The sequence below is a fragment of the Leopardus geoffroyi genome, chromosome D1, assembly GCF_018350155.1.
Source record: "Leopardus geoffroyi isolate Oge1 chromosome D1, O.geoffroyi_Oge1_pat1.0, whole genome shotgun sequence".
Classification (NCBI taxonomy): Eukaryota; Metazoa; Chordata; class Mammalia; order Carnivora; family Felidae; genus Leopardus; species Leopardus geoffroyi.
This window is the reverse complement of record NC_059329.1, coordinates 105174981-105239906: the sequence shown is the minus strand read 5'-3', so window position 1 is coordinate 105239906 and position 64926 is coordinate 105174981. Positions and strand designations below refer to the sequence as shown.

General features: G+C 56.1%; 4 protein-coding genes across 7 annotated transcripts; 2 read left to right on the top strand and 2 right to left on the bottom strand.

The window, feature by feature from the left end:
* The first annotated feature begins 7226 nt into the window (after nucleotides 1–7226).
* Nucleotides 7227–21299, top strand: SLC15A3 (solute carrier family 15 member 3). Of its 2 annotated transcripts, none has more exons than XM_045485418.1 (8): nucleotides 7227–8483; nucleotides 11679–11971; nucleotides 13836–13983; nucleotides 15646–15756; nucleotides 16458–16626; nucleotides 18963–19121; nucleotides 20376–20531; nucleotides 20988–21299. In XM_045485418.1, the coding sequence occupies exons 1-8, from the start codon at nucleotides 7944–7946 to the stop codon at nucleotides 21140–21142; spliced, it is 1731 nt and encodes a 576-aa protein (XP_045341374.1). In that variant the 5' UTR covers nucleotides 7227–7943; the 3' UTR covers nucleotides 21143–21299. The 2 variants fall into 2 exon arrangements, with proteins under 2 accessions (XP_045341374.1, XP_045341375.1); XM_045485419.1 differs by having other exon boundaries at nucleotides 7229–8483; nucleotides 11682–11971.
* Nucleotides 21217–33271, bottom strand: TMEM132A (transmembrane protein 132A). Of its 2 annotated transcripts, none has more exons than XM_045485415.1 (11): nucleotides 33019–33271; nucleotides 30415–30629; nucleotides 29973–30191; nucleotides 28866–29197; nucleotides 27413–27562; nucleotides 25945–26143; nucleotides 25716–25859; nucleotides 24436–24638; nucleotides 23460–23739; nucleotides 22907–23098; nucleotides 21217–22495 (listed from the first exon to the last, which is right to left on the bottom strand). In XM_045485415.1, the coding sequence occupies exons 1-11, from the start codon at nucleotides 33116–33118 to the stop codon at nucleotides 21467–21469; spliced, it is 3063 nt and encodes a 1020-aa protein (XP_045341371.1). In that variant the 5' UTR covers nucleotides 33119–33271; the 3' UTR covers nucleotides 21217–21466. The 2 variants fall into 2 exon arrangements, with proteins under 2 accessions (XP_045341371.1, XP_045341372.1); XM_045485416.1 differs by having other exon boundaries at nucleotides 25945–26140.
* A 1109-nt stretch (nucleotides 33272–34380) lies between these two features.
* Nucleotides 34381–43125, bottom strand: TMEM109 (transmembrane protein 109). 2 transcript variants are annotated; one of them, XM_045485420.1, is made up of 4 exons: nucleotides 42714–43125; nucleotides 37710–37942; nucleotides 36502–36604; nucleotides 34381–36051 (listed from the first exon to the last, which is right to left on the bottom strand). In XM_045485420.1, the coding sequence occupies exons 2-4, from the start codon at nucleotides 37932–37934 to the stop codon at nucleotides 35660–35662; spliced, it is 720 nt and encodes a 239-aa protein (XP_045341376.1). In that variant the 5' UTR covers nucleotides 37935–37942; nucleotides 42714–43125; the 3' UTR covers nucleotides 34381–35659. The 2 variants fall into 2 exon arrangements, with proteins under 2 accessions (XP_045341376.1, XP_045341377.1); XM_045485421.1 differs by having other exon boundaries at nucleotides 42648–42842.
* A 4097-nt stretch (nucleotides 43126–47222) lies between these two features.
* On the top strand, nucleotides 47223–57815 carry PRPF19 (pre-mRNA processing factor 19). Its single transcript, XM_045485414.1, has 16 exons — nucleotides 47223–47502; nucleotides 49193–49342; nucleotides 49529–49605; nucleotides 50339–50480; nucleotides 50564–50637; nucleotides 50757–50819; nucleotides 51685–51726; nucleotides 51851–51925; nucleotides 52260–52335; nucleotides 52496–52605; nucleotides 53921–54076; nucleotides 54201–54270; nucleotides 54501–54586; nucleotides 54940–55110; nucleotides 55254–55359; nucleotides 57294–57815. The coding sequence occupies exons 1-16, from the start codon at nucleotides 47484–47486 to the stop codon at nucleotides 57389–57391; spliced, it is 1515 nt and encodes a 504-aa protein (XP_045341370.1). The 5' UTR covers nucleotides 47223–47483; the 3' UTR covers nucleotides 57392–57815.
* Nucleotides 57816–64926: the final 7111 nt, after the last annotated feature.

Sequence of the window (64926 nt, the reverse complement as noted above, 5' to 3'; positions counted from 1 at the left end):
TCTGATCTCGGCATTCGTGGGTTCAAGCCCTGCATCGGACTCTGTGCTGACAGCGTAGGGCTTGGAGCCTACTTCGGATCCTGTGTCTCCCTCTCTCTGCCCCTCCTCGCTTGCATTCTGTCTCTGTCTCTCTCTCAAAAGTAAATACAAACATTAAAAAAACACAAAAAACAAAGTCTGTCCCTTGCCCCCTCCCTGTCTCACGGTGGCAGGAGTTCCTTGGCTTTCCTGGATTTGTGGCCACATCATTCTACTCTCAGTCTCTGTCTTCCCAATGCCTTCTCTTCTGCGTGGCCCTGTCTCACCTCCCTCCGCCCTGCTCTTACGAGGACACTCGTCGATGGCATTTAGGGCCACCGGGATAACCCAGGATAAGCACCCCCTCTCAAGATCCTTAATTTGATGACATCTTTTGTCATATCAGATAATATTCATAGATTCCAGGGATTAGGATGTGGACACATTTGGGGGGGGCCACCCATCAGCCCGCCATACCCTTTAACCGCAGACATTTGCATATTGGCAGTTCTCAACCAGGGGACGTTTGGTCATGTCCGGAGACAGTTTGATTGTTACAACTGAGGGGGAGGAGGACAGCTAGCATCTTGTTGACAGAGGCCAGGGATACCGCTAACTACCCCCCAATGCACAGGACAGGCCCCGCAACAAAGAAGCATCTGGTCCAAAGCGTCAATAGTGGCAAGGTTGAGAAAAGACTTTATAATAAATTATTATTATTTTCTACCCCGTCTAAGAAGCCTCCACTGTCATCCCTGTGTCTTGCTGCAACTTTATGATCCACTGCAGCCTTTGTTACATGTGACATTAAATGCACCCCATTCTATCTGACTCCCGTCTCTTCGCTTGCTCCCTGTCTGTCTCCCCCAGCACTGGAGCATCCCCACTGTCTCCATTTGGTTCCCTGTTGTATCCTCAGCCCCGTGAACAGCACTCAGCACATAGTAAACGATCTCTACACATTTGTTTTTATTTATCTATTAGTTTATTAAGGTGCAGACATTTCCTGAGCTCTTACGATATGCCAGCCGCCGGGCTGGGTTATCTCATTTGGATACTCGAAGAAAAACCTGTACGGTTAAGTATTTTCATTCTCCATTTTGCAGATAAAGAAACCGAAGAGGTTAAGGGACTCGATGAAGATCACTTAGCTCTCGAGAGGTCAAGACAAGGCCTTTTCTCGGGCGTCCAGCCCCAGGGTGGATCCCCTTGGGGAGGGTAGACCTACTCTACGCCCAGCACGGTGGCAGGCCCTGGGACACAGAGATGAAGACACAACCCCTGTCCTCAGACGGTACTGGTCCAGTGGGAGAAATAGCCAAGTAAGCAAGGCCTTTGTGACATGAGTCCCTGCAGGGGACTCTGGGGGCTAACCTGAACATGGGAAACCGGGGGAGATTTCTCTGAAGAGGTGACAGCTCAGTCAAGTCCTGGGGGAGCAGGATTCGTTAGTCGTGGGAGGCAATAGGCTGGGGGAGCAGCCTGTGACAAGTTCCAGATGACAGACAGGACTGGAAGCTGACAGCGGCCGCGCAGCATCATGGGAGCGGGAGGTACAGAGAGGGAGATGCCAGGGATGAGGCTCAGGGACTGGCAGGGGAGGGGACTGAGGAGTTTGGACAACGGGGGACCCCCCCCCCCCCACCGCAGGGTTTCAAGCACTCTGTCCTCAGTGGTCCGTGCACTGAAAGGTGCTGCTGCGGTGGTCCAGGCAGGGCAGGATGGCTTCCTGGATGGGACAGAAGTGGGTGGACACGAGAGACAGTTGCCAGGCAAGACCAATGACTTGGGAGCAGGACCCTCGGGGATTCTGGAAAAGCGGCAGGCATGCCGGCCAGCCATTTTTCTAAAAGGTTGGTGGGCGTGGGCATTTAGTAAAAGGAAATAATATGTAACAACGATCGCTGGTGGCACATTACCACCCCACGGCCATCCCCAATCTGCGGATGTTCTCACTCCTGGCTGCTAAGGGGGCAGGGAAGGCAATGTGGGAACACGTCCCCTACTGCCATCTCCCCCTACGGCCCGTCCACAGTCATGTCCCACATTCTCCTGGGGGCCCTGGGAGTGCCCTGCTCATTCATTCTGGCCTCATGGGCTTGGAAAGGTGTCTGCTCTGTTCCTCGCCTTTAAAGGCACCCGGCTTCCCTGGAATGAAATAGAACAGCCGTGTCCTGCAACAACACGGCCGAGGAAGGGCACTGCGTGTGCGGCTGCCCGCCTCCTCAAGCACGGGGGTCCAGCACGGACATTTCAGCCACCCGGATGTGCAGTTCCCGGCCACCCGCACACACCAGCATGTGCCCGGACTGGCCGCCCTTGGCACAGAAGACTGCCGCGGATGGCCACCTGCACAGCGGTGCGGGGTTGCCCCAGGCTGTCCGTGTCCCTCCCTCTGCTAGGTCCCTTTCCACTCCATGGCTGTCATAGCTTTCGTCCAAGCAGCTCTATGTCGTGGTTGCCCCCTATCTCCAAGCCCAGGAGCCCCTACAAGTACAGGGAGTAGGTTGTCCACATATAAGAGAAACCCACGTTGTCCCGCATGTTCGAGGCAGGACTTGGGTAGACCTGGGAGATCGGCCGGTGCCACTTCAGGGGCCACGCCCTGGCCATCCTTAACGAACTTGCAGGGAGAGGCTGTACCTGTACACTGTTGACAGAGACCCTGCGGTCTGTGGGCCATGTGACAGGACGGCCCTGGGGCGTTACTGAGAAACGGTACCTGGAAACTAGGAGCGAGATCTAGGTGTCACTGCCCGGTGACAAGTAATTTAGAGGGTGAGGCTGGGGGCTTGAGGGGTTAGGTAGGGACTTCCCACAGCCTGGCACCTCTTGCCGGCCCTGCAGGGTGCTGTCCGGAGGATCGAGGAGAAGCCACTGCCAGCAGACGTCCCTAGCTCGCTCCCAGGACAGCCCTTGCGTTTCTCGAACTCAGCGGTAGCAAATGTGTAGGTGAAAAGACTCATTTCACCAGCTCTGAAGGAGGCGTCTACAGGGCCACTTCAGCACGTGTCCTACTAGACGGGGCAGCTGCCGCTTGGCTCCATGTAAGGGTGCCAGCCCAGAGTTCCCAGACCCCCTGCCACCCGCCCCCCCTCCCCACCGATTTCAAAAGTAGCTGGAAATCTAGATTTTCACATGAACATTTCTTTTTTTTTTTAATGTTTATTTTTGAGAGAGAGAGAGCAGGGAAGGGGCAGTGAACAGTGGTGGGGTACAGAGGATCTGAAGCAGGCTCTGAGCTGACAGCAAAGAGCCTATGTGGGGCTCGAACTCATGAACCATGAGATCATGACTTGAGCTGAAGTTGGACCCTCAACTGACTGAGCCACCCAGGATCCCCCACATGAACATTTCTTAATGTTTAAAGGAGATAATTAAAATTATTTTATTTTTTCAAAAAACTTTTTGAGCATTTATTTATTTTTGAGAGACAGAGAGAGACAGAGCATGAGCGGGGAAGGGGCACAAAAAGAGGGAGACACAGAATCCGAAGCAGGCTCCAGGCTCCGAGCTGTCTGCACAGAGCCTGGTGCAGGGCTCGAACCCACAGACTGTGAGATCATGACCTGAGCCGGAGTCCGATGCTTAACCGACTGAACCACCCAGGCGCCCCAGGAGATAAATAATTTTTAAAAACGTTTTGAATGAAGAAACAATAATGGAAACAAAGACAAAAACTTCACGCCATGTGGTCAAATTCTCTCTGGACCCAGCTGCCTCTGTTTGTGGGTCATGGTCATGGGCCGCCAGCTCTGGGTCTCCTCAATACTGAAAGTCTACTCTCCAGCTCCCTTAAACACGGGTGATCGCTGTTTAACCCGTGTTCAGGTGACAGTCACGTCTCTGTTCAGAATGCCGCTTCCTCTGCCTGCAAGAAGCAATTTGTCCCCACGGTCTCCCTAAGTAAGCAGGTCCCGGGACCTTCTCTAGTCACCCCACCCCCACACCCCAGTTCCTGGCCCCCAGGAACCTCGGGAGCAGGGACTGGATAGAAAGGAAGAAACTTCACCTGTCTCTTCTTTGATGCTTCCTTCTCTTGGCTCTTCTCCGCTGGCCACATTGCTTGTGGGAGACTTGCCCTACATCCTCCAGTGCCTGAAGGTCACTGACAGCAGATCAGTACTCTCGTCTGCAAAGCTCAGCCCCCTGGGGCTGGTGCTTGTCAGATCCGCCACCCTAGTGACCTTGCCAAGAAAGGTCACAGCTGAGTCTGATGTGACGTGTGATTTCTCATCACACCCTGACGATCCCAAGCTTCCTCCACGAAGAGGCAGAGGCAGCTTCACTGGAGCCTCGGGAAGAAGCTAGGAGACCCCGGGGTCTGGCCGCCCCATCCAAAGCACCTGTCCCCGACCGAAGGGGCTGAAAGAGAATCCCGGGTGGAGAGCGCTGTCTTTTCTCTGCCGCCCTGCATCACACCCTACCCTGCGTGGACTTGTCCATCTATCCCAGTGTGGCTTGTCGCCTGATAGGAAGCTTAAGAACCCAGTCTTCGGTGGCCATCTACAGCTGTTTACTTTGGCTTTCAGCCTTTCTGATGCTATTCTTACAAATCTTGGCTTGGGAGCCTCTTTCCATTCCTCCATTCAACCAGTGTTTACTGAGCACCTACTGGGGGCCAAACACTAGACACTCACGGGGAATAAAACAGTGAAAGACTAGGCAAGCTCAGGAGGTTAAGTGGCCGACTGTTGATTTCAGCTCGTGTCATGATCTCACGATTTGTGAGTTCGAGTCCCGCGTCGGGCTCTGTGCCGATAGTGGGGAGTCTACGTGGAATTCTCTCTCTCCCTCTCTCGGTCTCTCTCGAGATAAATAATAAATAAACATTTAAAAAATGAATCCAGACACAGACTTTACGTACTTCACAAAAGTTAACTCAAAATGGATCATAGGCTTAAATGTAAAACACAAGACTATGACATTCCCAGAAGATAACAGGAGAAATCCTACATGACCTCGAGTATGGTGATGACTTTTTAGATGCAACGCCAAAGATGCGATCCACAGAATAAGTCATTCATAAGCTGGATTTCATCAAACCAACAGCTTCCGCTCTGTGCAAGACCACGTCAAGAGAATTAGACGACAATCACAGTGTGGGGGGAAATATTTGCAAAAGACACATCTGATGCAGGACTGTTGTCCAAAATATACCAAGAACTCTTAAAACTCAACAATGAGAAAACAAGCAACCTGATTAAAAAAAAAAAAATCCAAGGACCTTAACAGACATTTCGCCAAAGAGAAACAGATCAGAAATAAGCATATGAGAGGCGCCTGTGGGGGAGGGTTCAGTTGGTTCAGTGTCCAACTCTTGGTTTCAGCTCAGGTCACGATCTCATGGTTTCGAGAGTTTGAGCCCCATGTCAGTCTCTGCGCTTGACAGTGCGAAGCCTGCTTGGGATTCTCTCTCTTTCTCTCTCCCTCTCTCCCCCTCTCTCTGCCCCTCCCAACTCACGCTGTCTCTGTCTCTCTCAAAATAAACGAATAGTCTTTTAAAAAAAATAAAAAGCAAGCAAGCCAGCAAGCACAGGAAAAGGCGCTTCAGATCCTGTCATCAGGGAAGTGCAAATCAAAGCAACAATGAGATGCCACTACACGCCCATTAAAATGGCCAAAATCCAGAACACTGGCAATACCAAATGTCAGCAAGAACTGGGAGCAACAGGAGCTCCCCTTCATCTCCGGGGAGAATGCAAAACGGCACAGCCGCTTTCGAAGACAGTTTGGCAAGTTTCTCGCACAACTCTGCATACTCTTACCATATGATCCAGCAATCGTGCTCTTTGGGATTTACCCAAAGGAGTTGAAAAATGACATCCACGTGAAAACCTGCTCAAAGATGCTCAAAGCAGCTTTATTCATAATGGCCCAAACTTGGAAGCATCCAGGGCGCCTGGGTGGCTCAGTCTAAGTGTTGGACTTCGGCTCAGGTCGTGATCTTGTGGTGTGTGGGTTCGAGGCCCGCGTCGGGCTTGGTGCTGACAGCTCAGAGCCTGGAGCCTGCTTCAAGTTCTGTGTCTTCCTCTCTCTTTCTCTCTGCCCCTCACCCACTCATGCTCTCTGTCTCTCTCAAAAATGAATGAACATTTTAAAAAATTTTTTTAAATTAATTCTTTTTTTTTTTTTTAATTTTTTTTTTTCAACGTTTATTTATTTTTGGGACAGAGAGAGACAGAGCATGAACGGGGGAGGGGCAGAGAGAGAGGGAGACACAGAATCGGAAACAGGCTCCAGGCTCTGAGCCATCAGCCCAGAGCCTGACGCGGGACTCGAACTCACGGACCGCGAGATCGTGACCTGGCTGAAGTCGGACGCTTAACCGACTGCGCCACCCAGGCGCCCCTAAATTAATTCTTAAAAAAAAAAAAGACAATGTCCTTGACCGAATGGAACTTCTACTCTATTGGGGAAGACAATAAACCAGTAATGGAAAAGTATTCTGTGCTCTGAAGACAGGAAAACAAGACAGTGTGACAGATGGAGGGTGCTGGGGATCCAGCAGGCAACTAACTACTTAGGACCTTCAGGAAGGTCTCTATGAAGAGGAGACATTTCAGCTGAAATCCGAATAAAGAGAAGAGGCCAGCCATGCAGAGCTCTGGAGGGAGAGCAGTTCTGGCAGAAAGCAGAGCTCAGCAGTTGGGGGGAGTGGAAAGAAGGTCACCGGGGCTGTTGTGAGATTGGAGGAGGGCGGGAGCGAGAACTCTCTGGGCTTTTAGGCTGCACCTGAGGGCCAGCTCTTAATCCCAGCGCATCGCAGGGCTCTTGAGCAGGCCGTCCTGAGGCCCGGTTTGGATTTGGTCTGAGGTCCAGACCACTCTAAATCTCGACTCACTCGTGGGCCCTCTGTGGCACCACATGCTTCCTGAAGGTGTCCCCGCTTCCTTCCTCCCGATGGCAGTTACACAATCTGAATTGCATTCGGAGAGCTTCCCCTGTCACTCACGAGCCCCTACAGTGGTTCACCCTTGGTTCAGTTAGCACGAGCCAGCCGGTAATCCCCACCCTCCCTGCCTACAGGTCCTCCCTCTGGGCCTCGGCCTCTGCATCTGTAAAGTGGGCGGGGGCGGGGGTGGGGACCACATGATGCAAATGGCCTTGGTAGTTCCCTCACTGTAGCTTTGGATAATGATTGAAAGAGGATGCAGCCAAAGTGGGTTCCAGGGAAGAACCGAAAGTGAAAGATGGAAAAGAGTCCTCCGGGCTCCCGGGCCCCCGAGGTGGGGGTGGGAAGAGTAGTCCGGGGAAGGAGGGAGGTTTTTAGAAAGCCAGGCCGGCAGAGACCCTGTGACCCAGGCTTTCATTTCGCCCAAGCACCCCACAGCACCATGTGACCCAGCCTGGCCAAAGAAAGGGGAAGCGAGGAGAGCCCAGAATTTCACAAGAAGCACAAAGCTGGTCGGAGGAGGCTGGCGGCCGAGCAGGGAGCCAGAGCCAGAGGGGGCCAAGGAGGAGGGGAGGCAGGAGGGGGGGAGGGGGCAAGGAGGAGGTGGAGGAGACAGCAAGGCTGGTGGGGGCAGGGTGAGCCCTGTGGGAGGGCCCCCTCCCCCAGAGGACACGCCAGGTGTCACAGGGGAAAGGAACGACAATTCAGACGGGGCGACGGACTGGGAGACCCACAGGAAAGGAGGGGGAGGGGCGGAGAAGTGGGGCGAAAAGGGGTCGGCAGGGGGGCCTGAGGGGTCGAGAGGAGGGGGAAAAAGAGCCGCGGGAGGAAAGGAGGGAGAGTCAGGGGTGGGTGGAGGGGACAGGGGGAGAGTTGAGGGTCAGGGACGGGGAGGTAGAGACCGGGTAGCCGCAGAGGCGGCAAGGGGAAAACCAGGCAGGCAGAGGGGTCAGGGAGACAGAGGGGGAGAGGGGGTGAGCCACAGCGGGTGAGAAGGGAGGGCCGCCCGTTGGGGGGCCGCAGGTGGAGGATGCCCGCGCCGCGCGCCCGGGAGGAGCGCCGGCCGCTGCTGGCGCGCAGGCCGCGGGGGCCCCGACGGTGGCGGCGGACGGCGGCGGCCGCGGTGCTGCTGGTGGAGGCGCTGGAGCGCGCCGCCTTCTTCGGCGTCTCGGCCAACCTCGTGCTCTACCTCAACAGCGCCCGCTTCCACTGGGACGGGCAGCAGGCGTCCCGCGCGGCGCTCGTCTTCCTGGGCGCGTCCTACCTGCTGGCGCCCGTGGGCGGCTGGCTGGCCGACGCCTACCTGGGCCGCCACCGCGCCATCGCGCTCAGCCTGCTGCTCTACCTGTCCGCCTCCAGCCTGCTGCCCGCCACCGCCTTCCTCGACGGCCGTCGCTCCTTCTGCGGGGAGGTGCCCGAGTCGCCGCTGGGGCCCGCCTGCCCGTCGCCGGACTGCCCGCGCGCCTCGCCCACCCCGTACTGCGCGCCCACGCTCTACTCGGGGCTGCTGCTGCTCGCCCTGGCCGCCAGCTCCATCCGGAGCAACCTCACCTCCTTCGGGGCCGACCAGGTGAGTGGCGGCGGGCGGAGGCCCAGGCGACGCGCGGGGCCCGCGGGGTTCGTGGGGGCTGAGACCGGGAGCCAGGGGCGACCTCGGGCAAACCACTTCCCCACTCTGCGCCCGGTTTCCTTATTCGAAAGAAGAGGGGCGGGGAGAGCCAACTCTAACAGTCACGATGGCCACGATGGCTATAACCGTAGCGCGTAGTTGCTTTTCTCGACGAGCCACCTTCACTGTTGTAACTCCTTTAATTCTCTTAACTATCCCGGAGGTAGGTGGTATTATTGTGTCCATTTTACAGGTGAGGACACTGAGGTTTGGGGATATTGATCAACCTGTCCAAGGTCACACAGAGAGCAGATCAAAGAGTGGGAAGCTGGACTCCAGGCCCCACCATGAGCCCCATATTTTTTTTAAGTTTATTTATTTATTTTGAGGGGCGGGGGGAAGGGCAGAGAGAGAGGGAGAGAGAGAATCCCAAGCAGGCTCTGTGCTGTCAGCGCAGCCTCCATTATGGGGCTCGAACCTACGAAGCTGTGAGATCATGACCTGAGCAGAAACCAAGCGTGGGAGGCTTAACAGACTGAGCCACCCAGGGGCCCCCATGAGCCCCATCTTTATGTGTTATAGGGGTGGGGGGGGGGTGGTTAGGGAAGGAGAAAGCCTCTACCTCACCAGCAGTGCAAAGGTTGGTTCAAGCCAGTTTGTCCAGATCCCAGCTCTGCTACTCACTACCCAGGAGCATTGGGGCAAATATTTTAACTGATGAGTGTTTCTCTGTATGCTTTTGGACAGAGCATGGCACATAGGAGAAATTCAGTAAATATTTACTAAACAAATGAGTAAATGCCTAACCACGTGGCTATGTTTTCATAGCTTTCCTCAGTAGGATGTTAGACAATAATTTTAAGTAATATGTAATATGATTAAAACAACCAGCTATGGTGTTAGTGAGCCAAATCGACGCAGAACTGCATGCAGAATGTGATTATAGCCCGGAGGGCAGCCTTCCAGCCCTTCCATAGGAAAAAAGACCAGGAATCAGCGAAAACGGGAAACAGGAAAAAAAAACTGTAGCAGTGATCAGGCCACTGGGCTAATTGTACTTTTCCCTCATTGTGTCTGTTTTTCAAATGTTCTTTCGTTGTATGTATTCACCACCATAAAGGGTGACATTTTAAAAAGAATCATTGCATCCAGCTGGCATCCACAATTCCAGTGTCCTTGCCAAGGACTTCCTCATCCGGCCTGTTTGGATTCTTTGGTGACGGGGAACTCAGTGCCCCCTGGGCAGCCTGTCCATTCCTTGGATGCTGTCGACCTGCCTTCAGACTAGGAGATCCCCAACATCGACCAATAGGAATCCCTCTTCTTCCCTTCGTTGTACTCTTTCAGTGACATCCGGTATACCGCCAGGGGCCCTTAATCTGTGCCCTTGACCTCACTGACCTCCAGAGAGCCTCAGCCATCCAGTGCCCCCTGTCTCTCCCTCCACCTGGTGGCAGAACTCCAGTGACATCAACAGTGATAACTGCTCTCTCACATTCTCCTGTTTTCTGAGCTTGGCCTTTGGGTGGGGCAAAGCCAGACTGGAAGGCTGCCCCCTGGGGTCCGAACCTGACGTAGGACAGGCTGGAAACACTGAAATGGTTTCAGGCAGGGGTGGACCTCACTGGATTTGAGTTCTTTAAAAATGTCTCTGGCTGCGGTGGAGAGTGGAGGGGGGTAACAGGAGTGGGTACATCAGAGCGGTAAGGGGCCGCTGCAGAATTTAGGGGGGCGGTCAGATGAAGGATGTGTGGGCGGGAGAAGTTGGCACCGTCTGGCAGACAGCCATACCCAGGAGCTGCGGTTTGAACACCCTTGCTGATTTCAGAAGGGGCCATCCATCATTCTTGACAAAGTGCTCATTTTGGGAGAGCTCATTTATGTCCTGAACGGGCTGCTGGTCTTCCCCTTAGAGTTGCAATTGTCGTATTCATTTACTTCCAATGAGTAAATGGAAGTGGCTGCACGTAATAGGACTTATTTAATTTTCTGCTTGAAAGTCGACAGCAAAAATTCTCGTTGAGTGGACAGGCCCCTCCTTCTCCATTGCCGAGAGGACCCCTCAGAACCCTGAGGGGATGCATCCGTATGGACTCTAATTTTCTATTTGGAAAAGGAACAAAATACCTACTTTTTCCCCCCCACGCAGTTACAGAAAGTAAAGCTTGACAAAAAGGAGAGCTTTTTTTTGGGTTTTGAGATGTGGCGGTTTGTTGAAAGGGCGACGGGTGTAATGTGCACAGAATCACCTAGAGAACTGACCTCTAGTCCTCACTGCCTTTTAGAAATGCAGACGCCTGGTCCCTGCCCCAGATCTACAGAGTCAGAACTGGGACCGGGGTCTGGGAGAGGTGGGATCAGTCAGTGCAGCTGACCCGAGCCAGCAGACCGGAAGGGGGCCTGGGGCCTGACTGTTGCAGATTGATCCAAATCCTGGGTAAAGATTTTCAGTCCTTCTGCCCTTGCTGGGGGGCCTGGGTTTTTTTGTTTTGTTTTGTTTTGTTTTGTTTTGTTTTGTTTTGTTTTGTTTTTCTCACCAGGCCAGAACCCTCTCTTGGGGCTGTGTCCAAGCCCACCTCTGTTTTCACTGATATGCCAACCTTGTTTGACTGCCCGTATATCAGAGGGAGCAAGTCGAGGGGAAGGAATGGGCCAGAATAGAAAACTCTGCATCTCCAAGTTGCAGAGGAGATTCTCAATTAGACTTTTAACTGTTCTTTCAGTAAGACGCGTACATCATATTTAATAATGCGGAACAGACCTGATCTTTATTGGCCTTCTTCCGATTACAAAGGTGATGCGTATAAAGGTTGTTCAGTCAAAGACAAAGGGAGAAATCAACCGGAAACGAGCAAAGTGGCATCAGACATCTGTTGTGTGCACTACTTGGTGAACATAAAGAGGCGCCGTGAGTCGTGAGCATGAAAAAACAGCTGTGCCAAATGTCCTGGTCATTAACAAGTGACTCCCAAGGGAAAGGTTTATTCATTCAATGCATAAATATTTATTGAGTGTCTATTTAGTGATCCGGCGGTAGGAAAGTGCTGGAATGTTCACCCACTGACCCAGGAAGTGCCTCTGTGGGAAAGGGGGTGCAGGCACATCGTGGCGGGGTGCCCCTGGACCTCCTGGGCCCTTACCCTCACGCCTGCCCAGCAGGTGATGGATCTTGGCCGCCATGCCAGTCGCCGCTTCTTCAACTGGCTTTATTGGAGTATCAACGTGGGTGCCGTGCTGTCGCTGCTGGTGGTAGCCTTTATCCAACAGAACGTCAACTTCCTGCTGGGCTACGGCATCACCGTGGGCTGCGTGGGCCTGGCCTTCTTCATCTTCCTCTTTGCCACCCCCATCTTCGTCACCAAGCCCCCCACAGGCAGCCAAGTGTCCTCCATGCTTAAACTTGCTCTCCAAAACTGCTGTCCCTGGCTGTGGCACCGACACTCCACCAGGTGAGGAGAGGGCTCGTGGCGAAGGGGGCCACGGAGCCTGGGGAAGGGCGGTGCTCCTCCTGGGGAGGCGCAGTCCAGTTGGAAGAACGTTCCGCTCCACCTCCCGCGGTGGCCCTTTATGACAACCTGCTCTCCGGGGACCAGAGCTGCCCACTGTGACGGAGGTCAAGGTGGTGGATGGTGATACTGCCGTGGGTGAACTGTAGAAAGTGAGAGGATGATAATGGTCCTGACGGCGACGGTGCCTGTGAAGGTAGAGATGGCAGTGTTAGTGAATCAATGGCGACCGACCGTGGCAGTGGAGGCGGTGATGACGGAGATGGTACCAGCAAAGGCTGTTGGGATACAACACCACCCTGACATTAGGTATAAGAACGTCTAAGAAATCAGCCAAACTTGCTCCTACTCCACTAGCCGGCATCCCAGGGAGGATGGTTCTTGATCTTGCAAATGCACAATGCCTTCCTTTTGCTCTTCTCCTTCCGAAGTTAATTGGCTGCTTACGCCAAGCCAACTTGGAGGCCTTGGAGCCAGTTACAGATCCTGTCGGTAGGATCGAGGCGGGAAAGGTGCAGAACATGTTTTTCCAAGCTGGTGCATTGCTGTGGGGTTTTGTTTTAAAATTAAGAAAAAAATTTAACGTTTATTTTATTTATTTTAGAAAGGAGGGGTGGGGCAGAGAGAGAGGGAGGCACAGAATCCGAAGCAGGCTCCGGGCTCTGAGGTGTCAGCACAGACATGGGGCCTCACGCCTGTGGCTGGAGCTTGCCACAACAAGGTGTCTGGGTTGCCAGAGGAGGGAGCTTTCCAAGAGAGAATGTTCCAAAGGGAAGGAAGCAGAAGCTGTTGGTCCTTCAGGAGGCTTGAAATCCCAGAGCATCACTTCTGCTCATTCCTTTGGTCAGCACAGCCACACGGCTGGCCCAGATTCAAGGGCAGGGGAACTAATCACCCATTAGTGGAAGAGTGTCATCACATACTGGGAGGGGAGAAGGTGATGGTGGCCCTTCTTTGGAAATGACCACACTGGTGTTATCCCTTTTGGCATCTCAAAGGCTCAGATCTTGTGGTTCGTGGGTTCGAGTCCCGTGTCAGGCTCTGTGCTGACAGCTCAGAGCCTGACCTGGCTTCGGGTTCTCTGTCTCCCTCTCTCTTTGCCCCTCCCCCCCCCCCAAATAAATAAGCATTAAGGAAAAGTTTTAATTTTCAAAGGATGCGACAAAGGGTAAAGGTCATAGCAGTGGTTGATCTATCCTGTTTCCCCGATCACTTCCCTTGCACCCCTACCTCTCTGCTCCCTCCCTCCTCATCCAGTAGGGAGAGGGCTGTAATGTTGTCTGTGGAGGAGTCTGGACTTGGAGACAGCAAGTAGGGGGGGGTTTCGGGGAGTGTATCAAACCTGGGCCAGCCTCTCTGAGTCAGGCTTGGGCAGGGACTTCCCTGCTTCCCACTGAAAACTGATGCTGCGAGCCCAAAATCCCCCAAGACTCCGCTCGCCACAGTCACTGGTCTACTTTCTCCGGGACCACGGGCCATGGCTCGGGTGGGATGGGTCTTGATCAGCCACCTGCGCGAGAGAGGAGGTAATAGGGAGGACGGTGACTGGGAGTGTAGTGAACACTGCGGGAGGCTGGCTCTGGGGGGCGATCGCCTCCCTAACGACGATAATGGTGAGGATGTTGGCAGTGGTGAGGATGGTGAGGATGGAGAAGGTGGTGCTCCTGGAGGAGGGAGGAGATGGCTCATTTTGGAGGCGATGGCTATGGTCGCTGGTGAGAGGGGAGCAAGATTAAATTAGGGGCTAGTGGTGGCCGTGGTGGTGGTGATGACGGCTGCTATTTTATTTGCTGCCGTGGCCCCACAGAGACTCTCAAGGCACCCAGACGCTGCCTGCGCAGAGGTCTCCCCAGCCTGGCCCCACCCCGCAAGAGGACATGGCCAACTTCCAGGTTCTGGTGAAGATCTTGCCCGTCATGGTGACCCTGGTGCCCTACTGGATGGTGTACTTCCAGGTGAGCGTCCTGACCTTTCGTCCTGGCGACACTGGCTCTCCTGTCCCCCGAGTGGGCTCGGCTCTCACTGAGCGTGTGGAAAGGGGGTCAGGGGTTCACAGAGTGAACTGGGGCTACGTGGGGCCTGGCACAAAGCCATCTTGATAATTTTTAAATGTTTATTTTTGAGAGAGAGAGAGAGAGAGAGAGGCAGAGAGAGAGGTGGGGACAGAGGATCCGAAGTGGGCTCTGTCCTGACAGCAGAGAACCTGATGTGGGGCTCGAACTCACAAACCACGAGATCATGACCTGGGCCGAAGTCAGATGCTCAACCGACTGAACCGCCCAGGTGCCCCCCACCTCGACCCGGGCCCACCATCCTGATAATTAATAGCATGAGGAACTCTGGAGACAGGTCTGAGGCCCCATGACGTGAATGTCACCCCGTCTGTCTGGGCCTCATGTGTAAAACAGGTGACTTCGAGGCTGTAACAGCTCTACGGCATTCAGATTCTCGGCCGTGGCCTCTGAGGCCCAGAGAAGGTGTGCCCGTTGCTCAGTGCCTCCCGGCCAGCTAGGGGCGAAGGTTGAATACATGGCAACAGTGATCCCCCACCCCAGTGGTCTCACGACCACCTGCAGAGCTTTAAAAAAACGGATTCCATGTCCTACCCCAGACCCCTGAAAGAGAATCGCTGGGGGAAGTTTCTAGAATAAGAAACTGATGCTGGTACTCAGCCAGGTTAGAGAGCTGCTACTCCCCACCATTTCCTGAGGGGAAGGTTAGCAGAGTGTGTGTGTGTGTGTGTGTGTGTGTGTGTGTGTGCGCGTGTGTGCACACAGAGTGGACAGCAGCCTACCCCAGCCTCTACCCTCCAGACCACAAGGTCATCGCCTTCCATATCCCCTTCGTAAGAAGCTTGTTTCGAGTTACAGAAGATGGGGGCTGTGCAGGGCCAGCCTGCTACTTGGGGGTGGCACAGACAAGGTGTCCATGATGGGACAGGACATGGGGTGCAGGTGCCCGTGGCTGACTGTCAGTCATACTGGTTGCCAGAATATTGACATCCTACATACCACCAGGTAAATAGCCGCGGTCCTGAGCGACCCAAGTGCCCTCCCCTGCCCTTCCTGTGGGATTGTCCCGGACTCCCCTGTGTTATACGGCAACCAAAGGGGTGATACCTGTGGGTGTCGGTGGGCAGTGGGGCCCCCCGGGAGCCTGCTCCTGCACCCGTGTCCAGTGCCATTCTGGTGGGTTCGTGCCTATGCGGCGTCTGTGCTGTGTCAGCCTGTGGGACTCAGCCTGGCCTCGGTGTCAAATGCGAGCTCCCCGTGGGGACAGCCATGTCATTATCTTCCCTATGTCAACAACCACTTATCCACGCCCGCTCTGTGCCAGGCCCTGGAGACACAAATGTGAGTCGGACCAGCTGTGCCCAGGCTCTGGGACAAGGCTGCACACACAACGCACAGGCCTGGGAGCAGAGCGCAGGAAGGCAGGAAGCTCCCCTACGGGGCCTGGCTCCCCGAGGAGGAAGGAGGGGAGGGAGGTCAGCTCCCTGCTCCCCTCCCCCCAACCCAGGCTGGGGGAGGGGACCGCGGGGAGCTCGGCTGCAGAATGGCCCTCTGGGAGCTGGGAGTCTCTCGGCCTGAAGGTGAGGCCTCCACCTCTCTTGGCAGATGCAGTCCACGTATGTCCTGCAAGGTCTTCACCTCCACATCCCGAACATTTTCCCTGAGTACCCGTCCAACAGTTCCGTGGCTCTGAGAGCCGAGGGCAGCAGCTACAAGGTAAGAGACCGCGTGGGCGTCCAGCCCCCCACTTCAGGCCCCGCTGGGTGCCTCCTCCTCCGAGAAGAGAAGGAAACGAAGCAGCTTCCACACCCAGGGGGCAGGGGGTCCTCCGGGAATGGGAAAAGCGCCTGGGGGACGGGTAAAGCTGTGCCCCAGCCCAGGCATCCTGCCAAGATGCTCAACTGCTCGGAAGAATTCAGGCCGGCTTTGCTCCCACCCGTCTCCGCCAGGCCCTCAGATAGACGCGCCGGGGACCCTCAGTTCTATCCCGAGTCCCCTCACTCTCGGGGACCCCCGGATGCCCAGATGTCTGCCTTCTACCGGGACTTTCCAAACCAGTTCCTTGGCATCTCAAAGACTCATCAAAGGTCCTAGGAGCTGGCAGCTAAATGACATGGGCCGCTATACCTTTGTTCCCGGCCCAGGGAAGACATCACTGATGAACCTTGACATGTTTTCATGCTGGGCCCAAGAATGTACCCGGCAGCCACTCCCCATTGGTAGACTTAGAGGAACCCATCTGCCCTCCCTGATCTAACCCCATCAGCGACTTCCACAGCTGAGGAATGTGCATTTCAGAGAGGGGAGAGGGCCGACCCTGGCCCACCCAGGGACAGTCTGGAGGCCAGTTCTCCCAACTCTGGCCCAGAGCCCTTTCTGCTCCGCTAGCCTGCCTTGCTTGGCTCCCTCTTGCCCAGATCCCGGAAGCCTGGCTCCTCCTGGCCAACGTCGTGGTGGTGCTGATCCTGGTGCCCGTGAAGGATCATTTGCTCGACCCTTTACTGCTGCGTTGCAAGCTGTTGCCCTCGGCCCTGCAGAAGATGGCACTGGGGATGTTCTTTGGTTTTGCCTCCGTGGTTGTGGCAGGTGAGTGGAGGGACTCCGGGAGGGAAGCTGGCCTTTGTCTGGGGTGCGGGGAGGCTGGCTCCATTTCGGGCTAATGCTGGAGCCGTGGGCCCGGGGCCAAGAACACCTTCCTGCCACGGATGCCATCTTGGCTTCCCAGAGGGTGTGAGCTGAAGGGGACCCTCCTCCTCCAGTCCAACCTCCCCTCGTCCTGACGAGTGAAGAAACTCAGGCCAAGAGAGGGAACAAGGTGTTCAGTGGGATGTAAGCTCCCTAAAGCCGGGGTTCTTTCTTTCTTTTTCATTTGGCGCCCATGGGCACCCAGTCCATGGGCTCGATGAATGTTTCAGACACTCGGCCCCTTAAAAAAAAAAAAAAAAAAAAGAGTTTATCACTTATTCTCTTCTTTCCTCCGGTTCTAAAGGATTTGCAGCCATTTATAAAATGGTCAAGAAGCCTTTTGTGCTACTGCACAAACCTGAGTCCTCTTCAATTAGAAACTGAATGGTTCTGAAGTTACTTAGCGTCTGTGAGTGCCATCTTTTCAATGGGGATACAATGGGGATTCAGCTCTGGTGCAGGACCGGGGCTCCGCCCTCACGGAATGTAGTCTAGCAGGAGTGTTCTGGGGATTCAAAAAAGCCTGTAAAACCCCCAGTACTGTGCCTGGATCACAGGTAGGAGGCAGGGGGGAATTCAAGCTGGATAAACAGTATCGTGTTAACAAGGATGAAAACCAAACCACGTTTCTTTTCGGTTCCGTGCTTTAATGCACCCTGTCCCGTTTCATCCTCAAAGCAACCCCGGGAATTTTGTTCTCACTCCTTGCACGTGAGCACTGGGTCTCAGAGAGCTTACGTGGTTTGCCCAAGGTCACACAGCTAGCCAGCGTGGCAGGGCCAGGATTGGAACCTGAGTCGCCCAACACCACATCCAGCGTTCGTTCCACTACAGCACAGCTGCCTCCTAAGCAGAGAAGGGGAAGGAGAGAAAATGAAGCTTTGCAAGCCAGGTTAGAAAACCATTCTGTAACACTTGATCCTGCAAGTGGACACAAGTCGTGTGGTCGCACGGAAACGGGGCCAGCAGCGAAATCAGACACACCGGGGCTCTCAAATCCAGCCCCAACTACTCATTAGGCTGTGTAACTGTGGGCTGGGTGCTTAACCTCATTTAAAAAAAATTTTTGTTTAATTAATTTTATTTTATCTCATATACAAGACTGCATATTATTTTTTTAATATGAAATTTATTGTCAAATTGGTTTCCATACAACACCCAGGGCTCATCCCAACAGGTGCCCTCCTCAATGCCCATCCCCCCCCCTCCCTCCCACCCCCCATCAACCCTCAGTTTATTCTCAGTATTTAAGCGTCTCTTATGCTTTGCCTCCTTCCCTCTCTGTAACTTTTTTCCCCCCGTTCTCCTCACCCCTGGGTCTTCTGTTGAGTTTCTCAGGATCCACATATGAGTGAAAACATATGGTATCTGTCTTTCTCTGCCTGACTTATTTCACTTAGCATAATACTCTCCAGTTCCATCCGTGTTGCTACAAAAGGCCAGATTTCACTCTTTCTCATTGCCAAGTAGTATACGATTGTATATATAAACCCCAACTTCTTTATCCATTTGTCAGTTGATGGACATTTAGGCTCTTTCCATGAATTGGCTATTGTTGAGAATGCTGCTATAAACGTTGGGGTACAAGTGCCCCTATGCATCAGCACTCCTGTATCCCTCGGGTAAATTCCTAGCAGTGCTATTGCTGGGTCATAGGGTGGATCTATTTTTAATTTTTTGAGGAACCTCCACACTGTTTTCCAGAGCGGCTGCACCAGTTTGCATTCCCACCAACAGTGCAAGAGGGTTCCCGTTTCTCCACATCCTCGCCAGCATCTATAGTCTCCTGATTTGTTCATTCTAGCCACTCTGATCAGGGTGAGGTGATTAGCTCAGTGTGGTTTTGATTTGTATTTCCCCGATGAGGAGTGATGTTGAGCATCGTTTCATGTGCCTGTTGGCTATCTGGATGTCTTCTTTAGGAAAGTGTCTATTCGTGACCTCTGCCCATTTCTTCACTGGATTATGCCTAGCACATAACAGGCTCTCAATTAATGCAAGTTGTCCCTGTGAATGACTACAAAACCTCATCTGAGCTTCCTAGCAGCCAAGGCAAAAATCAAAGGGTTGAAACTCAGATCTGGGACCTCCACCCTGCCCCCGGGCCAGTATCCTCTTCCTTACCTGCTGCTCAGTCTTCGGCTACCTAGTGAATACCTACTACATGCCAAGCTCTGCCATGGGTTAAGCTGCCCACAGTGGGCCTGACTCCAGGCCCCCCCTTCCCCCCACTCCAGGAGGCCTAGAGATGGAACGTTTACAGTACATCCATCGGAACGAGACGGTGCCCCAGCAGATCGGGAAGAATGTGTACTACGCAGCACCTCTGTCCATCTGGTGGCAGGTCCCTCAGTACCTGCTCATCGGGATCAGTGAGATTTTTGCCAGTATCCCAGGTACGCTGGACCCCTCCCCCTGCTCTCGCACCAGTGAGGGGCTCTGCCTGGTGCCGCCTCGAGCCAAGTCAGCGGCCTCACGGCCGCAGCTTCTCGGGTTCATGCGGGTGGAGGAAGGCCAGGTTCCCTAAGTGGGGCTGCCTTCACCCAGTGGGGACTTCCCAGCATCTGGTTTGTGCCGGGCACCGTGATGGGCACTGCAGATTTGGAGGGGATTAAGACGCTCCCGTAAGGACTTCCCGCACAGTCCCTGGTGCCGTGTTCCTCATTCCCCGGGTCTGCGCATTTGCTGTTCCCTCTGCCTCAGGTTCACAGTGAACAACCATTTCCCCTTCCCTTCTGAGCCTAAATGCCAGTTTCTCCGTATGGCCTTTTCCGAGGCCCCCGGGCAGAGGGAGTCGTTCTCTCCTCCTGTTGCCAATGTCTGTCCCGGCACACGGGGTGCTGCGTTGTCAGAAAGGCAGCACGTGTTTGTCTCCCCGGCCGGGCTGTGAGCCAGAGCCGTAGGGTGGGCGTGGGCTCTTCACTCAGCCAGGGAGCGGCTTACTCAGCTGCCGGCCAGGGCTAGGCTCGGGGGGGACTCAGAATTGGGAGGCATCACCCAGACGGTAAACCCAGTGGAGGACTGTGGAAGGGACTCTAGGGTGTTGGGAAAGCCCGGGGATGAGGTGGGGAGGAGGCAGGTGGGCAGCGGGGGCAGGACTCAGCAGGTGGCAGGAAGGAGGTCACAGGCAGGGGAACAGCATTGGCAAAGAGCTGAGCTTTGTGGGGAGTGTCTGGAAGGCTGGCAGGTGCAGGGCCAAACCTGGATGTTGAAGTTTCTCCTGGGGGCCATAGTCTCACACACAACACCCCCCCCCCCCCCCCCCCCCCCAGTGTAGGAGACTTTGGCAGGGAAAGGATCCCATTAGACGTATTTTAGACCCATCTGAGTGTGTGAGGAGGAAGGCAGGAGGCAGGGGAGTTTAAGAGGCGTTTGCAGAGGCTGGGCAGGAAATAACCGCGTCCGCAGTTTGGTCCAGGGCAGAGGGAAGAGGAGGAGGGGAGACAGAGCAATGTGGGGGCATCCAGGTGGAGGGGAACAGAAGGGCAGGGCGGAGGCAAGGGGTCGGTGGTGCATGGGTGTCGTCCTAGCCATGTAGTGGGCGGTGCTGCCAGGGAGGCCAGGGTGGGGGCTTGTTGAGTGTGGGCCAGGGGCCTCGGACCCCGTCTCTGCCTCTCCACCGGCCTGATCCCCCCCCCCTCCCTCTGCAGGCCTGGAGTTTGCCTACTCGGAGGCTCCTCGTTCCATGCAGGGTGCCATCATGGGCATCTTCTTCTGCCTGTCAGGAGTGGGCTCACTCTTGGGCTCCAGCCTCGTGGCACTCCTGTCACTGCCAGGGGGCTGGCTGTACTGCCCCAAGGACTTCGGTGAGTGTGGGGCCCTCCCTGGGGGTGGGAGGCTCAGAAGGGTTGTGGCAGCTGCTAAGTGACTTGACCCCGGGGCAGAATGAAAATTCTCAGGCTGGACTCGGGAGCACCGGGTTCCAGCCCAGACTTGGCCAGTCGCCCACAATGTGGCTTCCCCACATTGGGCCTCAGTTTCCCTAACTGTCAAAAAGGAACCCGTGTACTCAGCAGGCCTCCGAGGCTCCTTCCTGCATCTGGGAAGTCTGTCATTCTGGCTGAAGGGCCACCTTTCCCTGTTGTGTTGGTGTTTGAAGCCCTGTAAAGAATAGCTAGCGACCAGGGAGTTACAGAAGCCACAGGAAACAGGCCAGATGCTAGAGGGCTGTCTGCCGGCCCACTGCCCGCACCTTCTCAGCGGCCAGCCCCCGGGGAGCCCTGCCCGACCCAACCCAAATGCCGACCCCTCCTTTTCCCCAGGGAACGTCAACAATTGCCGAATGGACCTCTACTTTTTCCTCCTGGCCAGCATTCAGGCCGCCACGGCCCTCCTGTTTATCTGGATCGCTAGTCGCTACGAGAGGGCAGCTCAGGGCCCTGTCTCTCAAAGCTGTCCCAGCAGGGATAGGGGCTGAGCACGCCGCCCGCCTCCCCGCCCCCCCCGACCCCTCGCTTCTCTCCCCAGGACACAGACAGCAGCAGTCCCAGGTGGGGGTTCCTTGAGTTTATTCTGTACCCGACATTAGGATGAAATGGTTCCCATAAATAAGGGGCATAAGCCCTTCCTCACGAGCATGGTCCATGATGGGGGGGGGCAGGGCAGAGGGGGCCTGGGTGGGAGTCCATTCGAGTGACCAGGCGGGGGACTTGGATCAGCGAGCACCAGAGGGTGGGCAGGAGGCTGCCGGGGCTGGCGGCCAATGGTGCTGGGCCGGGCAGGCCGGGCAGGCGGGGAGGGGTCAGGAGCTGCCCCGGATCCTCTCCATGTAGCTGCGCAGCTCCTCGGGGTCCTTCAGTCCCATGTCCTCACACACCCAGCGGATGTCCTCCTCGCCGGCCACCAGGATGGACTGCACGGCAGGGGCCCCCACGGGCTCCTCAGGCGGCTGGGCTGGGGGGGCTGGCGCAAACGTCACAAACTCCACACGCTTCCGCCGCCCCCCGGCTTCCTTCCGGGCCAGGGTGCTCGAGGAGCCGGCGGTGGCCCCGGCGGGGGCCTGGGCCAGGGTCAGGGCCTCCCCTCCTCCCCCACTCTCGCAGGGGCAGCCCCCCTCCCCCTTGGGCAGGCCGGGGGACTGCCGGTCCAGCTGGCGGCTCAGTTCCTCCTGGTCAGTGCCCAGCCAGACCCAGTTGTGGGGCTGGGGGGAAGCGGGGTCGGTGGCGCCGTCGGGGGGCTCCTTGCGCTGGTAGCGCAGCACGAAGACCACACCGTTGACCAGGAAGATGAGGATGGCCAGACAGAAGATGCCCAGCAGAGCGTACATGCCCAGCTCTAGGTCGGTGACCCGCTGAGGGGCGGGGACCATCTCCTCGGCTTCCTCCTCCTCCTCCTCCTCCCCTCCGGCCTCCTCCTCTGCCGGCTCAAACTTGCCCCTCACGCCCCCCCTGTCCCCAACACCGCCCGCCTCCCATCGTTTACGGCCCGTGCTGGCCTCCGTGGCTGGAGAGCTCCGGGCAGGGCTGGATGGGAGGGCGGGGGCCGGGGTGGGAGCAGGGGGCAGCCCCAGCCAGGCGGTGCCGGAGGCCAGCGGCACACGGTGGCGGCCCCGGCGGCAGGGCTCCGGCGGGTGCAGAGCCACGTGCAGGGGCAGCCCCTCGGCACCCGCCCCACTCACCACCACCCCGAGCAGGGCGCCCCGCTCCTCGGCTGGCAGGATGGCACCGGGCTCCTCAGCTGAGACAGACAGTCCCAGGTCATGGTGGTCGTAGAGCTCAGCGGGGGCCAGGGTGCGGTCAGAGAAGGACAGCCAAAGGGAGAGGGCCACCTCCTGTGGGGCACACAGACACAGGCAGAGACATGCGAGGGCACGCACGCATGCACACAGAGACCACTCCCACAGAGACAGGCCACACGGAGGAGAGATCAGAGAGAAAACAGACACAGGCAAATGGACAAAACACAGGGAGAGAGGGGACGTGCGTCAATCACCTGTCTGCCACTCAGCCCTGGGGTCTGAGTCATCGGGAGGGTCCTCAGAGCCATCTAATCAACCTCCCACTGCCACACTCCAGCCAGCCACTGCTTGGTCACCTCCAGCTGCAGAGAGCTCACTACCTTATAGGGCAGTCAGACCTCATTCTGAAAATGCTAAGGTGAGGGGTCCAGGTACCTCCCACCCCCCTGTCATTAGCCCCCATCTGGAGATGTTGACCTCATCCCCCTGACCCCCAGCTGTCACCTGCTTTGGGGCGGGAAAGGCTGACTGTGCCCAGCACGTGGCTGTGACCTCCCCGGGGTGGGCAGTGCCTCGGCTCAGGGCCAGTGAGATGCCCATCACCGGCTGCACCCGCAGCTCCAGCACCGAGACCTTGTCATCCGTCACGGCCAGTGCCTGCTCCCCCAGGATGGAGTCAGACAGTGGGGAACGCACCTGAGGGTGAGAGGGAGCTACAAGTTGTGGGGGGTGGTAGGTATACAGACAGGTCTGAGTCAATGGGAGGGTCCTCCCTGGGCCCTCCGCCCTGGGCCCAGCATCTGCACGGGCTGCTTTTCCCCACCCTTTGCACCCCATATGCCCTATACATACCTGGACCCCAATCCCATGCCCAGGGACAGTTTCCTCCTCCCTCAAGACCCGGCCCCCACATACCCACCCCTATCCCTTCATTCTTGGAGGATATCCCCCATTACAGGGCCACCCTATTCTCCCCCAGCCCCCAATCCCACTGGGCTCATACCTGCCCGTGAACACTCCTGGGGCCACCTCCACCCTCGCCAGGGGGTCTGCTCACCTCGATGGAGGTGACACCGGGCTCCCGGCCCACCAGGACACGTCCGCCCTCCAGCGAGGCTACACGCGGGTCCTGCACGCGCGCGTGCGGCGCCACGAGGTGGGACACGTCCAGCAGCCAATCGGGGCCGAGCAGGTGGGTGAGGCGGCGGCCGCCGTCCAGCGGATGGGCCGCAAAGGGGACAAGGAAGCGCACGCCTGCGCGCTGGTACTGCAGGCGGCAGCCTCGGGCGCGCCGCTCCGCCTCCTCTGCAACCGCGGGAGCATCGGGCTCCGGCACCCTGTGGGGAGGGGAGGGCCCGGGGGCGGGGCGTCAGCTCGGGCTCCGCCCCCAGCCTCTGAGGGCCCCGCCCACTGGAGAGCGAGAGCAAGACACACACACACACACACACACACACACTGGTGGCACCATTCTTCGAGCACAGCCACACTTCTACCCGCTGGCGAGGCGCCACAACCCCGTTCCTAACTGGTGCCTGTGCCTGTCCATCAAGCCACTCTGGCCCTCTTGCTCCTAACTGGAACTCTTGGCTCCTGGGGAGGCGAGGAGCCTCACCTTCGGCTCTGGCGGGACTCTCAGTATTCACCGAGCTAGGGCCATCTCAGGCTATGAGGACACAACAGTGAACGGGCTAGACAAAAACCTTTGCCTTCAAGTCTTAACAATCGCGGGGAGGAGTGTGAAGGGGGTGGACAGACCGCAAACAGATGAACGAGGTTCTACAGTCATTAGAAAGTGATAAATACTTCAGAGAAGTGAGGCGTGGAAGGGGGAGAGGGAGGCAGGGAGGGTGGAGGTCTGCAACTACAAATGAAGTGGTCAGAGGCTGGGTGGTGAAAGGCGGGTGGGTAGGAGGAACCGGAAGCAACCGGGTAGTTTTTTAGACCCCCCCCCCCGCCCAGGTGCGTGGGACCAAGGCCACATTCCCTGCAACCTCTCTCGGTCCCAGAGTGACTTCGCCAAGGCCTCCACTCACCCTTCGGCTGGGCCGGGGACCCTCCAGCCTCGGACCTGCTCCAGGGTGGTGTCGGTGAGCTCGATGCGCAGGGGCAGCAGCGGGGCCCATACTGTCAGCCGCAGCGAGGCCCGCAGCCGGCGCCACCAGAAGTCCACCCGCACCCCGCGAGCGCCTTGGCTCTCTTTGCCAGTCACAAACACAGCGTCGCAGGTCTCGGACACCTACGGGAGGGCAGGAGCTGGGCTAAGCTGTGGAAGACAGGTGTGGACCAGAGAGGGCTGCCCTGACCCCTCGCCGTGAGAAGGAGCAGGGCTGAAATTCGTGGTGCATGTCACTGGCATGTTTTAAGATTACGAAGATTTCGCCATGCAGTCAAGATCCGCTCTGGAGGAACCAGCCATCCCCCAAGTTCACCCCGGGGGTTCAGCTGGGGAAACTGACTATCCGCATATAACAAAGTCTTTCTCCTGGCTGAGGAGCATTGGAGCCCACAGATTTGGCTCCTCATTAGTGCCTCTGGCTTTCCTGCTGGAGCCACCTGGCAACCCACCACAGGAAGGAAGGCAGAGAGCCAGGCCAGACCTACCCACCCCAGAGCCCTCAGGAAGGAACCGCGCACAGGGGCAAAGCGGCGTCATAAATGGCAAGACGCCTTTTCCAGGCAGGCAGCAAGGAGTTAGGAAACACGGGCTCTGGGCTTCTCCTCTTTGAACTTCAAAGTGTGGAAAGTCGCTCTCCCCTCATGGATCGTTACCAGGCTCTAATAATCATCACTGATGCTTTTAATTCTTGCAACGGAATAACATATTCCCGTTTTAAAGCTTAGAAAACCGAGGCTCAGAGAGGTTAAGAGACTTGTCCACGATCACACAGCTAACTGATCACACAGCTAACTGATAACAAACATGGCTTTCAAACTAAAATCTGTCGATCTCAAGGTATACACTCTTTTAAGTGGGCTTTACGTCGAACGCGGCTAAAATTCACAAACCTGGGATCGAGAGTCGCGTGTTCTACTGACTGAGCCAGCCAGGCGCCCCCAAAGTGCTCTGAGCTCTCCCAGCTCAGTTCATCTGTCAGTGCAGTAATGAACGTGAAGGTGCCTAAGCTGGGGCTGCTGGGGTTACATAGCTCCCACCTGACTGTGCACAGAGGCGGTGGGAACAAAAGCAATTGAATCTGGGGTTCCCCCGCTGAGGTTTCTGGTGTCAGTAAGAAAATTCTCTCGGGGACCTGAGAGGGGAAGGCGTAGGGCCATCACTGGGCACACTCACACGGGGTCGGCGTGTGCCACTCACCTGCAGGACCTGTGTGTTGGCCGACTCGCAGCCGATGTGCTCGGTCACCTCCACCAGGGCACCCCCACCGTCCACAGTGACGAGGCGCACAGGCACACGCTGCGGCTCTCCGGTCAACGGAGCCGTGTTCACCAGCTCCTCAGCCTGGGGGTGCGGGAGGAGCTTAGCCCCAGCCTCTTTGCCTCACTTGGCCCCGGGCCTGGCCAAGCACAGGTGGGGGACTCCTTACCTTGGCCAGGGGAACAAGGGCTCTTATGTCCCGCTCAGACACCAGGATCTCCCACACCATTTTGTCCTTCTCTGCTTCGGGGGCCTGGCCTGGGTACTCCAGCTGCCATGTGACAGGGCGAGTGACCGCCACACCCCCACTAGTGCCATTCTCCACCAGAAAGTCCACCGACAGGAACTCGGATAGTTCAAGGGGGCTGCTGGCCAGAAGAGAGAGAGAGAGAGAGAGAGAGAGAGAGAGAGAGAGACTGAGTGCTTGCTAGCGGCCACACACTATTGTAAGCACTTGCTATATTCACGAGGTGGGTCCTAAGACAATCCCCGATTTACAGATGAGAAAACTTAAGTACAGAAGTTCTAGAACTTGCCCAAAGTCACAGAGTGAAAGGCGGCAGGGCTGGGATTAAACTCAAGCATCCTGGCTCCAGGGCCCAAGCTCTTACATGCTCTTGGCTTCTGGAAGGTCCGTGTAATCACTTCACCACCCCCCTGGAAAGCTTGCTTGCTCTCCTGCCTTCCTGGGCCCTCTCCACTCAGACTTCTGCTTTCCATGGCCATTCAGGTGGCAACAGCACCTGTGTCAATTTCTACCAAGCAGGAAGAGTCACTTCGAAGCCCCAGGACCGGCACTCGACCCCCTGAATAATAACCCTCACAGCTTCCTTTGATCAAACACTTGCTGGGGCGCCTGGGTGGCTCGGTTGGTTGAGCGCCTGACTTCGGCTCAGGTCATGATCTCACGGTTCGTGAGCTTGAGCCCTGCGTGGGGCTCTCTGCTGTCCGCGCAGTGCCCACTTCAGATCCTCTGTTCCCCTCTCTCTCTGCCCCTCCCAGCTTGTGCTCTCTCAAAAATAAAGAAGACATTAGAAAAACAAACAAAAAAACCCACTCGCTGGATGCTTGCCATAGAGGATCTTATTTCATGTTCACAAACCCTGAGGGATGCATTATTAGCCCCATTTTGCAGGTGAGGAACCTGAGGCTGGGGGGGGGGGGCGGTAAAGGGGGAAGTGAACTGGCTTGCTCGTGATTATTCACCCAAAAGTGTCAGAACCAGGACTCAAACAGGTGTTACCATGCTGACGGCCTCGGCCCAGGCTCAGAGAATAAATCAGAGATCATGTTAACCACAGCTGAGCTTTTTTGGAACTATCAATGGCCCAGAAAAAGGGCCCCACTTGGTGGTTGCGGGAGGCAGGGTAGGGGCTGTGAGGGCTGGAACTGAGTGGCCGGGAGAGGCTGGCATCACGTGACTAAGACTCACGGACACTCACTGCAGGTAGGAGCAGCTAGACACGGATACGTAGGAGCTCGACGAATGACTATCTGCTTTGTGCTGCTTCCTTGAAGGAGTCTGTTCTGTGCTTGCTCCCGTGGGGGTTACGGAGGCAGCGTGGCAGCCCCCTTCCCTTGGGCCCCAGAAACCCGCTCACTCCTTCCCCTGCTCCTCCAGGGAGGGAGTTGCCCACCTGGAGTCTGGCCCCGTGGGCCCGGCACGGTGGCAGGTGATGAGAGTCGTGTGGTGCTTGGAGGCCTTGAAGCGGTCCAGCTTGGTAGTCCACAGGCTGGGCTGGGCGGGGCGGGCAGCCGTCACGTGCAACCCCTTCTTGACCTTGATCCTGGGGAGAGGATGCAGGCCCAGTGTGTCGAGGCGGGTGCCAGACTATGGACCGAACGAGGAGCAACTCAAGGGGCTCCAGGCACCGGCCTCCTGTCTGGCCTCCCTGACTCCCGTCGGAACCTCCTGCTCACCATCCTCCCATCCACAAGGACCCCATCTCGATGCGCGTCATGCCACACAGCTCTCCCCAGCACCCAAAGACCCGCTGCCCCCAGCGTCAAGTCTAATCCCGGCATCGAGGCCCTCCAGGATCTGCTCTGGTTTCACCTTGGCCTGTAACATCTCTGTCACCCTGCCCCAGCTACACCGAAAGTTCTTCCCCCATGCACAGCCCATTTATGCCCGAGTCTGCTCAGGCGGTGCGTTCAGCCTTCTACCTCTGCTCGTTCTTCAAGCCTCCAGCAACTTGAATAGTTTCCTTTAGGAAGCTCTTCCGGGGGCAGGATGGATTTCTCCCTTGCTCCGCCCCTAATGCAGGCCCCCACCGCGCCTTGTGCCTCCACCAGAGCATATCCCCCAGCGCACGCCGTACAGCTCCCTTCCCTACCCGTTGGTCCCCTTAGTGCCAGGTGGGGACCAGGCCTTGCTACTCTGTAGCTCCAGAGTGGAGACACAGGGCTTGCATATTTTTTAAGTGTCTACGAAAGATCTAACGAGTGTGCAAGTGAGCACAGGACAGTGTGACAGACGGGGACGGGACAGGCACTTGGGAGACGCACAGGGACAGGACACACACAAACCCAAATATGAGAGAGAGGCACGTCATATTCTGCAAATCCTCGTCAGTGGAATTGGGGTGGGGGGGCTACTTTGGGGAACTTCCTGTAGAAGGGGACACAAAAAGGAGAGCCTTTCTGTGGGGGAGGAGCAGGCTCTGTCCAAAGGTGAGGGCAGGCAGGAGAACATGCAGATGAATGTGACAGGGGCAAACATCCCATTAGAGCATTAACCATCCCCAGGCACCGCACTTTCCAGTTTCCAAGTCGTCTCCTGTTTTCCCTCCCTAAAGCCCTCACAGCTGCCCTGTGAAGAAGGCAACGTCAGCCCCACTGGACAAGGAGTCTCAAGGAGGTGACAGGGGAAGGGCAGCTTCCTATTCTGACTCCAAGTTCAGGGCTGTGCCCGCTGCTGGGTCCTGCCTGCTGCCAGGACAATCACGGCTCTTGGCCTGGAGGGGTTTTGGTGGGCTCGTGTTTGCAGAGATCAAGGGTTCCAGTAAGGACCCCAGAAGGAGAAGGCACCTGCCCTGTCTTCCTGCAGAGGCCCCTGCCTCCAGCCCACCCCGGGAGCCCCGTTCTCACCGCAGGGTCAGGACACTGGCTGTGAAGTTGTGCCGGAGCAGGAGGGTGGCACTGAAGAGCTGGCCGGGCCGCACGGGCACGTCGGGCACCCGCAGAGTCACCGCCTCATCCAAGGGCACCTCCTGGTACCGCGGGGGGTCCGCGGGGCGCAGCTCCACGCTGCCCACTGGAAGAGCCTGCTCCCTGGCATCCTCCTCCCCGCCGGGGCCACAGCCCCCAGAGCCCTCAGCTGCAGGCTCCAGCGTGTAGGCCAGCTCGGCCCGCGTGCTGGAGCCCTGGGAGAACCAGTGGGAGGGAAACTCCAGCTCCACTACGCAGGCGCCTAGGGATGGCTGCAAACACACAACAGCCAACGGTTGGCATGGCGGGGGCGGCGGGGGGGGGGAGGGGGGCGAGTCCCAGCATCCACGATAGGAGATGCAGAGCTGGAGGGGTCCTCCTGCTGCAGGACCAGCAGCGGCCACAGTGACACAGCCAACCAGTCACGTGACTGGGGCCAGGTCTCGGAACTCATCCAAGAGCCACGCTTCTGCCTGTGGGAACAGCCTCATTCCAAAGTGAGCCAATCCCAATGCCTCCCCCCTAATTACGCCCTGGGACCACCCTGACTACACCCCAGCCTTCTAAGAATCCCAAAGCCCTCAAAATACCTCTTTCCAGTGGATCCCTGTGCTAGACCCCCAAAACAGTGGAAGTTGCCATTATAAAAGTGATATTGACAACAGTGTGAACGCTTGCTGGGTGATCACGCTGTGCCAGGCGCTGGCGCTGGGCTAAAAGCTATTCTTGCGTTCATTTCATTCATTCTTTATTCCAGCTCCACACGAGGTAGGCATCGTTATTACTCCATTTTATAGATGGGGAAGCTGAGTCCCAAGAAAGTTAAGTTACTTGCCCAAAGGCACCACCAACGGACTGACTTCCTTAAGGGTCCCTAAACCACCCTCTCAAAGGGTCCCCATGAAAGCTAGCGGAGCAGGAAGGGAGTCAGGTGGTCTGTGACTCCCACACCAGCCGGGGGTGGTAAGCCCTCTCTTCCCTACCCCAGGGCCGTCCTCTGGTCGGCACAGCAGGCCGGGCCAGCTTGGGCAGGGCCCGCCCACTCACCTGGAAGTGGCAGGCTCGGTGAGCAGTGCCTGCAGGGTGAATGGCGTGGAGCCGGGCACAGGGCAGGCTGCCAGGCCCCGGCGGCCAATCCTGCCCTTTGAGGTGGAAGAGGACGCGGGCGTGGGGCTCTGCTGGAGTCACAGCCGCTTCCACTGACACAGCCCGCACATCCCACGGCACTGGCCGTTGGTGGGGCTCAGTGACCCGTGGAGGGACCACCTGGAGGGAGAATAAGGGTGTTCGACAAAGCAGGGGGTTGAGGGAAGCAAGATCTGGAAAGATGGGATGCCAGGCCTCCAGCCCCAGCTTGGCAGGAGAGGGCATCTGCAGGCCTCTGGATGATGGGGAGCACAGCTGGGGCTGGGGGGACTCCGGAGCCACATACAGCAGCCCTCTGCTCCGAATCCTTTTAGCCGGGGAGTCCCTGGTGCCGTCTCCTTACCTGCTGCGTCGCAAAGGGCGGGTAGGAGGCCCGGAGAAGTGGCTGGGCCCTGGGCCACGGCTGCAGGAGCAGGAAGGTCTCAGATCTGGAGCCCAGAGAGGAGTTGGCAGGTGGATAGCGGTCTACCTGCTGCACCCGGAAGTGCTCAGGGGCATCAAGGAGCTCTAGGGCCGCAGGCAGGTAGACAGGATCCAAGGGGGCCTGTTCACAGTCCACTGAGGAAGAAGGGATAGGGATGGTGACAGCTCCAGAGCTGGCAGGGCTGAACTGAGCTCCGTTCTGGGGCACAGTTGTCCCATTTCACAGATGAGGAAACCGGGGGCTCAAAGAACCTCACACAGGTAGCACGTGACAGGGCCAGGATTTGAAGGTATATCCCAGACAGGATGCCAGCCTCCAAACCATTCCTCCTTCTACCTTCCATAGACTCAGACCTTCCTCCCTTGAGCAGAACCTTCTCAGCATTTCGTCCTCATTCCTGCCCCCTTACCTACTTGCCTCTGATATCGAGGCATCTGTAGGGTACAGTGCTCCCTAGACACGGCCTGCGCAGTAAAAGGTGGCGACAAGGTGGGCTTTGTAGAAGCAGAGATGCTGTCTGTCCCTGAGTCCTTGGCCAGACTTGTCTGGGCATCCACCCAGCCTTCCCCTCCATCATCACCATGGCAACCCTGCACGGGTTGCCTCTGTACCCAATACTGGGTACTGGAGTGCAAAAGTGGGAAGGGGGTGGGGAGGGGGCCCATGAGCCTGGGGAGAGAGTCAAAATATTCAATGACTAGAGGGGCAAAGGACCCCGGAGACCACATTGGGTTTGTACCGACTATTAGTCAGCCCCAATAAGAATAAATATTTTTGAACACTAACTACATGCAGACTACTATTTAAAACGTTTTACGTATATTAACTCTTCAGTTTGTGTACTAACTCTGAGACCCAAGCCCTGTCACTATTATTTCCACGTTACGGGTGTGGAAGATGAGGCTGAGGTCGAGGGACTTGCCTGGGGTCACCCGGCTGGAGACAGGTGTTGCCGGGAGTCAGAGCGCAGGCATTACACCCAGAGGGATGCCTCACCTCCGCTCCCTGTGCTGCTTGCAAGGGTGACCACTGCCGGCTACGCTCCCTGGACTGTGGGTCTCTCCCTCCTCCCTTAGAGTCCGGGGTGAATGTTGCCTCCTCCTTTAAGGAAGCCCTTCTTGATTGCGGGACCTCTCACCAGTACCCTCAGTCTTTCCCCGGCTAGTCGCCTCATCTGAATTAGTTGTCTTCCTGTCTATTCACAGGGGGACTTGTTCTACTCATTCCAGAATCCCCCAAGCTGGGCAGCTCTCCCTGGAGATGATGCTCTGGGAGCCTGGAGGACTGCGTGTACATCTTAATTCTGACTCCGTGAAGCTTGGGTCCATCATTTAACATCTCAGAGCCTGAGTTTCCTCACCTGTAGAATGAGCATTTAGTGACACCGTGAAGAGGGGAGGGCTTTGTAAAGTGCGGAGTGCTGACTGGGGGGAGAGGGGTTATTGCTACTGAATAATGGATGTGACAAGGCCTTCCTCATCTCTTAGAAGGGGTTATTAGGGCTCCTGCTGGGTCCCCTGGGGAGGGGAGCAGGTGGCTGAAAGCAGCCCTGGAGCCAGCTTCCTCAGTGCCCCATCCTGGGCTTGAAAGATGGTTTCAACCTCTCTCAAGACCCTCCCCACCAAGGAGCGTGTGTCTGAGAGGCACCAGCCGTCCTGCCCCCAAGTGTAACAGGTAAGTGACTAGGGCTTCCCGGGGGGCAGCCCCTGACCTCCGGTCCTCCTCCTATTTCGCTGCCAGGATAATTATAAGATGCTATGTGGCCTGACTCCCACGGACTTCCAGAACCCAGAGCTCAGCTCTCACGGGGAGGGTGAGGGGGGTAGTGAATGCCTCACTATCCCTCCCCCACCCCCACTCTTCTGTGGTGTCATCCACCTAGCAGCCACAGCCCTGCCAAGGGCAGTCTGACCCCCACCCCCACCCCCCACCCCGGGGCACAGGAGAGTCGCTGCTCCTTCCTCCAGTGATAGGGATCGCCGCAGGATTCAGGAAGGCACGGATGGGGCAATCCCTGGAGACTCCAAGGTCAGCTTGCTCTTTGGGGCAAGGGGAAGGCGGCTGCGCACCTCGCAGGTCCCAGGCATAGGGGCTGCTCCCCGTTCCCGTGGGGGCTGGGTTGGTGGTGGGGGGAGGAGGGTAGGAGCCACTGGGGTGCAGCCGTGGGCGCCGCAGATTAGGGAGCCGGCGCGCCTGGGTCAGGGGCAGCCGGGTTAAAAGCCCGGGCGGCAGGGGAGCTCGCGGAAGGTGCGGGGACCCGGCGGGGGTGGGAGGGCTGGCGGTGAGCGCCCGGGGCCCGGCCGATCCCGGGTCAGGAAGAGTTGTCGGGTTCCGCGAGTGCGGGAAGCCACAGAGGAGCGCGGCTGGGGGGCAAGATCCTGGGGGTGAGACCTCCAGCCCTCAGGGCACGTTGTGGGGCGACCCCGCTCGGGGCTCAGTCCGGGAACCCGCAGCTCCGGGCTCGCCGCATCCCTCCAGTCCGGCCCCGGCCGCCCCTCGCCCCGCCCCTCCCCTCCCGCTGACCTCTCACGACGTCCAGGGCCAGGGCCACCAGGAGGCAGAGCCAGGGGCCGCCGGGCCCCCGGGGAGCAGCTGCCGCGCGCCCCGCCATCCCGGCGCACATCCGTCCCGTGGAGGGCGGGGACTAGGCGGGCGGCTCAGGTGGCCCCCGCCCGCCCGGCATCTCCCGCGCCCGCTCCGCGCCGCCCCGACCCGGCCGGCTGGGTCCCCGCCGCCGCCCGCCCGGCCGCCCGCCCGCGGCCGCAGCTCCCAGACAATGGAGCGGGAGCTGGAGCAGCAGGGTGGGAGGGAGCGAGCGCGGCACATGGGCTGCCCCTCCGCCCCGCCGGGTCCTAGTGCCCTACGGATCCCCAAACCCCGAGCGCCCCCGTGCACCAGGTCGGGGAGAAGGCCGCTTCCCCGGGGGACGGAGCCACAGGGGCTGACCCGCCGCTACCGAGAGGGACTCGAGGCGTTCGGGTCGCTCCCTCTCAGAAGCTCCTGCCCGTGGGGGAAACGGCCACTTCCTCTGCTTCACGCCCGCCCCACAAGCAACTCACCTGTAGAGGCATCCACACCTGAATCAGGAATTCAGGGATGTGCGGAACTGAGCTGCAAGGGTGGAAAGGGGGAGAGAGGGGCCAACAAGGCCCAGGTGACCATCACCTGGGCCTTCGCTGCTACAGCCCTGGACCACTCCTGTGGAAGAAGTTCTCAGGGGCGGACAGCTGGAGTTTCTTGCCTAGCCCCAGCTCTGGGAGGGGTCTGTGGGCCTCAGGAAGGGCGAGGGCCCCTCTGCTCCTGAGGGAAGTCCTTCCTCCCAGGTCTTGGCCTCCTGGCCCAGCCTTGCCTGCCAGGCAGTTAGGAGAGGTCCAGACCAGAGCACCTGGCTGCACATTAGCATCTCCCGGGCAGCTTAAGAAACTGGGGGGGGGGGGGGGGGGGGGGGGGCAGAAACGACATGCCTGTAACCCTCTACAAAACAACTGATCTAACATAGGCCAGGTTGAGAACCATAGTGCAGGAAAATCCCATCTGATGAGGGGAGGAGGGAGGACAGGCAAATCTCCTGGCTGCCAGCCCACCAGCCTTTCCTGTTCTTATACTCAATGGGGGAAGGGGTATCTTCATGGCCCTCCCCCACATCCACGCTATTCCACCCGAGCGGTTGGTCAGTTCCCGGAAGTTTTGTAAAGGGCGCATGCCTTCCTCAGGAAGGAATGGTCCACGAGGGAAGGGTACCCAGTACTAACAATTCTGTTTTGCCCCCCTCCCCTCCCTCCTTCTCTACCAGCTTCACACTGCCCCTGCAGGGACAAGTCAAGAACACTGAGCGGCTCTACAGGAATGGATTTAGCCCGAGGGAGAAATGAAAGCAATCCAGACTTTGAGTAAATACATTTTATATGGAACAAGATAATAAAATAGCGTGCATTTTATTTAAAACCAACCAAGCGCTGATAAAAATATATCTCACTGCAGCGGTGATTCCACATCAAACCTTAACAGTTAAGAACTGGGAGTTTAATTCATTCTTCACATCACGTGCTGGGCCTGGCGGAGGACACCCACCTCCCCCGGAACCTCAGAGAGGAAGAATGAGAGCCCTGGAGGAGAGGGCTCGGGTGGCAGGCTCACGCTGTCCCTCTCAGAGCTTGTGAAGGGAAGAGGCCCCGATGTGCGGCTCTAGTGTGTCTGCTCCGCACGCCTCCGGGGCCACCAGGGTGGACCCTGATTGGCAAGTCCTTAGTGGCAGGAGTGGAGGGAGAGGGAGGGGTGGAGAACCGTCTGGAGCTGTGCAGACAGGTGAGTCCTCCTTTCTCCTCCAGTGTCTCTGAAATCCCCACGGGGGATCTGATGGCCACCGCAGGGTCCCACTTGCAGGCACAAGCCTATGAAGCAGTCACCTTTTGCTTTGGCTGAAGGGGAATCAAGAATCTGAGAGGGAAAACTCTCTTCTTGACACAAAGCAGCCACAGTGCACTTTCCTACGTACAGTACAGTGGCGGGCAGGCAAAGGGCCCCGCTGGCTCGGATTAAGGCACTTAGAACAGACTCCATGTACATCCTTGCTCCCAGCCCCGGGTGGGAACTTCCCCCTTGCCTTCCCCTCAGGTCCCACATGCCCTGCTTCTTCCCCAGAGCTAGGCAATGAAGAGCATGCCTGGAGGGATTGTGGTTTGGGTGGAGCGCAGGGCCGGAAGGAGACACACGGGGAAGGAAGCCTGGGGACTTGGCAAAGGAGGAGCTAGGAGAGCATCAGGAGGAAGGCAAGGCAGCAGCAGAGGGGAGCCAGCTGAGTCACAGGAGACCAGGGGCAGTGATGTTCACTGAGAGCAGACGCACAAGCCACGGGGAGGCCGTTCCAACCTGCCCCGACTGAGGCAGGCTGGGAGCAGCGAAAGGGTTAAGAGACAGACAGAGAACCCAATCCCAGACAGAGAACCTCAGAAGGCAGGGCCCCCGGGGACCCGCATGGGGAATGGTCTTCCTCTTTCTCAGCCTGGGGTGGGGGGTGGGGTCCAGTGAAGACAGGAAGGTTCTGACAGTTCAGAGACGGGGCAGGAAAGGGGCAGGGTACTGGAAGGAGGGCTGTGCGATCCAGAAGCAGTGCGGCTCTTTGGTACGACGAGGACGACGCAGAAGGCCTTGTCCCGGCGCCCCCTCACTCCTCCTCCACACCCCGGGGCCCCTTGGCCGCCCGCCTCTGTCGCCAGCGCAGCTCTTCCACCTGGCGCTCCAGGCCTCGAACCTTGGCCTCCAGTTGGGCCCCTGAGGCCCGGGTGCCAGTGAGCCGGCTCAGCAAGGCGTAGAGGGTCAGCAAGGCCAGGAGGAGCAAGGCCCGGGTGGAAGGGTCGGGCACTGACCTCACCAGGGCCACAAAGCCGGCCAGGAAGAGGACGAGCTTCAGGCCCCACAGGATCCGCCCCAGCAAGGCCAACACCAAGCCAAGGAGCAGGGACAGAAGCCAATAGACAACTAGGGCCCCTGCTCCCCACAGCAGGAAGGTCTGGACCTGGCTGGGGCTGAGCTTCAGGCCCTGGGTGAGATGATCTCCTGGAAGAGGGAGAACCACAGAATCAGCCAATCTGGAGTGGTGAGGGCACGGGGTGGGGGGAGAACCAAAGAAGGAGCTAAAACTCCCTGCAAAGGAAAAATCCTTCCCCACAGGGTCACAAAGGTAGGAGCTTGAATGTCAGTCAGCTCCTGTTCCTGCTGGCTGGGGGCAGATTACTTCCCTCGCCTGAAACCCGGTTCATCTGCAAAATGGGAGTGATGTTCTGGGCCGCGGGTAACAATTAAATGAGATACTATGGCTTAGCCAGACAGGAAGCAAACACCTGGTAAGTAGGGGCAACCGTTAGCCTGCTCTTATGTTTGCCTCTGGGGACACCTGGCAGGGGTTAAGCACCTGGGAAAAAGTCTGCGCCCTGAAAAGATAAGCTCCCACAAATAGGAGGTGACAGGCTAAGCTCCAGGGGACCGAACCAGTACTCTTCCACTCACCATCTAGCCCCAAGGCATTCAGCAGCTGCGCAGCAATCCCAGACAGCGCAAAGAAGGCCACCGAGATGGCTGATGAGATGGCCCACATCACCTGAGACAAGGTCTGTGGAAAGAGCAGGGCAAGGAGATAAGCTTATAATCAATCATGCCCTTCTCCTTTAAGCCTCCAACCACTGCGCAGGCAAGGCCAGGAGGGAACGTCTCTCACCTCCTTCTCAGCCAGAGGTTTGCGAACCAAGCCTGGACAGCAGGCCGTGTCTCCTTCCAAAACTGGAACCCAGGACATCTGGGCCCTAATTCAACCGATTTGCTAGAATATTTTGGTGATGGTAGTAGGTGAATGTGTGTGTGTATGGGGGGGAGGGGTGGTCATCAAATCTCTATATTTTTGGGACAGAGAGAGACAGAGTATGAACAGGGGAGGGGCAGAGAGAGAGGGAGACACAGAATCGGAAACAGGCTCCAGGCTCTGAGCCATCAGCCCAGAGCCTGACGCGGGGCTCGAACTCACGGACCGCGAGATCGTGACCTGGCTGAAGTCGGACGCTTAACCGACTGCGCCACCCAGGCGCCCCTAGTCATCAAATCTCTATAGTTGTCACCCTGTAGAACTGGGGTCCTCCCACGGAATCATGAAGTCGTGGAAGCAACATCTGTGAAGGGCTAAGATGTTTCAACGAAGGAGGAGTCCCTCAGGTCTACTAGATTATGGATTTTATAAATGATCATCTCAAGTGTTTAGAATGACCTATCAAAAGCATGTGATGCCACACCTAGGATGTCATTAGCTGGCAAAGACAGCTCTGTCTTAAGCCCCTGAGTCAGGCCTACCTCTACCTCTAGAGGGGAAGGAATTTTCAGGTCTTGACATTTTGCCAATGACTTTAGGTCAGATTTAGACCAAAGTCAGACTCTGTCGTCATCCAGTGACATGGGTTTATAAAGACTGGCCCGTTTCCTAGTCTTTCTGACAAGAGAGGGCAGGAATAAGGGAAATTTCAGGAGAGCTACAGGCCCTAGGGTAGGAATTGAACAATGGGATTGCGAAAAAGCGGGAACTCTCTGGCTGCATCTTGTACAATGTGGGGCTCTCTGCAGCAGGGATTATGACACAGAGAGGATGTGGACCCAAGACGGGGTGGCCATGAACGTCTCCTCCTTTCTCTTTCTTCGGTGTGTGTAGTCACAGCAGGAAGCACCTTCCTTACCTCTGAAACCAGGTGAATGGTCTCTGGCCCGAGCCAGGCCTCCAGCGTTCCCCGCACAGATCGACCTATCTGGCTCAAGAGATCAACCGGGGCCTCCCTCTTCTGCTGGCCTGGTGGCACGAAGTCTGCGTGGGCCTGGGATGATGCCGAGTGGTGGAGGATGAGGGCCACCAGGACCATCAGGATGACTTTGAACACACGCTTGCCTCGCGGTGGGCCTGCCATGGCTGGGTCTGTTGGGAGAGCAGCTCAGGGTGAGCAGAGCGCCAGAACAGGCACGGACACCACCCCCCGAATGCCCTCCTCTACCCCCACCCTGTTAGCCAAGAAAGGCAGAAGTGGGCCTTTTAACTTCAGCTGAGCACGACCTTTTGATTCACCGGTTCCTCTTTCACATTCTTTACCACTTGCACGTTCGTTAACGGGCAAGTATTCTCCAATGCCTTAGGGGAGACTAGATCTAGGATTGTTCCAGTTCTAAAAATCTGAAGGCCCGTCTCTGGGTCTTAGGTGTTACGGGCATAAAACAAATATAAGGCTTTGTCCCCAGGGAGGTTATAATCTACTTAAGATCAAGCAGACATAAAAAACAACTTAGGAAATAGCACACAAATAAGATTCCTGCCGTGTAAAGATGTAAAGAGAAGTGCTCAGGTATGTGCTCAAGCAAGAGAAAACTGCATATATGCCTCCTGCCCTGCAGGACCATCACAGGAGGTGGTATTAACCTCCTACTGGTAACAGATGAGAAGAAACAGACTCAGGGGTTAGGCACTGCCCCAGGTCACTGGGCTAAGTAGAAAGGTCAGGGTTTGAAGCCAGGCTTCTGCTTCCAAATCGCACACTTATTTGGGAGAGAAGGTTAACACTGTGGATCTCAACTGTGGCTGCTCTTTGGAGCCACCGGGGAGCTTCACAAACTATTGATGCCTCTGTCCCAGGTTCAGACTTTCTGGTGTCACTGTCTGGGAGTGGCTTGGGCTTGAACCTGCAAAAGCTCCCTGGGTAATTTCGCTGTGCTGAGCTGAGACCCACTGACACAGAATGACCTCAATCAACTCCCCAGCCCCCAATGTAGGCAAAGGGTTAGAGCACAGCCTTTAGGGAAAGATATTATTAATAAAAAGCTAACCATGTGCCCCCTATCTCATACAATCGCCACCATCAGGTAGGCATTGTTACTGTTCTCGTAGGCATTGTTACTGTTCTCCATTTTACTGAAGAAGAAACCAAGGTAGGATAAGCAATAAGGCGGGGGGGGGGGGGGGGGGAAGCCAGGATTTGAACCCAGGTGCATCTGATATCAGACCCCTCACACATACTGCCCTGCCGTATCATCTCCGAAGTCAGTTTCAAAAGTGATTTAGGGGGCGCCTGGATGGCTCAGTCAGTTAAGCGTCTGACTCTTGATTTCGGCTCAGGTCATGATCTCACAGTCGTGAGATAGATCCCGAGTTGGGCTCTGTGCTGGGCATGGAGCCTGCTTAAGATTCTCTCTCTCCCTCTCCCTCTGCCTCTCCCCTGCTCACTCAAGAGTACTCGCTCGCTCACTCAAAAAAAAAAAAAAAAAAGGGGGGGGGGGATTTAGAGAGTCACACAATAGATTATTCATGGGCTAAAATAAACTTGGCATCTAGCAATCATCTCCGTGAATGACTCCTGGTGACAATTCACTTACCCACTTTGTGTTTTGTACTCTGAGCTCATCTGTAATATGATGCCACAGGCAAGTTAAGACCCAGCACGCACAGATTCATTGAAGCAGGTGTGGACCAGCCAAAAAAAATGTTTGCAAGTTCGCTATTTACCACTGTGCTTAAGAAATGTCAAACAGCACCAGCAAATCCCCTGTTCTCTCCCAGGGTCAGAAATGAACCTGTAGCTCCAGGGAGTTTCCATGATTCAGACCCAATGATCAGAGGCTAAGCCATGCCCCTGATGTAGGAGCAGCCAGGCGTTTGAAGTTTTTGCAGGTTACCAGATCACTCTGGGAGTTACCCAGAAATCAGAGCCATCAGGGTGGAGAGGGATTCTTACTTTGTAGAAAGGAGAAGAGTCCAAGAAAGAGTTATAAAAATATCCTATCCGGGGCACTTTCTGGCCCAGAAACACCTGCCCTGAGTTCCTCTTGAGGTCTGTGGAATCAAGCAGGGCTGCAAAAACATGCATTCATGTGGAGCGGCCTCAGGCTGGGAAGGCTTTTACTCTTCTCCCCTCTTTGGCAGAAATCAAGAACCAGATGGTTCCTGCCTGCCAGTGGTCAGACAGGAGGGAAGCACAGGTCAGTTCCTGAGCTATCTGGGTCATAACCACACTGGGGACTTAAAGAGCAGGGTTGCTATCTTAGGTTGGATCCTATATCCAAGGACCTCCACCAGGAGGGATCAGATGTCGTCTCCTCGGTTCTAGAAGGTCAGGGTGATGTGAGCTGCTCCCCCCATGGCGGCCTCCTGCATTCTGTGCCAGCCTCGACTTTCAAGCAGACATCTGCCTCAGTCAACAGGAGCTGGGGGACCTTGGAATAAACCCTCCACAGTGAGGCCATCACTGGCTCCCCAGCTGACCTTCTGAAGTGCACCAGAAACCAAATCTAACAGGATTCTAGAGGGTGCCCTTTGCAGATGAGACTGGAGATCGTTGGCTGGTCCGTTTCTTCAAATTGTTTTATTTAACAGGATCCCTTCTCATTTCTTCCAGGTTCTTTCTGCACAGCGAGAACCAGACTCGCTGTCATCACACCTCCTCACTGCAGCCCAACCAAATACTTTTCATAAAGAGAAACCATGGCAGTCAAGAGCCGGAGCAGCCTTGAGCTCTGAGAGGAAGTAGGTCTTAAACATATTCACCTCCTGCAGTGTCTGGCCTCAAATGGTGGCACTCAACAAATTGTGTGTGTGTGTGTGTGTGTGTGTGTGTTCATATTCACACATACAAGCAGCCATCTGCCCCAGTTCAGTGTGTATGTGAATGATGTTAAGCACAGACGTTTATTTCTTGTACGTGTGTGGTGCTTTATAATTTACAAAATGCCTGTTACTTCACTATCTCACTGAACTCTTCCAACAATCTTACAAGGTACTACTATTCTACATTTTACTCAGAAAACTATGGCTTAGAGAGGTCAGGGGAGTTGTTCAAGCTCGCACGGCTGAACTGGGTGAGACTTGCCTCCGGAACCCAGGATCTAAATCTCGCCCTTCTGCTTGTTCCAACCCCTGTGTTGCCTCAGAAACACATGGCCCTCAAGGCACTTAAGAGTTCCACCAAGTATGAATGAGCTCAAAGTGAGAGGATATGCAGAGTCCCGCCAGGAGCTGACCCACCTGTGGCACATGGTTTTGTACCAAGAGGTATGAGGACAGCAAAAGATTGGGGCCAGCCCTGCCACTTCTGTCCAGGTACCTGGAAGATGGCTCGGGCAGGGCCAAGAGAACCCGGCTCAGCTGGGGAAACTGCTCCACTTAACTATGGTAGTGAGAAGGCACTATATGTTTAGCTGTGGTTTGCCAAGAGGGCAGGGTGGGGCAGTCCATACACCCCCTGCCAAGGCTCCTTCCTCGGGATAGCTTCCTTTCCCACCATGAATCACTATGTGGCAGGAGGGGCAGCTGACTTAGTGCCCTCTGCTGGCCCTGATTTCCCCCATCATTGCTCAGAGCTGCCCCAGTGGAGCAGTGGTTCTCGGCTCTGGTCGCCCAGCAGAAAAGTCTGTGGAGCCTGTTCAAGCAAGGATGTCTGTCCCAATCGGGGCCATCTTAGACGCTCCCAAATAGGGGCTCAGGATTTTGTTTGTAGAGCCCCTTGAGGATTTCTGATGCATAACCAGACAGCTGCCAGAAATGATCAGCAGCAAAGGAAAAAGTCTATTCTAGGCAGTCTCTGAAGTGTGGCAGTGCACGTAGGAACCTAGACTTCCCTCCCAGGCTCCATTCTGCCACAAACTAGAAGCCACCGCCTTATGCCTATGACTTAACCTGAGTTTCAGTCTCCTCAGTGTCAAATGGGGTTAAGCAGGCTTAAGAATTATTACGTGTTTCTGCAAGAACTTTCTAAACCTTAAGCGTCAGTAGGAATGTTGCCGTTCACAAACTGCCAATACACCACTCATTACATTGTAGCATAATTCAGCAGGTTTACATGCCGGCCTCCCCCATTAGACTTCCCGCGCCTCCGGTTGAACTTCACTTTTTTTGGAATCCCCAGTGCCTAGCACAGAACGATGACTAATGGATGCTTGTTAAATGAATATTAGAAACTCGCCAAGGTAGCAAGGGAGAAGCGGGGAGAAAAGGCTTATTTTAAAGTCGATCCAAATACGCAGCGGCCGCCGGAGCAGCACAGCTGCGTCGAAAGGAAGCTCCTTGACGGAGCGAAGCTGCCACTGAGGAAAATGAAGTCAGCGTCCCGGCAGGTGGGGGCAGCCCCCGCTAAACCCCTGGCAGCTGCTGCCCAGCAACTGTTTGGGGGCAGGGCGACGGGCAAAGGGGCAGCTTCCTCCCCAGGGCCCAGCCTCCCCCCAGACAGGGTGTCAGTCGCATGTGCTATTTCGAACAGCAAGTCCCCTGCCAAGCCCTGCTGGGTGGCGTCGCTGGCAAGGGACGCGGCGCGGCCCAGGGGTTCGAGGTACCCCAAGGGGCTCGGGATACTCCAAGGGGCTCAAAGCGAGGCCGCGGGAAGCTGGGCCGTGGGGCGGGTGCGACCGGCTCAGCGCTAGCCTCCTACCCCAGCCTGACAGCCGCCCCGCCCCTGCCGGACCTCTGAGCAGAGCTCAGAACCCTCTTCACCCCGGAAACGCGTGCCTCCCCTGTTACCTAGTAACGACGCCCCCTGTTGCATAGCAACGAGGATTCGGATCCCTCGTTTGTTTCCCCCGCTGGGGGCCGTCGGACCCCTCCCCACCCGTGTCCGCCAGGCCTCGCGACTCCGCCCTGCTCCCACCTGCAGCGGCTGCCGCCTCCCCGTCCCGCGTTCTGTCCCCGAGCCCCGGTCTCGACTGGCACTCACCGGGCTCCGGCCGCTACTGCCCTTCACGTGCGACTTCGCTAAAACGCGCCACCAAACCCGCGCCTCAACTCCGGGGCGTTGGTTTATCGTCTGCGCACGCGCAAGGCGGGAGGAGCCCGGGGACCTGCCGGTCCCCCTCCCCGCCCAAACACCGTGCCATGGGCGCATGCGCCCTATCCTCTTGATCACGTTTCTCCCCCCACTGTCCACCCCCACCGAGCATTCCCACCAAAAAAGAGTGGGATCAGAAGTTCGAGCTGGGAACGGAAGTTTCTGGCAGGAAAGGGGGAAGAAGCGGCTATATCTGAGCTGTGCAGTAAGTAAACTGAATCTTTGAAATTCGGAGTCGAAGCCGGGCCGGCTCTTCAAGCCCTCAGCATTTCGGTCCACGTAGTTTCAAGCTACCCAGTACCTCCCGGGCATTGTGGGAAATGTAGTTCTAACCATGAGGCACCTGGTCTTTTTGAGGAACTTTCGCGCTAAAAAGGCACAAAGGAAAAAGGTATTAGGGGAGCAGTAAGAGGTACCAGATCTGGAAGGATGCGTCCGCCCCCTCTAAGAGCAATTATGCACCCGAAACCTGCTGATGGCTCTCGAATGTTCATTCAGTTATAGAGAAGGAAAGGAGCCAACTTCCAGACCCCATTTCCACACACACAAAAGCAAGATTGTGAGTGATCCCTTGGCTGGTTTGTGATTCTAGGCACTTTTTTCTTCATCCCTCTTGACCTCAGCTGTTTCAACTTTACTATCCAGTCCTAGAAGTTCCTAAAATACCATTTCACTTCACAGTGGGGTGTGGAGATAACCATGAAGTACCAAGAGCCAACATTGAAAAAAACCCCAAAAAACACCCACCCAAGTTGCCTCTCTGACACTGGCTGCCATAGGTAACCTCCCCTTCGGTGTTAAAACACTTCCTGAAACTCAACACTCTAAAACAGAACTCTTTTCATGTCCTCCCTGAATCAGTCTTCCAATTCTGTCTTCCCACACTACACAACTCAGCAGCAACCAGCCTGTCCTCTCCTCCAGTTGTTTCTTTCCTTTGGATGTTTCTCAGCTGCAGCCATCTTCCTCTGGACCCTCGTTACTCCCTGCATCAGCTAAGGGTCTCTTCCAGAACAGGTTCTAGCAGCACCCTGGGCCTCACCTTGTAGCTTTTCTAACATTTGCAATTTTACATTTGCTTGTGAGGTGTTTCTGACCTGTAAGGACTGCCAATCTCCCAGACTCCTGTGCAAGAAATGTAACATTTTGGGGCACCTGGGTGGCTCAGTTGGTTAAGTGTCCAACTTCGGCTCAGGTCACGATCTTGCAGTTCAGGGATTTGAGCCCCATGTCAGCTCTGTGCTGACACCTCAGAGTGTGGAGCCTGCTTTAGATTCTCTCCCTCTCTCTCTGCTCCTACCCGGCTCGCTCTCTCTCTCTCTCAAAAATAAACATTTAAAAAATGTAACTTTCCCCCCCGCCCCCCATGACAAGTCACTTTCTTTTCAAACCTTTTCTATCTGAGCAGTAGAAATAATCTCAGACAGGTGCCTGGGTGGCTCAGTCAGTCAAGCGTCCTACTTCAGGTTGGTGAATTCAAGCCCCACATTGGGCTCTGTGCTGACAGCTCAGAGCCTGGAGCCTGCTTTGGGTTCAGTGTCTCTTTGTCTCTGTGTTCCTCCCCAACACGCACTCTGTCTCCCTCTCTCTCTCAAAAATAATAAACACAAAAAAAGAAGAAGAAATAATCTCAGTTCTTCCCACCCTTAGTCTTCAGAGTGTACACACTGGAAAATTCACATGGGGCCAAAGTGTGGGGGCGGAGGGTAGGGGCAGTCATCTAATCCTCACTGTCAGTTAACTGCATTGTCTTACCTGCTCTTCTGTTACTTTTCCACACAGGCTGCCACTACATCTACCTGGGAAATGGAGCTTTTCTGGGTTGTTGGCCAATATGTCCCTTTAATTCCCAAGTAGCAACAGCCATGGCCTAGGGTGTATAGAGTTCCTTTCTCCAGGATCCACCTACAGCTATGTATATATACCCCCCCTTCTTTTCTTTCTTTCTTTCTTTCTTTTTTTTTTTTAACTATGTCTTCCTTCCTTCCCTGCCTAGGGGATCTTTACCTCCTTTGTGGGAGGTGGAGATTGGGAGGAGTGGGGAGGAATCTGGGATCAAGTTCTTATCTGTAATATTTACTCCAAAATCAATTTCCCTATATCCTTTCTAGCCTTTGAAATTCACAAAGCTTGAAAGGATTCCCTGTTTTCTCCATTCTTCAGCTACAGCCGTAAGTTCTCCAATACAGGGATAGCTCTGCCTCTGCTCACAGTGATATCTCTAAGACCTAGTAGTGTGCCTTCCTGGCACACGGTAGGCACTCAGTAAGGATCATTACTGGCTCTCTCTTTCTCCAGTCTGTCCTCCTCCAACCCGTCCAGTAAGTGTCTTCCAGAGGAAGCTTTTGGAAGTGTAGTTATCACTCTGCAGCTCAGCTGCTGGTCAGCTGCCAGCCCCAAGTCTAACTGCCTCTGGTTCAAGGCCCTGCCTGAAAGGATCCATTTTATTTCCTACCACATCCAAAGATGCAGGATGCTTGGCTTGACGGGCAGCCTGTCATTCAACCAAGGACAGTTATGAAGTTCCTGCTGTGTGTCAGGGGCTGTGTTAGACTCTGAGAAACAACGGTGACCAGAACAATGACGGTTCCTGATATCACAGCATTTGCCGTCTAGTGGAGAACACAGATATCAAACAGATACTTGTAAACGATGATATAAGTAAGTGATTATAGCTACCAGAATAGCTTGGAGAATTACAGGGTACTGTGGGGGACTGAACTTGAGTCAAGGGTCAAGAAAAAGGCTCCAGAGGAAGTGCCATTTCAAATGAGATTGAAGTTTCCTTTAGAGGCAATAGGAGGGGAGGAGAGAGGAGGGAGGTGTGTCAGGCACAAGTAGTGAAACCAGCCAGAGGGAGTAAGTTTGAGGACTTGAAAGGGAAGCTGGAGAGAAGATCAGGTGGTGGAGGTCAGTAGGGGCTAGATGGTACAGGACTTGGGGGCCAGTTTTCTCTGCCAGGAATACTCTCCCTCATTCAGGTCTCGGCAAAAATGTCACCTCCTCAGACATGACCTCCCTGAATACCCCTCGTAATGCAGCCCATCTCTCCCATCCACACCACTTCCCATCCGTCTTTCTCTGATTTGTGGTATTCTTGGCCCTTACCACTCTCTGGAATTTTCTTCTTAGAGTTGATTGTCTATGCCACCCCCCTCCCCCAAAGAACGTAAGCTCCAAGACAGCAGAAACCTTGTTCGCCATCACCATTTGTATCTCCAGTTACCAGAGCAGAGTCTGGCACAGAGGCACCCAATCAATATTTGTTGAATGAATGAAAAGCCTGAGGAATAGCAGAAATAGATTTTTCATGGAAAGGGGATCACTGGCTGTTCTATAAAAAGTGGATTAGAAGGAGGCTAGGCTGGAAACAAGACCAATTAGGATGCTATTTTACTGCTGCAAGGGAGAGATAATAGTGGTTTGGACAATCTTGCTTGGCTTCAGGGATAATGATAACAAACATGAACGCGTGTATCGTACTTATTATGTGTCAAAGTACAAAGCACTTTTTAATATTAACTCCTCACAACAACCCTGTGAGCTAGTTCAACCTTTATTATTTTACAGATGAGGAAATTAAGGAGAGAATGTCATACAGTTTGCTAGCTGGGTGAGCTGGGATTAGAGCACCCACAGGCTGGCTTCAGAGTCCATGCTCTTGACCACTATGCCTTACTGCCCCATATACCTGCAGCCGTGCTTCTCTCCAAGCCTGTGTGCATGCTCTTGGGATGCCCTCTGCTCTCTCCTATCTGAATATTGCCCACCTGTCAAAATCCAGCTCATTCACACCTCTTCAGCCAAGAGGACTTCACTGATCACACCCGTCTGTCCTGCTTTGTCTGGATCCCTTAGAGTCCACACCACGTGTTCTGTACATGATTCCTTAATCTTATCTTACAGGTATCCACTTAGAACCGACAGATCTGAGCTCTTCCAGCCTAGCTAAGTCGTGCAGGAAAGGGGCCGAAAAGGTGATGACTTGCCCAAGATCACAGCGCGAATTGGTAGTAGGGGCAGGACCAGAACCATTTCTTAGCCAGTGCTAGTTTCTCTATCCCTCTGTTATCCGCGCTTTCTTCCCCGGTCACCTAGCAGTGATTTTCAAAGGGCAGTCCTAGATACACCTGCCTCAGAATCACGTGGAGTACGCCCTGAAAATACATACTGTCTAAGGCAGACCCCGGGAATATGCATTTTAACAAGTTCGTCAGGAAATTCTCATACGCTAAGAAGTTTGCAAGACGACGGTCCCACGGACCAGCGCAGCGCCGGTCTCGACAAAACCTCGTTCCTCGCATTGGCTTTAAATTCCCACTGCATTGTGGGAAATGTAGTTCCGACTTCGTGTCCGCCCCCGGGAGCGCTTTACGGAAGGAGCCGAGCCTGTCCGGAAATGGCCGAGTATTCCCTGGCGGGCCCTTTCCTGCCCGGCTGCATTGTGGGAAAGGGCAGTTTCCGTTAGGTGCTGGAGGCTGAGGCGCGCGACCGGCCGCAGCCCCACGTGAAGCTCTACGCGAGCATCGCTCGGCGGGGCCGCTCCCCGCCAGCCGCGGAGCGTCCCGGAAACAGCGGGGGACCGGAAGCGGCCCGCGGCGGCGCAGAAGCGAATCCCGGAGCCCGGTGCCAGGCGCCTCGGAGCGCAGCGACGGCGCCATGTCCCTGATCTGCTCGAGTGAGTGTCGGCTGCGGCCGATCGCGGGTCGCAGGGGGCCGGAGCGCGGAGCGGGAGGAGCTGCGGGCCGCTGCGGTGCCGGGGTCGGGGCGGAGGCGACAGCAGGGCTCCCGGGGGGCAGGGCGGCGGCTTGTCAGCGCGGGGGTCCTCCTCCTCCTCAGCGTGGGGTGCATTTGCGCAGCGCTTCACAGTTTACATAACGCCTCAAGTTTATTGTCGCAGACGTCACTGAGGCCAGCCACCTCGTTTACGCAGTGAACTGAGGCCTGGATGGAGGGAGCTTGGTGCAGGGAGACAGCTGTGGTGTAGGAATCGGGCTTGTGCAGGACCTCCCTTCCCGATTGGCTTTGTGATCTGGCGCAGGCTCTGGGCCTCAGTTTCCTCATCTGCAGAAAGAGGGCATTCATTTGCACGGGCTGACGCCGGAGGTCCCGCGCGGGTAGTCAGAGATTCTGCAGTTTGCGAAGGTCACACAGTGAGTTGGAGGCAGTGACAGGGCTGGAATCCAGGCCCCTGGCTCCCAGCCTCAGGCTGCACGGCCACCAAACACAGCGCACATTTATAAAGCCTTTTGGTCTACGCCCCGCTTCCAAGTCTGTGATCTCATTTTATTCTCACAAGAATTCTCCAGAACAGACGTGACGATCCGGGTTTTACAGATGAGGATGCAAGGCTCAAGGAGAGTGTCGCATGGGCGGTGGGGCTAGTTTCTCTGCCCCCTGAATCCGTGCCTTTTTCATGCCTTGCGCAGTCTTTCCTTTTGGTATTTTAATGCGGCGCGCATCGGTTTTGCATTCTCATTGTTCCGTCAGGTTAGGAGATCATCCCTTCTCTGTTTGCTTCCAGCTCTCCAGCCGCCCCCCCTCCTCCCCGCCCTGCTCTTCTCGGAACCCCTCCATAAATCCAAAAACAGGGAGGAAGGGAAATGAGGGCTAGAAAAAGGAATCTTTCATATTGAAGAAATCGCAGCTTGCAGAGTGTTTTCTCGCTGGTTGTCCCCTCTCAGTCTTGCGTCTTGCGGAAGGTTCCCCCCCCCCCCCCCCGCCCCATTCCCAGCACCATCCTTCCTTTAGATGTTTACACGAGATGTTTACTGGGTGCCTGCTGGGCATCTGCATTGTACTGGAAGTCAGAGACCAGCCATAATCCCTATCCTCAAGGGGTGCATCGTCTACTGGGGCTGGCATGTAAATGATACCTCTGTTGGGGGTTGTGAGGATGAGTTAATCAATGGAAAGTGTTTAGAGTCATGCGTGGCACCTGATAAACACCACGTAAATGTTTCTTCTTGTTATAACGCTTGTCACGTTGCTGTGTGATTTCTTTGTCTATCAATCCACCGAGGCTCTAGGTAGAGATTTGAGTGGCCGTCTGTATCTGTGTCATAGAGCATAATGGGTGCCGAAGCATCTTTGTTCCAAACGGAGATGGGTGGGGATTATCGACTGCTCTGTAGGTGCGTGACACATCGTAGTCGCGCAGAATCATTTGTTGACTGCCTGTCAGGAGAGCGATGGAGAAGCTAGTCGTGTAGCCGTACAGATAGGGGGGGCTACGAAACTGGTTGTCACGTCCTGCTTTCTGTTGAGTGTGGGGACATGTTTTGTTGGGGCCAGTAGCCTGTGAGGCATCCCCTTGTCCCGAGGTCCCTTTCACCACCCCAAGCTCACTGCCTGCCTTTTCTCCACAGTCTCCAATGAAGTGCCCGAGCACCCATGCGTGTCCCCTGTCTCTAATCATGTTTATGAGCGGCGGCTCATTGAGAAGTATATTGCGGAGAATGGCACAGACCCCATCAACAACCAGCCCCTGTCCGAGGAGCAGCTCATCGACATCAAAGGTGCCTGGCGGCTGGCCTCCGTCCAGGGCTGTTGTAACTCCAAGCTTGACAGGGTGGGAGGTGGTGCCGGCCCCCAGAGAGGGAGATAGTGCTCTGTTCACGCAGGCTGAAGGGGAAGGGGGGGGATGGGGAGAGGAAGAGTCCCCGCCTTACGGTTCTTCGCATCCGCTCTCCCTCTCTTGGCAGTTGCTCACCCCATCCGGCCCAAGCCTCCCTCCGCCACCAGCATCCCAGCCATCCTGAAAGCCTTGCAGGATGAGTGGGTGAGTCCCTGGAAGGGAACCGACGGCTCCCTCCTTGAGGAGGGTGGACCACGGCACTAGGACTCGGGTGGGAAGGACGGAGCCTCGTGTTTTGTTTGGAGGGGCAAGACGATCGTGGAGGAGGCGGCAGCCGGTTGTCGAAGTCGCACAGGTCCGGGGTCCCGGTTTAGCTCCCTTGCTCACTTGCCACGTGTCCTTGGGCACCTCGCTCAGATGTGAGTGCTGGGTTTCCTGACCGTGACAAGAACTTGGGCCGATCTCTCCGGGTTTGGGGAGAATTAGAATAAGGTTAGAGTGTCACCCTCATGACATCACGGACTTGCCTCATTTGTGGGTGCATCCGCAGCGCCAGGAGCAGCACCTGGTACTTAGTAGGTGCTCTGCAAGATGAAGGAATGAGTACGTCTTGAGCGACTGTCTTGCACTGCACCCGACACAATGAGGGCAGTCCTAAATGTCGGCAGTGGCATTATTACTCCGACACGGGGTGGGGGGCGGCCGCGTGGCACTGAGATTTGCCAGTAAATCAGTGGAGACGGGGGTGGGAGAGAGCCGGCTGCCACTCCTCTCGGCGCCCCGTGTTGGCATGGGGCAGGAGCTCCGGAGCGGCTGCCGGCGTACGCACGGTCCTGGCCGTGGAAGGAGGAGGCCGTGTCCTCCTAACCTGGCCTCTCCTGCTGGGTGCTCCCTGACCCTCCCCACCCCTCATGGTGGCGTGTCCCTCCCCCCCCAGGATGCAGTCATGCTGCACAGCTTCACTCTGCGCCAGCAGCTGCAGACGACCCGCCAGGAGCTGTCCCACGCGCTCTACCAGCACGACGCCGCCTGCCGTGTCATTGCCCGTCTCACCAAGGAAGTTACTGCTGCCCGAGAAGGTGCAGCCTCCGCCCCGCCACTCCCCCCTCTGGGCCGGTCCTGCTTTGTAATCCCCCGTTTCTAACGTGTTCTTCTCTCCTAGCTCTGGCTACCCTGAAACCCCAGGCCGGTCTCATCGTGCCCCAGGCCGTGCCGAGCTCGCAGCCGAGTGTCGCGGTGAGTGTCCACCCCTCCCTGCCTGTCAGCAGCCCCTGGTGTGTGGGGTCTCACGCGGCTCTCCTGCAGGAGTCTTTGGCGTTCTGTGCCCTCCTCACCTCTACCTCTCTTGTCTTCAGGGTGCAGGCGAGCCGATGGATTTGGGCGAGCTGGTGGGAATGACCCCCGAGATTATCCAGAAGGTGAGTTGTTGGAGGTCACTTGGTGGGGATGGGTCAGCCCTCGGTCCCCCCTGCCGTCCGCCTTGAGTGCGGTGTGACTAGAAACACCGCTCCGTGTGTGGCTCGGCAGAGTGGTGCTGAGCGCGGGCTCGGCCCGCACTGCCTGCGTTCGTGCTCTCAGGTCACTGCTGACAAGCCCAGGACCTTGGGCCGACTCAACCGACTCCATGTCCTGTTTCCCTTCCAGACCGAGAGTAAACGGTGTCTATTTTCTAGGCTCGTGGAATTTACAAGATTGTAGTTACCGGTAGTGCAGCTTGGAGCTCTTACTGTTATCAGGGTCCTTTGCAGGTCGTAGAACGCTTTTGTTACGCGTTTTTGAGGGAGACAGGACAGATGGAGAACCTGAGGCTCGGATTCAAAGGCAGGCTCCCAAGAGGCCGAGCGGGCCCGATTCCAGGGCCAGCGCCTCTGTCGTACTCACGGCCTCTCCTTTTGTTGGAGCTGCTCGTTTGTGTCTTGTCCGAGCACTTTCCCTGCTCAGCTTGCAACCTCCTGGTGCACACGTGTGAACTCGGTCTGGGAGCCCTGCACTGCTGGCTCAGGTGCTCACTCAGCCATTTGTCCCCTCTGAGGTCTTGGGCAAGTGACCTCACTCCCCTGAGGCTCAGTGTCCTCCCGCATGAAGTAAGGTCATCCGCACCCCCTCATCAGGTTGGGGGGGAAAGTAAGTGGAGGTAACGCACGTGAGCCTTTAGCACAGAACCCGGCAGATCGCAGGTGTGGTTGCCACTTGTGAAGGCCTAGATGTGACCAGCGTCCGGCGTGCCGCTGGCCTGGCACAGTGCTTGGTCTCACGTTGCGCCTGTTCCCCTCTCTTCCCCAGCTCCAAGACAAGGCCACCGTGCTGACCACGGAGCGTAAGAAGGTGAGTCCTCCAGAGCCAGGAGAGGGCTGGCCGGTGGAGGCGGCTGACGCCTTAGGGGAAAGGGGGCTCGCTGAATCCTGCACTCACTGCTGCTTTTGTGGGGGGCGCTTTTCCTTTTTCTCAGAGAGGGAAGACTGTGCCTGAGGAGCTGGTGAAGCCGGAGGAGCTGAGCAAATACCGGCAGGTGGCATCCCACGTGGTGAGTGGCCAGGTCCCCGCTAACTGGGAGGCGGGGTGTTGCAGCTGTTGCTGGGGTGGGCAGGTCAGCGTGGGGGGGCGGGGGGGGGGGCTGTAGAGCTGCCTGGGGGCCCCAGCCACTGCGTCCCAGGGCTTGTCTTCTTGCCCGGGGCTGGCTTTCCCAGTAGTGCGGCGAGGGACGTGCCGCCTCCAGGCAGAAGGCCAAGCGCAGCGGATAAGGAACAGAAGTCACTCTTGTTCCCCTGGGCCTGGGGTGGAAGTGGGGGCGTTGGCGTGGCTTCATGGCTGGCCTCGATTTGGCCGTGACTGGGTTTGGTGTCGCGCCCTCCGCTCAGGGCTTGCACAGTGCCAGCATTCCTGGGATCCTCGCCCTGGACCTCTGCCCTGCCGACACCAACAAGATCCTCACTGGTGAGAGCCGGTCTGGCCCCGCGGGCCGAGGCGGGGCGGGTGGCAGGGTAGGGGCACGCTCCTGTCCTCTGCATGGGCCTTGGGGGCAGGAGTACCGTCTTCAGCCGAGGGACGCGGGTGGGCATGACTCACTGTTGGATCTCGTTTGGGTCCTTTCCAGGAGGGGCGGATAAAAATGTTGTCGTCTTCGACAAGAGTTCTGAGCAAATCCTGGCCACCCTCAAAGGCCATACCAAGAAAGTCACCAGTGTGGTGTTCCACCCTTCCCAGGTAAAGGGTCCTGCCAGTCACCCTGGGTCCCTCATTCCTGCGCCCTGGTTTTGGTGGTTTAGGGTTGCAGACCCAGTCACCCAGCGCCGTGCCGTGTCCTTGTGAAGTGAAGTGGGCCCGAGGAGGAGCACTGAGCCTCCAGAGTGGGCCCTTCAAGGCCTTTGTTTACAGCCGTGGGTCACCCTGTCCTCCGTGCAGAAGCCCCTAAAGCAGTGGCCTTCAGCCCAGGGAAAGGGAGGAAATGAGAGCTGGAACAAGCAGACTCATAGGCACGTGGCGTGTTAGGAAAAGGAAGAAAGTCCTGTAGTGTTTATAGTACAAGCTGTGGAAAACAAAGCTGAGCAAAATCTTAACGTATCTGGGAAGGACAGGTGCGTCCACATTCCCTTGGTCCTGCGGGGTCGGGGGGAACTTGACATCAGCCGTTGGACATGGTGCGGGCTAAAATTGATGGAGTTGCTGGTTTAGAGGGTACAGGCAGCCTTTCGACCAGGTTAGTGACATTGTGGGATTTGAGTCTTTAGGTCTGGGACGGTTTGGGTCTAAGACTGTAGGATTGTGGCTGGGTCTGTGCTTCCCAATTAGCCTCTTCCCTGTCCCTTAAGGAAATTAGAAATAGGTGAATACTGTGGATTTTTCATAAAACTGAATGTTTTTAAAATGGGAGGCACTCCTTTCCTGCGGCCAGGTGTTGATAAGTTGTCTCTCTTATGAAATCGTGTCGATGAAAGATGGTGGTTGTTTTTACCTTACAGTGTTTAACGTCCTAACCCAAATAATTGGTGCGTGTACACGGTAGAAGTTCTCTCTGCCCCGAATCCTTCTGAGGATTAACTTGCTCCTAAAATCCTGGAGTCTGTGATGCAGCAAAATAGGCCCTTGCAGACCCTCACAGACCCTCTGCTGTTCAGAAGTACGCTGTTCCTGACAGTAGCCATTAGCTAGCTACATGTGTCTATTTGAACAGAGTGAAATAAACTCAAATTAAAAAAACTCAGTTCCTCAGTTGCACCGGTCACCTTTCTCTCTCTGGTACTAGAAACAGGGCGTGGGAGATTGCTCTCTGCTACAGTTACCCTTCTTACCACTAGACAGTGAAGCCTTCTCTTCTAGGCCAATGCTGTTTGAGTTACCATTTCAAATGGCGTTTACCATTGGCTCTCACGCATCACCAGTTGGATGGATGGTTCTGGGCAGGACAGGCCTGAAAGAGAAGCAGTTGTTGGGCTCATGGCCATCCCCACCCCCCTTTTGTAAGACTGTTGGGGTCGATCTCTTCTGCCTCTGATATTTTGCCTCTTGTTTTTCCTTTTAGGAGCTGGTGTTTTCTGCCTCCCCAGATGCTACTATCAGGATTTGGTCGGTCCCGAATGCCTCTTGCGTGCAGGTTGTTCGGGCCCATGAGAGCGCAGTGACGGGCCTCAGCCTCCATGCCACTGGGGACTATCTCCTGAGCTCCTCCGATGACCAGGTGCGGTCCCAGCCCAGACCCTGCAGAGGCCTGCTGGTCTCCAAGCTTGAACATCCGGGGAGGAGGGAACACCTTCCTGTTGGGCACCCATTTTCTTACTGGCTCGCTGTCTCTATTTTTTCAGTACTGGGCCTTCTCTGACATCCAGACAGGGCGTGTGCTCACCAAGGTGACAGATGAGACCTCTGGCTGCTGTAAGTTGTCATAGAGGCACTGGGCTCTGTCTGTCCTTTGGCTGCTTATCATTTATTTATGTGTTTTACTTAATCATTTGCTCCTTTGTTCTTAAGATTTATTTACCACCAGTGCCGGCCGGGTGCCAGGCGTTGTACCGGGCACGGTGAACAATGTGAAGAGAGGCCCCTTTTGCTGTGCTGGCCTCTCCCGTGGGCTCTGACCACAGCTCCCTGTCCCTCCCCCACAGCTCTCACCTGTGCACAGTTCCACCCTGATGGACTCATCTTCGGAACAGGCACCATGGACTCGCAGATTAAGATCTGGGACTTGAAGGTGGGACATGGCAGCCTCCATCTGAGGCCCAGGGTGTGAGCTCGTGACTATGCGGTGTGATAAGTGCCAGTGGCACCCGGCCCTTGGGTGTCCCAAGGGCAGAGACACGGTGGCTGTGCGTGCGTGTGTGTGTGTGTGTGTGTGTGCGCGCGCGCGTGCGCGCACGCCTGTGTGTGATGTGATGGATGTGGCCCGGGGTCTTGGGCTGGGCCATCTACCTCTGCGATTCCTGTTAGTTGTCCTTCCCTAAAGGACGGTGGAGGATGGCTCAGAGGTAGGCATCTGGCGAACTCCCCATTTTCTCTGGGTCGTGACCAGTGGGTGACGTTGTACCACTTGTCCTCCACCTGTAGGAGCGCACCAACGTGGCCAACTTCCCTGGCCACTCGGGCCCCATCACCAGCATTGCCTTCTCAGAGAATGGCTATTATCTGGCTACGGCGGCTGATGACTCCTCTGTCAAGCTCTGGGATCTGCGCAAACTTAAGAACTTTAAGACACTGCAGCTGGATAACAATTTTGAGGTGCGCCCCCTCCCTTCCCCAGCTCTGTCGGTTGCCTCTCCTCACTTGTTGATTCTTCAGTGAATCAGTCTAAACTGCTTCTGCGCATCCCTAATTGTCCCATAATTTCTGTTCTCGTGTGACCTCTCTCCTGGTTCTGGCAGGTGAAGTCACTGATCTTCGATCAGAGTGGTACCTACCTGGCCCTTGGGGGCACAGACGTCCAGATCTACATCTGCAAGCAGTGGACAGAGATCCTTCATTTCACAGGTAGGGTCTGACTCTGGGATCCTGAGGTCTCCGAGTGTCCTGGCCCAGAAGGAAGAGGGTAGATACCACGAGGTTAGGAATTTCCAGGGAGTAGGCCTGAGTTTGCCTAGGCAGCTTTTAATCCCTTCCTGAGGCGATAGAGTTTAGTGGCTAAGAAACTGCACTCAGGAGTCAGACTGCTGGGCTTTAAAGGTTGGCTCTACCCCTGCAAGCTGTGCGTCGTTGGACAAGTTACTTAGTCTCTCTGGGCAACGATAATAGGGCATACTCAGTGCGGTGAGTGTGTGAGGTTTTGCTGAGTTTTTATATGTATATAGATATATATGTGTGAAGTCACATTTATGCACATAAACGTATAAACAGATGAAATAGCTGTGTACTTACACACGTCCACATGTGCATAAATAATTAGAACCGTGTTTGGCACGCTTGTTTTGGATTTGCCATTGTTCAGCATTGTGTCTTTGTCTTCTGTGGGATTGGAGCAGTGACTAAGATCCAGGCTTTGCACTAATGGAATTTCCAGTCAGTTTAGGAGGGTAGATGTGGGATGAGTTCACAAATAATTACTTGATTGCAATTGGTTTCTGAAGTTTATTTAATTTGGGGGAGAGAGCGCTTGTGCGGGTGCAAGCAGGGGAGGGGCAGAGCGCGAGGAGAGGGGATCCTTAGCAGGCTCCACACTTAGCACGGAGTCCGACATAGGGCTCGATCCCACCACTGTGAGATCATGACCTGATCCGAAGTCAGGAGTGGACACTTCAACCAACTGAGGTCACCCAGGCGCCCCTACTTAATTGCGATTGTAAATGCCAGAGAAGAAAAGCATAAAATGCTGAGACTGCGGATAGTAGGGCTACTAACCTCCTGATAGTTGCGTGGCCCTGGGTACGTGATGTCCTCTTTGAGAGCCGTAGCTTTTTCATTTTTTAAAATGGTCACATTGGCACTGCTTTGCAGATGGTGCCAGCTGGTGACACAGAAATGGCTTGCGTGGTGACAGAGTGCCTGCTGCACACTTGGGTGCTGAGTGAATGGCAGCTGTTAGCTGTTTTTGTTGATGAAATTCTCATCCTCATTAGCAGGTTGTGAGCAAGACCCAAGATGCTTCTCCCACCCCCGTGTTCTCCTGAGCCCGGCTCGGTGTGTGTGTTCCAGGGGTGCCCAGGCCTAACTGGAACCCTTCGTTGGGCTCCGGTGTTTCGGAGTTGAGCGGGGTGCAGCAGTGGGCCGGAAGCACAGCCTGGGCTCTGTAGTGGGGGCTCCAGGCATTGTCCTAAGCCTTCAAGGAATTTGCTCTGATGCTCCTGAACTACCCCAATCCAGCAAGACACATCACCCAGCCCCTTCTGCCCTTGCTACAGCCCTGCCCTGTGCTGGGGGCCCAGGTTCCCTAAGTCGGAACCCCCTGAGCTAGGACAAGCTAATGGACGGTTCCGATTATAATATAAGCAAGGAGTTGGAACTAAATATATGCTATAAATAAATACGAGTCAGCTGAGCACTGAGGTTTTAAACCGAACTGAAAACTCAGCCCAATTTTTAAAAATAAGGTGGTGAGAAGTGGAAGAACAAGACCATGTCTGCTTGGTCTGTCCCGCCCTCTGCCGGGCTCCCAGTCAGTTCTAGGACTTGAACTGCGCAGAATTGCAGTTGCCCCAAAAGCTCAGGCAAGGAGGAGTGACGTTCCTCTGTTCACTCACCCCACAACAAAAACCTGAGTTGTCGCTGTGTGCCAGGCACCGAGTAAGGCCCTGGGGATGGATGTTTTGCAGGCTGGACTAGCGCCCTGCTCTCGGCCACATGAGTCCACTGGGAAGTAGCGAGCACTGACCCAGGGAGGGCTGGACAGACTGGGAGTAGATCATCAGGATCCGCACTCAGACCCGAGGGGGAGAAGCCTTCTCACCTTTGCCTCTCGTCTCTCTCCTCAGAGCATAGCGGCCTGACCACAGGGGTGGCCTTTGGGCACCACGCCAAGTTCATCGCTTCAACGGGCATGGACAGGAGCCTCAAGTTCTACAGCCTGTAGGCCCTGGCCCTTCTGATCTGGGAGCTGGGCCTCATCTCAGTAGAGGGGTAGAATTAGGGTGGGGGGGGTGGGGGGAGGAAGGGGAGAGACTAGCGGGGGAGGGGGGGGGTCTCTGGGGCGGGACATTCACATCATTTCACTCTGGTCCGGGTGGTGACCTGAGAGTCACAGCGGCGGGGACCACCCTCATCCATGCAACCTCCAGGCCTGACAGGAAGGATCATGGGAGGTAGAACTGTCACTCTCTGAAGGCTCGGGTCAGAGCCCAGGGCCTCTCCCCTCATGGTGTTCATGGAGTGTTCCAGTTCCTGGGAGATGGGGAGAGGCTGAGCCAAGGGACGTGTGAAGGGATGGGCATGAGGGCTCTTGCAGGTTTTTGTAAGCAGTGATTTAGTTTCATTAAAAAAAGAAAACAATAAACCTAGCACCTTCCTGTGTGTGTCTGTAAAAGGAGCCTTAAGCCGGGACGGCCAAGGGGAGGAAGCACGTTTGCCAGAAGGATTCTTTCATGCCCCTGCAGGCCTTGACCTTGGGTTTCAGAGGATCTCCTGTCACTGGCACCGCCACATCTTTTCTTTGTGGGACTGGCTTCCACAGCAGCCCAGAAGGGAGGGAGAAACAGCTTTTTCTGCTGGTGAGGAACTGTGAGCCTCCAGGAAGGGCTCCCTCCGCTGTGGGGGCTGCGAAACCTGTCCCAGGCTGGCTTACATCAGACATTCCAAGCTCTGGCTTTTGAATGTTTGAAGTAGAACTGATTCCAGGGGAGACCTCCAGATCATAAATAAACATGGAAGATCAGATAGTGAAGGTGAAGGCTGCTGTAGGGTGAGAGTAGGATTCTTGCTACTGAAGGTTGGGTGGCCTCTCTTGCATGATAAAGAAGCTTAGAGTCTTCTTGCTTAGGACCTAAAAGCGGGGGAAGGGTGCTGCCGGGAGGCCAGGTTTCCCAGGGGGAGTGAACAAGGCCCGGGGAGGGGCAGGAGGGAGGCCAGGGTGTGTGACCCAGGGTGGCCCAGAGAGGTCTTCTGGATCCTGGATGAGAGCCGTCCCGTGACCTGATGGGAGCCAGTAAGGGAATACGAGGGGAGAAAGAGGGGGTCCGTGGCTGTAGATGAGGGTATGTTCTGGGGCCGGGGGCCTGGGTCGAAGCACAGGGTCCATGTCGATGCCACCCAAGAGCTCCATGTGTGTTTTGCTGGGCCCCTGTTCCCTGTTCGAGAAAGTTGGGGCATGCTGTTTTCTCCTTTGGAGGGTCCCGATGCTTCTTGGCCAGTAAAACCTTTGAAAACTGCAAGAAAAGAAACCCTTTAACTTTTTAACCCAGCTTGCTCATCTGACTTGGACAGCGTGTGTGTGTGTGTGTGTGAGATTGTCCACGGAACCCCCCCTTTGGAGAATGCACCACAGCTGTAGTTCGCACATAGCGCAGCCGTGGGCATCTTCAAGTGCACAGCCTCTTGGGTTAGTTCTCACAGGAGACTCCCAGGAGGGGAGAGAGGAGGCGGCGCTCAGAACACCTAGAGGTTTTGCAACGTTAGCCAAAGTAACTCCAATCTTGGGTTTGAAGAGGGTGGGATTCTATCCCTTGTTAAGAAGCATCGAGCCCTTCTCCTGAGGCAGGACAGACCTCGAAAGGAGGAGGTGTAGAGCTGTGGTTTGCAGGTGTTAGAGCAGCGGTGTTGAAGGCGGGGATGGGTGGAAGGCAGGGGGCATCCTGGGCCTGAGCTTGACCACGGTGCTAGCCCAGCACTGCGCCATCTGTTGGTTTCTGGCCAGATATTATGCGGGGTTAGGTCGGCTTTGTTCCCAGGAAAACTGTTTCAGAAATGAAGACATAGGTTCTTGGAGGATCCCTGGGTTAGGAGGGGACACTGGCCGTGCTCCGATGGTATGAAGCATGTGTTATGTCCGTGCTCGGGTGCAGTTCTCAGCAGGGTGGGGCTGGGAATACATCTTGAAGGATCTCCGAGGGACTGCAGTCCCCCCCACCCCCAGTCAGTTCCGGACCACTGCCCTAAAACCGGGCCTTAACCCCTGCTGTCCTGGCCTCGGGGAGCCTCGCGTTTGGGTTTTAAGTCCTGAGATGTTACTTGCTTCCTGCCAGCTTGTCTACTCGTATCAAGTGAGTGCTGGACGCCGTACTTACTTTGTCTCATTTTATTTTTGAAGCAGCCTTGCCCTTAGCCGCCCGCCATCTGAGCAGCTGCCCTGCATCCCCCTGCGGCTTCAGGCCTCTTCCTTTGGGGTCCAGGGGACGAGGTGAGAGCGCCGAATCCCAGCCCTGCCCTCACTAGGGTGCGACCCTTGGGCATATTGCTAACTTCTCTCTGATCCGGTTTCTTCATAAGCTGGGGGTATTGTACTTATTAGGGACGTTGTAAGGCATAAGTGAGTTAGGACGGACGAAAGATCGCTGGATGGGGGTGCACGGGATACGTACTGCGTATGTGGTGTCTGGTGCTGCCGCTTCAACTGTGACCACTCCTGCTGCTGTCCCTCCTGCTGCTCTCCCTCCTCCTGCTGCTGTCCCTCCTCCTGCTTCTCCCCTCCTGCTCCTCCTCCTGCTCCCTTCCTCCTACTGCTTCTCCCCTCCTACTGCTGCTCCCCTCCCCCTCCTCCCCTCCCCCTCCTCCTGCTCCCCTCTCCCTCCTGCTCCTCTCCTCCTCCCCTCCTCCTCCTCCGGCTACCTGTAGTGCTCCTACCCTCCTAGCACGTCTACCGCCCCCACTGCTCCTACCACCTGCGGCTGCCATTTCTGCCACTGCCACCACTTTTGCTCCTGTCAGCACTCCTACCATTCCAGCTCCTGCCGCTGATCCTCGTCCCACTTCTACTGCCGCCGCCAGTTCTATTGCCGTTGCTTCTCCTGCCTTCGCTTCTGCCACCCCTGCCCCCACTCGTCCTCCTCCTCCTCCTCCTCCTAGTTTACTACTAGCTTAACGACCCCAATGGTGCAGGTGCATTCACACGCAGACTTCTTTTCGGTAAACACAGTGCGGTGCCCTACGCGTATTTTCTCTTACAATCTTCCGAGTTCCGTTTTCCATGGCTGACTTCATTGTCAGAGGAAGGTATACAATACGTGGACGTGTGCATTTGCGAGACGCTATGATGAAGACGCGTCTGCGTCAGCTTCGGTGTTACCGTGAGGCTTCCGCTCGATAGGCTGTGAGCAGTTAAATCCCGGAAGTCAGACTTACGGATGTTCAACTCCCCGGGGGCTGGTACCCTAACCTCTGCGTTGTTCAAGGGTCCCCCGTAATGCTTGTATTCCCAGGTGGGGGCGCTGTCCCCACTGCCTGACCGCTTGCCCGGCACTGCGACTCCCACGCCACTGCTGGTACTGCCCCCGTTACTCCTCCGCCAGCTACCTCCGCCCTCCCGCCCTGCGTGCTCTTCTCCGGGGTCCCTCCCCAGAGATGGGCTCGCTCCAGGAAGCCCCGCAGGGGAGCGACCTCACCGGGCCACGGTGCCCGGCTCTAGCACGGTTCTGTGATCTCGCGGGTGTCCGTGCGTTTGTCTTTCTCAACTAGATTTTCATTCCAAGGGCGGGGCCGTGTGCTCACCGCTGTCACGCCCCCTTTCCTGTATGTCACGTTGCTGCTCAGTGACAGGCGGACTCAACTCGGGGGGCTCAGTCCAGAGCCCAGGCTCTGACTCTCCTAGGACACAGAAGCAGGGGGATGACAGACTTGGTTATTTCGGCCAAAATGGAATGGAGAGTTGTCCCCCCTCCCCCTCCTGCCGTTCTCTCTCCATTGTGGGCTCAGCCGCCTTGTAGGTGAACCTTCTGGCAACAGTTCTCAGCCGGTGGGTTGGGTTCTGGTAGATTCTAAGAGGGCTCACCTCTTCTGGACTCGTGTTGTCAGGCTCCTGAGTTTTGTGTTCAGGATCGAGGAGTCGTTAGTCCAGGTGTCTGAAGGGAAATGGTTTGTGGTGTAATCGGGGCTCACTGCAGCCAGCATGAACTTTGGCCCCTCGGCAATCCACGCCTGGGCTCGTGCCTGGGGACCAAGTGTGTCCAAACCCCATGTTCCTCCGCCCTTGGAGGTTGCTTGGCCTTGGGGCGCTGGCCAGGGCGGCCACCTGGGGGCGCTGTGGTTACGTTAGTCTCTCCGGCAACACGGGCACCGGGGCAGCTCCGCACCGGAGGACAACTGTGCCGGGCAGGTGCCGTTACCCCCATTGCACAGACGGAAACAAGCTCTCGGGGTGCCTCGGCCTCAGGCCGCCCAGCGAGTCATGGAGCTGGGATCTGAAGCCATCCGGCTGCAGAGACCCAGCTGACTACCCCGTCATCTGTGAAGACAGGCACGGGGAGCTGACAGCCCGCTCCGGTTTTCTAGGAGTGCAGAGTCGTGGTTAAGTGTGGGCTCCGGGGTCCAACCCGGTTCGGATCCCGGCTCATCAGGTTTCTGTGCCCGCGTCCGCGTCTCAGTTTCCGCATCTGAAAACCTGGCCAACGGGTGCCTGCTTCAGACGGTGGCCGAGGGTTAATGGCGCGAACGCACGTGGAGAGCACACGTTGTTGGCTGCTGTTTTCCCTGCTTCTGTCTGCGCTGGCATCCAGTGACACTCTCGGGGTCGCGGTGGCCCCTGACGCTCGACGGCTGTGTCACAAAGATTAAGGCTCTGGAGACACAGAGTGACCGGGGACATAGGCCAGTCGGGGAGGCGGCAGCATGCGGATGACCACGGCCACAGGACGAGTTCTGAGAGGCGCAGTCGTGGAGGAGGGGTCGTGGCCGTTCCGTGAGTCAGGTAGGTCTGAGGAGAGGGGACAGGCAGGTTTGGGACACAGAGCAGAGGAGCAGAGTGGGGGTGGCAGGCGAAGGAGAGGACGCGGCTGCCCACCGCCTGGCTGAAGCGAGGAGGGGCGGGGGAGCGGGCCCACGGACGAGCCGGGAGGGGAGAGCAGACAGTGTGGACAGCCGGGCGATGAGAATCCTGGAGAAATGCCCAGCAGACTGGAGTCTCAACCAGCAGCCTGAAGTCGAAGATCTCACCGGGAGGTTTGCAGCCGTAGGAACAGGCCTTTGACATTTTTGAAATTGCTTATGGTGAAACATTGGCTCAAAAGGGCCTCAGACATACCTTTTCAGTTTAAAGAATACTAAACACCCTTGTATCCAGCGCCCAGCTTAAGGACAGTAGTAGGGGCCCTCTGGTCTTCTGTGACTGCAGAAGAAACCACTCCCCTGAAACAGGTAGATCCTTCTTCCACTTTTCCCTTTAATTTTACCACGATATTGTGAGTATGGCGGGGGGGGGGGGGGGGGGGGGGGGATGCTTAATTTTGAACTTCTTGGACCTGAAATCGTTCAGCTTGCTCTGACTTCATTTGCTTCACGTTGTTCTCGAGATTTACCCGCGTTGACGCGTGTGGTTATGGTTCATTCACTGTTGTGCAAACAAAGGCAGTGGCCAGACAGAACTCCCACCAGGCTTCTGGAACCGCGCTCCTTGGAGAGGGGAGCAGCCCCACAGGGCGGGTCCCACGTGGCCCGTCCCTCGCGGGGCAGTGCGCTGTGCGCGGGAGGTGCCCACGTGGGGCTGTGGTGCATTTGAGCTGCATGGTCACGAGGCTCAGCTCTGCCACGGTCACCAGGGGAGGGGACACGGGAGCCGTGACGCAGCAGAACCTTTGTTCCAGCCCTAACCTGCCAGCTCACCGTCTGGGGGGCTGCACCGACCCTGCCCCGATACAGTCGCGGATCTAGGGTCCACACTGTTCTTGTAGCTGGCCGTGGTGGCCAGCCCGCGTGGCGGGAGTTACCCGATGAGTGCCGCCTTCATCCTCAGAAAAGCGCCTCATCAGGGGGCTGGGGTCCAAGCTTTGTAATTGATCGGCGCCTTAGGCACTTGGCAGTGGCCGGACTCCACGGAGCCTTGTAAGAGGACAGTTCCCTTTTCGGGGAGGCCAGCCTGCGAGTGATAAACCCGAACAGATAAACCCTCTCGTTCACTGTGGGACTCGGTCATAGGTTCACACCCACAGTGCATTGCTGCGGCCTCCTGTTGACGCCTGACACGTGTTGTTTCCAGTTTGCCTATCATAAACAATGTTTCTGTGAACATTCTGTCGCAAGGGTCTTTCCTAGGCTATTAGTGAACCTAGGAGGGGACGTGTATAGATGGCACCTTAGGTAACGACGAGCCCTTTAGCCACACAGCATTATCAGTCTGCACTCTCGTTAACCATGTGGAGTGTTCGAGCCTTCATACCCTTCACCAACCGTTCGTATTTTCTGATTTTTAAATTTTTTTTTTTTCAACGTTTATTTATTTTTTTTGGGACAGAGAGAGACAGAGCATGAACGGGGGAGGGGCAGAGAGAGAGGGAGACACAGAATCGGAAACAGGCTCCAGGCTCTGAGCCATCAGCCCAGAGCCTGACGCGGGGCTCAAACTCATGGACCACGAGATCGTGACCTGGCTGAAGTCGGATGCTTAACCGACTGCGCCACCCAGGCGCCCCTTTATTTTCTGATTTTTAAATTTTGCTAGTCTCGTGGGTGTGTGATAGTACCTTGAAGTTTAATTTTCACATCCGTGATTACCGATGGGGTGGAGCCTCTTTTCATCCACGTCCAGGCCCCCCCCCCCCCACACACATTCTGTGATCATTTTGTCAAGGTGTTAACTATCTTCCCAGTGTGTGCCTTATCTTTTCACTCTCTAGTATCTCATGAGTTTGGAAGTTATTATGAGAATTCTTTGAGACTGGCTGAAACCACATTCTGCGCGCCGCCCCCCCCCCCCCCGACAGGATTTGCATTTATTTGCTCTTGCCTGAACCCCGGGGATCACTTCAAATTAAATTTAGCCATTGAGCTTTTTTTCAACTGAAACTTTGAGCATTCCCTAGACCCCTACCCTCGTCTAAGAACTTGGCCTGCACACCCTAGAGAAGACGGAATTGTCACTCTCGGGGGAGTGCTTTTTGTTGTTTGTGTCTATCCAGCACGGAGTTGAAAATAGGCAAGGCCCCTTGCTGCCCCTGTCTGTGCAAGGGGTTCATTTCTCCTTCAGTCTTGCATCGAGGATGAAGCCCTCTCCAGTCCCAGCTTCCATAGGAGGCCCAGCTCGAGATGCCCCACATTTGGCAGGCTCTGGGCTTGACCTCTGCTCCCCTGACCTTGTTAGAACATCAAGGTCTCCAGGGTTCTGCAGAAACCCCAGAATAGAAGTTGGTTTTACTTCTCAGAGTTTTTGCTTTTATTTTTGGCCTTTGTGCATGTTTTCCCCCGTCTCCTGTTGGCGATGATGTAAACAGGTTTTTAACAGATGTGCATATCATCTGACAGTTTAGTGGTTTCCTTCCGAAGGTTGATCGGGCATCTAGTCTTCCTGCTGCTGGGACAGAAGTGGCACTTTTCTAGGAAAAGCTCTTACAGAAATGCCTGGGCACGCGGCCACTCTTCAGGGAGTCAGAGGTTGAAGTCGAGGCGACAGGCTGTGAGGTGTCGTCCCCCTTTAAGGCAGAGCACGTGGCTTTGCTCTCTGCCAACATGGAAGCACGAGGGAGCCCGGGG

Coding starts and splice junctions, on each gene's coding strand:
- SLC15A3 (XM_045485418.1), top strand. CDS start 7,944: ATGCCCGCGCCGCGCGCCCGGGAGGAGCGCCGGCCGCTGCTGGCGCGC. Junction 13,984..15,645: donor ACTGGATGGTGTACTTCCAG/GTGAGCGTCCTG, acceptor CTCTCTTGGCAG/ATGCAGTCCACGTATGTCCT. Junction 19,122..20,375: donor GATTTTTGCCAGTATCCCAG/GTACGCTGGACC, acceptor CTCCCTCTGCAG/GCCTGGAGTTTGCCTACTCG.
- TMEM132A (XM_045485415.1), bottom strand. CDS start 33,118: ATGTGCGCCGGGATGGCGGGGCGCGCGGCAGCTGCTCCCCGGGGGCCC. Junction 26,144..27,412: donor CCCACGGGGCCAGACTCCAG/GTGGGCAACTCC, acceptor TCTTCTGGCCAG/CAGCCCCCTTGAACTATCCG. Junction 22,496..22,906: donor CCTTTCCCGCCCCAAAGCAG/GTGACAGCTGGG, acceptor TGTGCCCCACAG/GAGGTGGCCCTCTCCCTTTG.
- TMEM109 (XM_045485420.1), bottom strand. CDS start 37,934: ATGGCAGGCCCACCGCGAGGCAAGCGTGTGTTCAAAGTCATCCTGATG. Junction 36,605..37,709: donor CCATTCACCTGGTTTCAGAG/GTAAGGAAGGTG, acceptor CTCTTTCCACAG/ACCTTGTCTCAGGTGATGTG. Junction 36,052..36,501: donor GAATGCCTTGGGGCTAGATG/GTGAGTGGAAGA, acceptor TCCCTCTTCCAG/GAGATCATCTCACCCAGGGC.
- PRPF19 (XM_045485414.1), top strand. Junction 49,343..49,528: donor GCAGCTCATCGACATCAAAG/GTGCCTGGCGGC, acceptor CTCTCTTGGCAG/TTGCTCACCCCATCCGGCCC. Junction 55,360..57,293: donor AGAGATCCTTCATTTCACAG/GTAGGGTCTGAC, acceptor CTCTCTCCTCAG/AGCATAGCGGCCTGACCACA.